Raw genomic sequence first — 72,089 nt, forward strand, 5'->3', positions numbered from 1 at the left:
TGGTGGTTTTGGAAAACTATAAAGATACTAAAACTTCGTATGCGATTGTGCCCCTGAACCTGATATAGTGGTTCACCTCCCGACCATGGTTTAGGGAGTTTTCAGTTACTTTGCCTGAAGGTGCTGTTGTAGACACAACTATTGTTATTGGTATGCCAAGAAAGTGGCATGAGTGAATGTTAATTTTGCTGGTGTCCCAACATTAAATGTTGATTTCTAATGTTCCTGTTGAAGATGTACCGAGCACTCAGATCTAGAGAGAAGAGAGAGAGAGAGAGAAATAGAGAAAGAGAGAGAGAGAGAGAGAGAGAGAGAGAGAGAGAGAGAGATGGCTGCACAAAGAAAAAGAGAGCTCCACCTTCAATTAGGGCTAATCTCTATATTAAATAGAGATAGTCCAAAGAGCAAAATTACACCCAGGTCCCTCATTAAAGAATAAGTTTCAAATAACCTCTAGTTTAGAAAAACTTATTTACTAAAAACCTCTTAGTCTCAACACTCCCCCTCAAGCTGGAGCATAGATATCAATCATGCTCAGCTTGTCACAACACTTTGAGAAATTTGGTCTTGCCAGGGCTTTGGTAAAAACATCAGCTACTTGATCTTCGGAAGATACATGATCGGTGCAGATATACCCAGCCTGAACCAAGTCGCGAACATAGTGACAGTCAACTTCAATATGTTCATGAAACACTGGGTTGTTGGCAATATATGTAGCCGCCCTATTGTCACACATCATCAACATAGGTAGGGATACTTTCTCCTGAAGCTCGGTCAAGATTGATTTTACCCACATAATCTCAGCTGCAGTCTGGGCCATTGCTCGGTATTCAGATTCAGCACTTGACCTGGCTACAACGGTTTGTTTCTTACTCCTGCAGGTGATAAGATTTCCTCCCACAAACACACAAAATTCAGATGTTGACTTCCTATCTTCAACAGATCCTGCATAATCTGCGTCAGTGTAAGCAACAACGTCCAAAGATGGATTTCGTTTAAACAACAGACCTTTACCAGGAGATGCCTTTAAGTACCGGAGAACCATCATAGCTGCATCCCAGTGAACTTTTGTAGGTTTGTCCATGAATTGACTGATTTTACTCACAGCTAATGAAATGTCAGGTCTAGTAACAGTCACATATAGCAACTTACCCACCAAGGATCTAAAGCTGGCACTGTCCACATACTCAGACTTCTCATCGAACATGTGAGTTTTGGGATCCATTGGAATATTAGCTGGCTTGGCTCCTAGCATTCCAGTCTCTTTTAATAAGTCCAACACATACTTTCTTTGAGACAACACTAATCCCTCTTTGTTTCTTGCAACTTCGATACCCAGAAAATATCGAAGGTGACCATGATCTTTAGTAACAAAGTGTTTCTGAAGATGATCTTTTGTGGCAAAAATATCTTGGGCATTGCTCCCTGTTAATATGATGTCATCGACATATACCACCATAACAACAATTCCAACACTGGTTTTCTTGATAAACAAGGAGTGATCTGAAGCTGACCTGACAAAGCCAAAACTCGACATTACCTCAAATAATTTGTGAAACCATGCCCTTGGACTCTGCTTCAGGCCATAAATAGCCTTCTTCAACTTGCACACCTTCTTACACTCCCCCTGAACCTCGAAGCCTGGGGGTTGTTGCATGTAGACAGTTTCATGCAAATCCCCATACAAAAAGGCATTTTTGACATCCAACTGAAACAAGGGCCATCCATGGTGCACAACAACAGAAAGAACAAGCCGAATAGTGCCAAGACGAGCAACTGGGGAGAAAGTTTCAAAAAAGTCAACACCATAAGTCTGAGTATATCCTTTTGCAACCAACCGGGCTTTGTACCGTTCAATTGACCCATCCGAGTTATATTTAATGGTATATACCCATTTGCAGCCAACAATATCTGCATCAGTTGGAGGATCAACCAAATCCCAAGTGCCCCTAGAACATAGGGCATCCATCTCATCCTGCATAGCCTGCATCCATTTGGGGTCGAATAGAGTCTGACTGTGATGAAGCGGAACAGAGGAGACAGACAAAGCCGAAATAAAATTCTTCATAGAATTCCCAAGATTAACTTCAGAAACAAACTGAGAAATGGGATGAAGGGTGCACTGTCTTTCCCTTTTCGCAGAGCAATAGGAAGATCCTCATCAATAGCAGAAATTTCAGGATGCTCAGAGTTACTTGCCTTAGGAGAAGGAGATAATGGGGGCATGGAGGTAGGTGGTAACCTGTGAGTATACACTATAGGAGGGTTTCTGTATCGAGACTCCCCAGAGGATGGAGCCACAGGCTTTGGAGTGAACAACTCTAAAGGAAAAGGGGGAATTGGCAGAGGAAAAACATCACCCTGACTCTCTTGTAACCTTGGAGTCGTACTCGAAAAATAAGGAATAGACTCAAAGAAGGTAACGTCCGCACTGACATACTCTTTATGAGATATAGGATCATAGCAACGATATCCTTTTTGGTTCTTAGGATACCCAAGGAAAACACATTTAATAGACTGCGCACCAAGTTTATCTCGATCAGGACCCAGCTTATGCACAAAACACACACATCCAAAAACTTTAGGGGGAATAGGAAAGAGAGGAGACTCTGGACGGAGAATTTGAATTGGGATCTGGTCTTCTACAGAACTTGACGGCATGCGATTTATAAGAAACCTGGCTGTCAAAACCGCATCACCCCAGTATGTAGCAGGCATATTGGATTGAATCATAAGGCACCGAGCAACATTAAGGATTTGTCTATGTTTCCTCTCAGCCACCCCATTTTGCTGGGAGGTATGAGGACATGTAAATTGAGGTTGAATCCCATTAACAGAGTAGAATTGAAGTAAGTCTTTGGATTTGAACTCAAGAGCATTATCAGTGCGAACAATTTTAACACATATGTCAAATTGAGTTTTTATCTCTGCAATTAAAGATTTAAGAATGACAGGACCTTGAGACCGATCTTTTAACAAGAACACCCATGATAGTTTCGAGAAGTCATCAACAATAACTAGATAATAACGACACTGAGACCTATTCGGAATCCTACTCGGACCCCACACATCTACATGAAGAAGATCAAACAATCCTTGACCTGATGGACTCTGACTAGAGGAAAAAGAGCTTCGACAATGTTTTCCTAATTGACATGTTTCACACTGAAAAGAAACTGAGGAAGGTATATGAGGAATGACACGACGAAGTTTTGTCACTGGAAGGTGACCCAAACGATGATGCCACAATAGAGGACTTGAGGATGATGTAACAACAGAATAGGCCGAAACTTCTGGTTGGTGTAAGTAATACAGACCACCTTCCTCATAGCCACCACCAATCCTTCTCCCCGTCAACAAGTCCTGAAAGGTGCATCCCATAGGATAAAAAATCACTCTACAATTCAACTCTTTTGTCATTCGACTGACGGATAATAAATTCTGTGGAAATGAAGGAGCATGAAGAACATGCGACAATTGAAGAGTAGGGGTAATAGACATGTTTCCCTGCCCTGCAATTGGGGAAGAACTACCATCAGCAAGACGTACCCCTTTTTGACCTGTCACAGGCTTTAAACTCAAAAAATTGCTCGAGTTTCCGCACAAGTGACCAGAGGCTCCAGAATCAATGACCCACCTACCACCTTGAGCCGATTGGCCATTACCTGCCGAGCACACAACCTCCACAATAGAAGACTTCGAATTGGATGATCGTAAAGAAAGGAGCTCGTCATATTCAGCCCTGCTAAGAGTTACACAATCATTGGATGAATCTACATCTGATTTAACCATTTGAGCCATAATATAAACGAATGGGCTTGATTCACAAAATGCAGGAACAACCACGACCGTGCATACCCACAATCAACTGCAAGCCCGACTATATCAAATTTTGACTTCACCAATGAAATCTGAGAAACACAACCTTCAACTGTTCAGATCCAAACTTAAAATATAATTTTAAAGAAACTTGACCAAAACCTTTCACCTCAACCAAGGATGGCACCAGGTTGCAAATCAAGATCACACATCCAAGACAACCTAGTGTGTGTTACCATCACACATCAGCCTCTACGACAACCAGTAGCAATACCCAACACAGAATCCCACTTCAAAAGACAAGGTTCCCACAAACAAAATATTTTTCAACACAGCAGGGAATCACGCCTGCTGATTCCAAAAAAAAATTATTAACATGCTGTTTAAAAGAAAACAGCTGAGTCAAAAGGATCACGACACAGCACCCGACAGCTTGCTGAGTCAAAAGAATCACGACAGCTGCTCACTAAATAGAATCTGAGCACAACCTGTGATAACATAATTTTTTTTTTAACTCCCGACCATCTCCCAGCCATATACATCATGACAGCAAAAAGCAATCAGTTTCACGACTTTTAAATAGAACACACAGAGTGCAGAATCACCAACAACAACCAAACTTTTGAAGGATCACGGCAGGACAATCATTTTCAGAATCACCAACAGCAACCAAACTTTTGAAGGATCACGGCAGGAACTACCAACTCGGCAGTAGGTAGTCACAAAAAAAAAACAGCACCAAAGGGCTACAAAACCCACAACTAGCATCCACGACCAGATCTGTCATCAGATCTTAAAATTTTTTAATCACTGACCTGATTGAAAAATATTCATTGAATCGAAGTTTTTTTTTTTCACGATCACGACAGCCTCCACAATCGACTGTGCTTTGATCACACTCGATCACGCTCCCACGATCGGCTATGGCTCTGATACCATGTTGAAGATGTACCAAGCACTCAGATCTAGAGAGAAGAGAGAGAGAGAGAGAGAGAGAGAGAGAGAGAGAGAGAGAGAGAGAGAGAGAGAGAGAGACGACTGCACAAAGAAAAAGAGAACTCCACCTTCAATCAGGGCTAATCTCTATATTAAATAGAGATAGTCCAAAGAGCAAAATTACACCCAGGTCCCTCATTAAAGAATAAGTTTCAAATAACCTCTAGTTTAGAAAAACTTATTTACTAAAAACCTCTTAGTCTCAACAGTTCCGATGGATGATATTGATTCTTGATATCGGTAGAGAAACAAGTGTGGAATCCAGTAATAAAATACGAATTATGTGTTAAGCTACAATTGGGAATCTATCTTGGACTCCAGAAATTTGTTATGCCCGTTTGAGTATCCACAGGTTTTAATGAAAAGTGAAACCAAACTTGTGTGCATTTAATAGGAACATGCATACAAAAGAAAATTATGGTAATAACTTAATAAATTATTTATGTATGTGTATTGAAATCATGCATATTTACTGTTCTGCATTAGTTCATGCATCTTTACGTGTTTTGTTTCACGTGAGATATAGTTGTTGCATTATAATTGTTGTTAAATGCATGAATAGTTAATTGAATTGTGAAATTGCTGTAACTTATTTTCTTCACAAACTTGCATGAGTTTTATTTATATTATTTCTTACCTATTTGGATTTTTAGAGGAATTCGTATAAGAATTACTATTTATGTTTTTTCACAGGACTTGAAGCCTAGTTAGGATGACGTCTGCCATATAGAGCTTACGCGACTGCGTGACTACTTCTGACATTATTTTGGGGTAGTGTGACTATGATTTTGGACATTAATTTATTTCTGTTCTTAAACTTTAATTATTAATTAATAAAGTTAGTTATTTGATTGTTAGTTCAATGTAAGATCCCTTGTAGTTTGAAATTTGTTAAGTCTGTAAGGCACTAGATCCTTGAGTTTTAGTTTTTGCAATTGTTTAAAAAAATCACTTTTCAACAAAGATGAGTTGAGGTCGTTAAAGTAGGGGTCGGCCTAGGCCTGTAAAACAAGCCGAGCCACATGTTTGGCTTGTAAAGTCCTAGTTCAAACTCAAAAAATAGAGTTGCAATATGAATATGAATAGGTACTCGCTTTTCTTGGATAGCAAAAAAATATATTTTGTTTATATTTTACATGTTATCCTAATTTTTTTTAGCTCTAAAAAATATCCTTTTTTTTATTTTTTAAATTAACACTCTGTTGGTTTAATAGACACTAATTATGAGCTCAACCTCAGCTTGGCAGGCCACAAGAATGAGTCAAGCTTGAACACTTAGTCCCCTCAACCTTGTTTATCAGCCCTAGTCATAGGACCTTCAACCCCAAAATTTCTAAAATTTAAAAAACAAGCTGGCACCACCTTAATCTCCAAAGGCTCTCTGCACCAATTCAAAAAAAGAAACCGCCGGTTCGACTGAAAATCTCTCCATAACCGCCGGTTATATTCAATCCCCACCGCATATCTCACTTGAGCACTTGACGGGACGTCGGGACCTGCGTGGGCCCCACTCTCTCGATTCTCCAAGTGATGTGTAAGGTGAGGATTGAACATAACCAACGGTTATATTTAAACATGACCTGATCTCCCTCCTCCCAACTCTCCCCATCTTTCCTCTTTCAGAGAGAGAGAGAGAGAGAGAGAGAGAGGCAACCATGGAAGAAACAGAAGATCGGCTGAGCCGTCTACCAGATTTCCTTCTTCATCACATCATCTCTCTCCTCCCACCACTCGACGCTTACAGAACCAGAGCTCTCTCTTCCTCGTGGAAGACTCACTGGGCTTCTGTTCCCGACCTCTCTTTCTTCTTCGACCCCAAGGATGACGGGAAGAGGCAACGAGTTCTAAGAAGCCTCGTCACCCAATTCCTGACCCACCATGTTGGCAATCTCAACAGCCTCTCCATCTCCAACCTCTACCCTCCCGAATCCGATCCCGAAATCGATCGGTGGTTGTCTTCCCCTTCTGTTCTTCAAGGTCTAAAACGCCTCAATCTGAGCTTCAACGATGAAATCGCGCGGTGCGGATGGTACCTCTACAATCTCCCAAGATCCATCTTTTTCACATTCTCCAATCTTGAAGAGATGAGCCTCGGCTATTGCAGATTCCCTTCCTTCCCGGCCTGGACGGCGTCGGCAGCGCCGGGTTTTCCGTCTTTGAAATCTCTGCGATTGATTTTTGTTCGCATTGTTGGTGATTTGGAAGTGAAGAAATTGATCTCGGCGTGCCCTTTGCTGGAGAAGATGGAAGTGTCTGCGTGCAATGGATTCAGGAGGATTGAAATTGCTGCACCCAATCTGAAACACCTTTCTGTTAAAAGGATGGTGATTGAGTCTCTGGTTCTGCGTTCTACACCACCGAGGCTTTTACGGTTTGAGGCCTGTGAAAATCGTTTCCTTGATGGCTGCAAGATCGAACCTATATTTCTCGGGCTTTCTGCACTGCAAACATTGTCCATTGATGGGAGCTTTCTTGAGGTGTGCAGTAGTTTCTTTTTCCCCCTCTGCTTCAATTTTATCTGTTTTAAACGTATGCTATGATGGTCTCTGTGTTCCTGTTATGTTTCCTAGATACTGTTTGTTGAGTTAATGATTTGCATACTTTTGAATTAAAGTTCTAGTAGAATTAATAGTATACAACAAAATGACCATAATTGAAAGAATATAATGGATCTGTAATGGATGGCATACTACAGAAGTATAGGCTAACCATACAAGATGACAATTACACCGAAAAATGCTGTAACTCAATTTTAGTTTATATATCAGATTATAGGGGGCTTCTAAATTGGTCTCTGAGTTTCTGATACGTTTCCTAGTAATCTTTTTGTGAGTTAATGATCTACGTATTTTTGAATTAAAGCTTGAGTAGAATTATTAGTATATAACAAAATAGCCATAATTGAAAGAATATAATGAATCTGTAATGGATGACATACTACAGAAGTATAGGCTAACCATACAATATAACAGTTACACTGAAAATTGCTGTAATTCAAATTTAGTTTATATATCAGTTTATAGGGGACTTGTAAATTTATTACTTTGTATGATTCATTCCTATAATTTATTACCCTCATTGCAGAGGCTTCCTAAACATGGTACTAACAATCTTATGATGGACTGTTAAAGATTTTGGATATTGATGTGTTTTCTTGAACAGTTGTTGGGAAGAGGAGACCAAGTAGGGCATTGCCAACTTGTGAGTTTAAGAAGTGTAGAGTTGTCATGGGAGGTAAATGAAGGTTCCACAGAGCTATCAGGCTTGGTTCGGTCGGTCGTCGCTTCTCCGGCTCTTGAAATGCTGAAAATTCAGTTGAAGGTAAAGACCAGTTTTTCTTCTCGATTCTTCTCCTTGCACTTTCAATCATGAATCAAACGCCTATTCATGCTCTACTGTTTCTTATATATACAAACCATCGTCTACCTGCTTGTTTCATGCATTTTCCATACCAAATTGCTCGAGCTGGCATCTCTTTTCCTTTCTTTCCCATCAGGAGTAAAACAAACATCAAATTGTTATAGTAGGAAAGTGCCATGCCGGCACAAATAGATCTCAGTTTTTCTCACTGCCTACCACTTTTCATGTGCAAATCCTTTCATACCTCGCCCTCTATGAAAGCATTCTTATAGGAAGACTGAGTTGGCATGTTTTTTCAGAAATCTGTGCCCATTCCCATGAAAAGCTTTTCCTGGGAATGAAACACACAAGGCTGCCTCTGCAAGGATTTGAGAACCAAGGATCTCTGTCCTGGGACCTGACGAGATCAAGTCAGCAAAAAATTGGCTTGTTTCCCTTCAAATATGTATCTTAGATCCTCAAAAAACTTCTTTTGATTTGTAATGTGTCGTTTGAATGCGTCGGATATAGATGTGACTGTGTGAGCCCCATGTCATATCGGCAGCTCCCTACATGTGGGGATTTGTTGATGACTCGATCTGTATCTTAGATCTTTTTTTTTTTGGATCTTTCTTTTCTTTTCTTTTGTTTTTTTTATGACGAGGAACCTGCCTAAGAACCAGGGTCACTTAATTGGCCCCCTTCCTAAATAATAAACTCCAAGTGAATACCCTAGCTCACAAAGGACATCCACCAGGCAAGCTTTCGGTTGATCCCAGGAGGAATCGATACTGGGGAATACACTATCTTTCCAACAACTGTCCCAACCACTTGGACAACCCAGGGTGAGCTCTAGTTTTTGGGGTCTATTTGAAGAAAATACATGGATCTTTGGCCTGACAAAGGGAGGGGGTTGAGGCTAGAGATCCTCGGTTCTCAAATCCAATATGAAACTGCTAGGCGGGTAGTCTAGGTTCAAATCCCATTAGTGTCATCCCTTGTGCCGAAGCGTGGCGACTCCCTGGGGGCGAGGGGTAAGCCCTCAAAGTTTTATACTGCTAGGTACGGTAGGCAGAGCCACTGCAACTAGGTCTCTGATACTGGGGTGGTTTCTCCAAGTAAAAATAAAAAAAAACAAAACGGAAGTGTCCAAAAGCAGTCTGTGCCGAAGTGTGGTGACTCCCTGTGGGAGAGGAGTAAGCCCTCAGAGTTTTACGCTGCTAGGACAACAACTGTAAGTACGGCTGGTAGAGCCAGTGCGATTAGGTCTCTGATCCTAGGGTGGTTTCTTCAAGTAAAAATCAAAGAAAACAAAACGGAAGCGTCCAAAAGCAGCCTAAGAGTTCATTTTTCTAAGGATGGGTGTCAATTTTGCAATATCTAATACCACAATAAAAATGTTGGAACAGGGCGACGGCGTCTCGGGCTGTAACTTCCCAAACATTGACTGGTGGATGCATGTTGCTCTTTGTCAAGTCGCGCGGCCTTGGCAGGTGATCGTGAAGGGCTTTGGTGATGGAGAGTGGAAGACAAAGTTGACAGAGCTCTTCCTGAATACAAGACCGTTCATTTAGATCAATCGCAATGGTAGCCATGCTGTTCTTCCTGTCTAAAATATGTGGAATAAGTTTATCCTATTTTATCTAAAGCCTTAGTTTGAGGTCTTAGCGACCAATGATGCGCCATGCACAAGGAATTTTGAAGTTTTGGATTTGTTTATCAGGTCTTATCTGGATATTTATGTTATGATGTATATCTCTTAATCAAATGATTTCATAAATATATCCAATAAGTCTTGCATTGTCCATAGTAGAAGAAACTGCTCTCCCATGCCTTGTTACTGTATAATGCAAAAGTGGCAATGCTTTTTTTTTTATTGTTTTGAAAGGCAAGCTGGGGTTAGGCGGACCCCTACCAGAACACCAGCCACCCCATGTGGAAGAGGGATTTGATCCTGTGCCTTCAGCTTGTTGAGATAAGCATATTTTAGGCAACCAGTTTTTCCATCTTATCGTATATCTCTGTAGTGGTTATCGAGATTTTACAAGATTCTCACAATCTATTTTATGCTTATCCGTTGAGGCTATCTTTGTGTTCATATATCATGTGTACTAACGATGAAAGGATAATAAAAAAAATGCATTACCTGTGTTGCCTCGTGGATGTAGGCTTCCATGACCGAACTATGTTAATCATCATCTTCTTCCTTTCTTTCTTTCATTTACTTTTATCGTCTCTTCCTGCTATTGTTTTCTCAACATGGTATCAGAGCAATAAGCTCCTCTGCGTTATTTTTTTTTTCTTGGAATTTTTTTGTTCTGTCACCATGGCAGTTCAAGTAGTGGTGATATTCCTTCACAAGTGCGTCTCGTATCCTTGTTCAGGAACAGATAAGTCCAAATCAAAAAATTACTTTTGTTCTTCTAAATGGCCAAAATTATCTCTCTTGGTCCAAATCAGCTCAGTTATACCTGAGTGTCAAAGCTAAATCTGGATACATCACCGGGAAGCTTCCTCAACCGGATCCCTCCGACTCCAAATATGACGAGTGGCAGTCAGGCAATGTCTTGGCTATTAAACTCAATGGAGCCCAAGATCGCTGAGGGCTTCTTTTCTTGAACATTGCTAAAGAAATCTGGAGGACTGCGAGGGAGCTATACAGACAACAATATAATGCTGCTCATATGTATCAATTGTCTCAAGATATTTGCAGTCTCAAGAAACAGAATCAGTCCGTGAGTGAATATTTTGGCCGAATGCGTGGCATGTGGGATGAGCTTGATTCCTACAAGCCTGCCGTGACAAATCCTATTACTCTTCAAAAACTTAGAGAACAGGAAAATATTTTTCAATTCTTGTCTGGACTGGGTGCCGATTTTGAAAGTCTTCGAAGCCAAATATGGATGACCCAAGAACTCCCTTCTCTTAACTCAGTCCCCACGGTACTACGAGAGAAAGCCAGGCGAAGAGTTATGAATCCGGCTGAAAGTGATACTACCAAAATTTACATTGAAACTCCAGATCGAGTGGCTCTTCAAGCCGGTGCTAAACCTGCTCACAGTAATGCAGGAGACTATGCCGTTGGGAAGACTAAAGGAAAGAGGCCTCACTGTTCCTATTGCAGAAAGGATGGTCACGTTCGGGAGCGATGCTGGATCCTCCCTGGCAAACCAAGCACCAACAAATCTGAAAAATCCAAGCCCAGGGATTCAGCTAATACTGCTATTCACAATGAACTTGTTGGGACTCCCGTCACGATTAAAAACCTGGCCGAAGTCTTCAATTCCTTCAGTAAGGCCAGAATTGTTGTCTCACCTAATGCCCAAAATGTGTACAGTCAAACTCCTGCCGGCTCAGGTAAACTGCCTTACCTCTTCTGATTCAGTTTGGATTGTGGACAGCGGTGCGTCTGATCATATGACCCGTTCCTCAACTCTCATAAATAATCTGAGTAATACTCATAGCAGAGGACCTGTTTCCATAGCTGACTGTAATTTGCTAGGGGTTCGTGGTATTGGCGAGTTTCATTTCTTTAACAATAAGCATGCCTCCAAGACGCTGTATATTTCTAAACTTGCCTCTAACCTTTTATCATTGGGACAACTTAAACAATGACTGTAATATTATTTTTTCCCCAACTAATGTTATTTTTCAGGATCGAAAGACGGGGAAGACGACTGGTGAAGGACAAAAATCAAGAGGTCTCTACAAAATAAGTTTCAGTGGCAATGCTTCTATAGCTCACAGAAAGGAGCACAGTCAATCTTGGCATTACAAATTAGGCCATCCCTAGAACTATGCTCTTAGAATTCTTTTTCCAAATCTTATGTTTGATTGCAATAATTGTGATATATGCAGATTTGCTAAATTAGCTCGTATTCCTGAGTGTGTCAACCCATGTGTTTGAAGTGATTGACTCTGATGTGTGGGGTCCAACCCTGGGTTGATGCTTATTCTGGTTTCAAATATTATATTTTATTTATTGATGATTTTTCAAAATATTGTTGGTTGTAAATTCTTAAATCTAAAGATGAGGTGCCAAATACGTTCATAGAATTCTACGAGATGGTTGAAACTTAGTATGGAACCAAGTTCAAAAATCAGATTTTTGAGAACTTTGAAAAGTTGACTGGCCTAGATCATCAATTTACATGTTACATGTGTAGGCACACCACAACAAATTGGTGTTGCCGAAAGAAAAAATAGGCATCTCTTAGAAATGACCCAAGCTCTGTATTTTCAGATGAATGTACCAAAGAAATTGTGGAGTGATGTTGTTATTACGACTTGTTACCTTATTAACAGACTTCCCAGCAAAGGTCTTAATAATAAGTCACCTCTGGAAATATTAAAAGGAAGGGAAGTGAATCTTTCCCATTTAAGGACCTTTGGATGTACTGTGTTTGTCTCCACTGGGTTCACAAGAAAGGATAAACATAGTCCTCGTGCTATCAAATGCTTGTTTCTTGGGTATTTCAATTAGAAGAAGGGCTATGAATGTTATGACATTCACAATAATCATCTTTATATCTCTTGGGACATCAACTTTGATGAAAATGTATCTTATTTTCTTGTTGCTACTGAAACCTTTGATGATGATTTTCAGGGGAGCATCAGACTGTTCTTCTCAATGTGGACTTGCCAAGAGATATTATTCTCACCGATCTGAGTCCAAGTTCTAACTCTGAGAGAACCGAAGAAAATTCTTCTGAAATTTCCACTGTCCAAGATGAAGTGAATGAAACTCCTACTCAAGATGTCATACAAGTTAGAGCCTCTGAAAGAACTTCTCGTCCTCCGAGTCATCTTAAGGCTTTTGTTACTTATCTCTCAACAGAATATCCCATAGAGCACTATATTGGTTATAATCATATGTCCAAAGGCTATCAAGCCTGCCTTAATGCTATTACAAAACACAAAGAGCCCAGTACTTGTTAAGAAGCCAAAGATCTTTCTACATGGGTTCAAGCAATGAATGAGGAACTCAGTGCTCTACACAAAAATAAAACCGGGGACATTTGTCAACTTCCTAAAGGCAAAAAGGCTGTTGGATGTCATTGGATTTATAAAGTCAAGTATAGAAGTGATGGAACTGTTGAACGCTTTAAGGCTCGGCTAGTGGCTAAGGGGTTCACTCAAACCCATGGTATAGATTACTAAGAAAGGTTCACACCTGTTTCCAAGATGAACACTTTAAGGATCGTTCTCTCTCTTGTAAGTAATTTCAATTGGGAGCTATTTTAACTAGATGTAAAGAATGCCTTTCTTCAAGGAGATCTTGAAGAAGAAGTTTACATGCATCTACCTCCAGGTCATCCCCAAGAAGGTAACCCAAATCTGGTTTGCAGACTTAAAAAGTCTATATATGGTCTAAAGCAGTCTCCTCGAGCATGGTATTTGAAACTTAGTCAAGCTCTTGAGAAAAAAGCTTTCAAACAATGCACTTCAAACAATTCATTGTTTGTCCTACATTCTTTTGAAAAACTCACCATCATTCTGATTTATGTAGATGACATTATTATCATAGGAGATGATGCTAATGAGATATCCAGAATCAAAACTCATTTGCACAAAGTGTTTGACATCAAAGACCTTGAACACCTTCGTTATTTCTTGGGAATAGAAGTAGCTCATTCAAAAAGAAGAATATTCATGAATCAAAGAAAATATGTAACGACCCCAACTCCTACTTTTGAAAAATGCGGAATTTTTTTTTTCTAAGAGTTGCGGAAAACTTCCCAGAGACCTGGGGTCCCTACAGTTCCAATTTCAGTTGGATAACCACACACCACAAACGAAGTTGCAATTATCATCCATATCAACCAACTAAAACTCTTTTATTGATGAGTAATAAAATTTCAAAGACAAAGTTTCCTTCAACTGAAAGTAAAGTAACAATTGCAGAATTTAAAAGAACTGAAAGACAAAAGAAAGAGCCACAATATCCTCTACTGAAGCTGACAAGTCCAAGTATAACTCATCCATCCCCAGATGCATGTCCAACTTCACTGTTCACCATTTCCTGTGAAAAACCAACAAAGTAGGGTGTCAGAACCGAGATTCTGAGCACAACTACTTCTAAAGAAATCAGATGAGAGAAAGAACATGGATAAGATTTCATGCAGTGATTTGAGTGAACGCAAATATAAAATTTTCAACATCTAAATTTTCATAACTACCAATGATTTCATTTACTCACCAATCAATAACAGTAAACAGTGTCATATATCAACAACTAAATAACCAACCTTTCAGCATGATTTCACGAAGTAAAGCGTATGCAACCACCAAATGATGTCATGATATCAAGAATGATTCAAACATGCATGATCTAATGCATAACAGAAAAATGCATGATTATGTGCAATGCATGATTTCTTCTGTTATCTTTCATTTAAGTTCCATCTTTCCATATGCATGCCCTATTAGATGCACACATCTTTAAGTTCATCTTTTTAATTACCGTGACCCGCGGATACACCAAACGGGTACAAACCCCGAGGTCAAGTAGGTTCCCAGGGTAGCTTAATACACAATTTGTATTTTATTACTGGGTTCCAACTTAGCCCTCGACCGATATCAGGAAACAACACCATCTATCGGAACATTAGACCTCCACATTTAATGTCGGGGACACAAGGGACACCCCACGCCCACAAGTGCCACTTCCTTGGTACCATAAACTCACAGCTGTGACTAACACACCACTCCCGGGTAAAGTGACGGATTCTCCCTAAAACCGTGGCCAGGAGAAGAACCTCAATATCGGGTTCAGGGGCAACAACGCACACGGAGTTTTTTTGTATCCTCACAGTCTCCCCAAGACCGGATATCCAAGATTCTCATACTCCAGATGAGATATCCCAGAATGTAAATTACACTGTTCTTATTATATTTTTATTTAATTCATTCTTTAAGTTTGCAACACAATATGCAAAAGTAAAGTGAAAAAAATCCGCATCCTCCCTTGCGGGGACCCATTCGGGACTCCAGCCCGTAACCACCACTAGAGCAGTGTAGTAATGTGCCAAGTGATGCATTTAGAAACATAAATAAAAGAAAACCAACCCACGGCACTCCAGGCCGATGATGGTCCAATTTGGCCATCGGTGCATCACATAATAAAACCATAACAGTGTTTCCTTTATAACACTAAGCCAAAATGCCAAACAACATACATATTCATGCAAATATAAACCCAAACATATGCATGTCATAATTCATTCATATGCATTTTCAATATGTGTGTGTTACCTACATCACCTATGGGTCTTAACCAATCCATGGTTTCTTTAAGTGTGTGAGTGTACATGAACCATTTCACACATAAATCAAGTGTACATGTTCAAGAAGACTTATTAATAATTGAATCATGCTCACGCTCATGCGTACCATAATCATAACAGTTAGTGAAAGCATAACCTCCACGGCAAGTGTTTTCTCTCAATCCAATACACAAGCTTTTAAATAACACATGGATTCTAGCCAAAAATATAATGTTCATCTAGGGACATACAAGCAAGATACATTCCATATGTATAATTTCAGTTTCATGTATCCATCCTCCCTAAACAGTGTAACATGAGCACTGTTATACACAACTGACCCATTAATGATTACTAACAAGTATAACTAGTAGTCATGCTTCATTTTATTCATTTTATGTTAATATATTGCCTAACAGTAAATACTAATGAACCCATTCTCTAATGATAACAGTTGTGCCCAGTTTACCGAATATGAATGGGGAACTGTACAAAAGAATGGAGGTCGGCTATGTGTACTTAATAATGCTGTCCTCCTATTTGGCACATCACAATGTGACATTTCAAGACAAAATTTTAAATAGATTTCGGAGGCTTGATAACCCCAAATGAAAACAGCAAGAACAAAACAAATCATCCTTCTCATGAACAGGTTACAGATTCCTTTCAGGTATAACTATGCCATGAAGACATTAATTTAGTAATAATCAAGCACAGGTAAGAAGAATAAAGGAAGCAAGAGTGGGGAAGGACCATATGATTTCCAGCTCAACTCAAGTGAAAACTCCATTATGACAGGTTACGGACTAACTATCAGTCTAGTGAAATTTCAGTACAAGAATACAAGGCAAAATACGCAGGCCAATATATGCAGTTTTAAAACTGAACACACGTTGAGCTGTGTAATGGCATTTCAACATTCAGTTTTTGATTCTCATTCTAATACCCAATTTCAGTTATATCATGCAGCCTTTCATAAGTCTGGGTGTTATGATTTCAAAATTTTGCGTATTCAGCAGCAAGTATAGCAGTACATTATCATACTTATCAAAATATGAAGGAATGATATTCAGCAACCAATCACATCAATGTACACGGCTTAATATGAACATTTTAATCCAATAGCATAAAAAGATTTTGTCTACAAAAAAACTTCATGATGCACCTAATGCCCATCGTATAACCTACCCAAGTCAGGTTATACATGACTCTCCCTATGCACATACAATGATAACAAAAACCCCAAATAAGGTTTTATTTTAATTTAATAATGGCAACCGAATCCCCCAAATCTGATTGATTAGGGTCTCTGACAACCTTCATAACCTCCTCCCCATTCAACATCAACACTGAAACCCAACCGTTTATGTGCCCAGAACAGTTCTTTTTGCTATTTCACAAACACCAACTTGAAAAAAATCGCCCAAATTAGAAATCTCTGTTCAGGCTATTTATTTTTCTTAAGCAATTCACCTCTTTACGTAATACAATCATACTAAACACCACAAGAAAATCCAAAATGAAGAAAACAAGTAAAACAAACAGATCCAAAGACTATATAGCTCCAAAAACAATACCAACATCCAAAAACATCATCCACCGAAACACCCGTTAAAAATCTCTAAGATTTTCATTAAAGGGGATCAAGTGCACACACAGGAAACCCTCTTTTTTTTTTTTTCTTCTTTTTTTTTTCATACGAGTCACAGGCCAGCACCCAGCCGACTGGGTCGGATGGGCCTGCTATGGCCCGGTCCAAAAGAAGTAGAGCACCCAGCCGACTGGGTCGGCTGGGCTTGTCGCCTCCAACCCATGCACTAGTGGCCTGCAACATGAAACAACATTTTTTTTTTCAAGCCTATACGATTACTGTTTTCATAAACATATACGATTTCTGTTTTCCGATTTCAATATTTAGGGCATATTAAGAAAACCCCCAAATCAATTTGATTTGGGTATTTAGGGTTTATCAAGAAAACCCCCAAATCAACGTATGGAATCGAACCCCTGTTCGATTCCTCACCCAGGTTCGAAGAAGAACCGTACCTGATTCCGATGGGTTTCCCGGCGATCGAAGGCTGGGGACGCGAAGGTAGGGCCGCGACTGACACTCCTTGTTGCTGTCGCGACAGGGGGGTACTCGCTGCAGTCGCTGATGGCTGCTTGTTGCCGCAGCTCGTCGGCGAACTCCTCCTCTCCGATACACACTGACAGAGAGAGAGAGACGGGGGAAAGGAGATGGGGGAGGAGAGAGTGCCCGAGTGAAGAGGGAAACCCCCCCCTTCTCCACTCCTTTTATCGGCCCTCTTCCATGCCGAGATGGGAGGAGTTGGTTACGCATTGCGTAACCCCCTCCTGCCCCCCTTTCCTTTTCTGCAACGAACCTATCGGGCAACCCTTATCGGGTTGCCCCTTTCTTTAAAAGGGCTGTTACACAGGGGCGCGGCTCGGGTCCGGACCCGAGACCCGTAACCCGGCCCCAATCGATATGGATCCACAAGTGGATCCAAATGGATCCACTGTGGATCCTCGAATTAAATTAGATTTTTTTTTTAAATTTTATTTATTCATTATTATCATTAAATCAAGGTTTCAAATGAATAAATCCTAATTACCCCCCCTTTATGGGTCCTGGATCCGTAATGTGGATCTAGGCCCAACTTGAAAAATTTGAGATATTTTCAAATAAGAAATCTCGGGTTTTACAAAATATGCTCTTGATCTGCTCAAAGAGACTAGAAAGCTAGGGGCCAAACCCTCTGACACGCCCATAAAAGCTTATCTTAAATTCGTTCTCAGTCAAGATCTTATATCTTCAAAGGATATTGAGCAATATCAGAGATTAGTTGGTCATCTTATATATCTTACAGTTACCAGACCCAACATCTCTTATACAGTCAATATCATAAGTCAACATATGCACTCTCCCAGACCGTGTCATGTAAAAGTTGTTGAGCGCATTCTAAGGTACATAAAAAAATCCAAGACAAGGTCTATTATATAAAAGAAATGGGCATAGCACCATTGAAGGATACTCAGATGCTAACTAGGCCGGAAGTGAAGATAGAAAATCCATCACAGGATACCATATATTTGTCGAAGGCAACTTAATATCATGGAAGAGCAAGAAACAAAACACAGTTTCAAGATCCAGTGTAGAAGCAGAATGTAGAGCCATGACAGCCACTGCATGTGAATTAATTTGGACTAAAGCTATTTTAAATGAGCTGAATATAACCTCAAGCCATCCCATGAAGATGCATTGTGATAATAAGTCTACTATACACATTACTTCAAATCCAGTCTTCCACGAGAGAACCAAACATATCAAGATCGACTGTCATTATATTAGAGAAAAAGTTCAAAAGGGAGACATCGTCTTACCTTTCACTAAAAGCATCCATCAACTTGCAGACGCTCTTATTAAAGGACTGACTCATTCACGATTGGAAACCATACTCATCAAGTGGGGTTGTCACACCCCACTTGGGGGGGGAGTGTTGAGATAAGCATATTTTAGGCAACCGTTTTTTCCATCTTATCGTATATCTCTGTCGTGGTTATCGAGATTTTACAAGATTCTCACAATCTGTTTTATGCTTATCCGTTGAGGCTATCTTTGTGTTCATATATCACGTGTACTAACGTTGAAGGGATAATATAAAAAACGCATTACTTGTGTTGCCTCGTGGATGTAGGCTTCCATGGCCGAACCACGTTAATCATCGTCTTCTTCCTTTCTTTCTTTCATTTACTTTTATCGTCTCTTCCTACTATTGTTTTCTCAGCACAGCTTGACACAAGACCCCGCTTACCACATGGGATACCACCTCGGCGGCAATGCTGATAAATGGATTGAAGGGAGCTTTTGTGAATTTAGGACTACCAACTTCATCGAGGGCCTGTTCTTCCAAAATGTAAAAGAAAAGGTTAGTTTCTCTTAAGCTTTTTTATTTTCACAATCACTATATCCGGTAGGAAAAATATTCCTGGAAAAAAAGAAAAGGGTAGGGTTGGAAAGCGAGACAAGCCACCCATGACTGGGCTCTGGGCTCGCGTTCAACTCGTAAAGAGCTCATTTGAACTTATAAAATGGGCTTCGCTGGCTGAAACTTGTCTGGGGTTATATAAGCTTGTTAAATAGTAATAAACATATTTTACATTATTAGAGTGCAAAATTCTATTGCTTCTAGTTTTTAAACGTGTGTGTGTTGGTTGATTATTGACTCTCTAGGTCTAGAGTTCAAATTCCATTGCTTCCAACTTTGAAACAATGTGTTTTTTTGTAAACGAGTTAGCTCAAGCTTGGCTGATTTAACTCAAAGCTCCTCGTGAGTTCTAGCTAGGTTTGGCTGGCCACAAGCATGAGCCAAGCTTGAATTGGTGACCTGCAGGATGTTAGACGGGTTTCTGGACCTGATCCACCTGGTTGCTAACAACTAGCTCCTAGCTAGCAAAAGACCAGAACTTAAACAATTATAAGCCATGCATCATTAATATAGATGAATTTGTTTACGACGGCAGAAGCAGATCAGGTCATGCTGAACATGAGCGTTTTTGCTCATGCTGACATCGTGGCCATCCGATTTGCATTTTAAAAAGCTCAAAAGTCAACAAAACTACGTGGCATTCATCAAAAATGCAAACAGACAGCCACAATGTCGGCATGAGCAAAAACCCTCATGTTCAGCATGACCTGATCTGCTTCCTACGATGGCATCATTGGTGCTTGGTGAAGCCATTCAATATAAACATGCATATGCATAGACTTATGCAACCCTTTAAGCGGAATTTGACCTAAGGTTCTATTTCTATCCATGTTATATACCTAAACGTGTCATGTTATAGTGACACGTATCATTAAAAAAAGATATTTCAGTCATCATTTTAAACAACTAAAAGATTGCAATATTTTCAAAATATCAAGATATTACCATTTTGAATAAAAATATTGTGGTTTCATCACAATATTCAGGTTTCGAATTGGTATTTCTCATGCATAAATTGATGTATTTTAATTTTATTTGTTTTCATTTCTTGTAACATATTTTTTAATTAATTTATTTTTTACAACATTTTTCTGATAAAAACATGAAAAATAAAAATCCTTTTCAATTTATCGCAAGAAATTTGCTACCATTATTTTCTTGTTTTAAACTTTTACCAATATTGTCTCCTTGCATTATATTCTTAGTGGAAAAAATACACAGGAATTAGTGTGTCCCATATGCTTTTAGTCATACATGAGACATAAAATGAAGTCCGTCCACACATTTTTTTATGCAGACTTGAGAAAGTTCACATAAAATACATGCAAACTTGAGTCATATATTTTATGTATACTTCCTCATCCTCTCATATATTATTTGTTGTTTACATGCTTAGGCTTTTAGAGGATGTTTCTCTTCAATCGTTCATGAGATAAATTATTTGGTGAGCATGTTTTTATTCTAGTTTTGAAACTTAGAGACAAAAACCTTAAATAAGTTTTCGGTTTTGACTCAAAATATGAAAGTTATAAGCAGTTTTCCAATGAATGAATGTAATGTCGAATAAAAAGTGTAAAAATATGTGAAAAAGACGGTTATGCAAAAACAATCCACCACAACAAAGCCGTGGATTAGCGACGACCACATTTCATCGCTATTCCGTCGCTAACAGGTTTAGCGACGACTAGGCGACGGTATGCTTACATCGCGAATTTTTTGACGCTAACTGGCGACGAAATAAATTCGTCGCCAGGTCCGTCGCTAATTGCGACAGAATAACGAGCGATATATTCCATCGCCAATCCGTCGGTACTAAACGACGACCACGGCTTGGCGACGGATTCACGTCCGTCGCTAGATTTATATGCATAGCGACAGATAGTTCCGTCGCAAACACGAAAAAAAATTTAAAAAAATTATTTGAAAATTAAATACCGAGAACGGTACAATTTATATTTCCTGTAAATAAAAAACAAACCACACAAAAAATTTCATATAAAAAGAATCTACAACAATTAATTGTTTCACCTTAAAATTAACAAGTTCAATTAACTACAATTCAATAATTACATTTAAGAAACAAAAAAAAATAGAACTTCAATACAGTTCTCTAATCATCGCCAAGATTTTGTGCGTCTTCTTCTTCATTGCCTTTATCTGTCCCTTCAGCTCCGCTACGCTGATTATCGCTAGCAGCCTACACAAGAAAAGAACAGTCAGTATTGATAAACAAAATATAATGAAATAAATTACACACTATATGTGATTCTATCATGTGCTCATATGTGTTCTAAGGCAATAAAAAAACTTTATATGTGATTCTATCATGCTCATATGTGCTCTAAGGCAGGCAAAAAACTATATATGTGATTCGATCATGCTCATTTTTGTGCTTAGGCAGTCAAAAAATTGAATATGTGATTATAACATGCTCACATGTGTTCTAAGGCCGACAAAAAAACTCTATATGTGATTTTATCATGCTCATATGTGTTCTAAGGCAGGCAAAGCAAAAAACTTTATATGTGAATATATCATGAATGATATATGTTCTAAGGCAGTAAAAAAATTCTATATGTAATTTTGGCATGCTCATATGTGTTCTCAGGCAGTCAAAAAACTGAATATGTGATTATAACATGCTCATATGTGTTCTCAGGCAGTCAAAAAACTGAATATGTGATTATAGCATGCTCATATGTGTTCTAAGGCAGTCAAAAAAACTTTATATATGATTCTATCATGCTCATATGTGCTCTAAGGCAGGCAAAAAACTTTATATGTGATTATAACATGCTCATATGTGCTCTAAGGCAGCAAAAAAAACTTTATATGTGATTCTATCTTGCTCATATGTGCTCTAAGGCAGGCAAAAAACTTTATATGTGATTATAACATGCTCATATGTGCTCTAAGGCAGACAAAAAACTGTATATGTGATTCTATCATGCTCATATGTGCTCTAAGACAGGCAAAAAGTTATATATGTGATTCGATTATACTCATATGTGTTCTAAGGCAGACAAACAAAAAACTGAATATGTGATTATACCTGAGAGGGACCTGCAATCGAAGATCCCCTGTTCAACACAAGATTGTTGATCTCATCTCGGAGAAAAGGGGCGATGGTGTCATGGAAGTAGTCATTCATTGTGTTCTTAATGATCTGGCGTACATCATCACCGGAAAGAATATGCTGCTGCTTAGAGCTTATGTCGACGAAAGAAGTCGGTGAGCCGTAACTGAAAGAAGCAATAACTGGTGAAGTGTTCAGATTACTCCCAAACCCGAACACACGACCCTTTTTGGGTTCACCTGTTGCAGTCACCCATGCTGCAGGATCAAATGATGGATGTTGAGTAGTGTCATTGCCATATCGCTCTACCATCTGTTGCTCATATGCCTCTTACAAAATAATGTTTAAAGTATGCATTAGTAATTAATGATAACACTATGATAACTTGCATATTGCAATGATTATTAATAGAATAAATACATACTGTTGTTGTTCTCGCCTTCTCTGATACGAAGACTCCCGTGGTCTTTCGTTTATGTGTTTCAACAAACACATCCTTATATGGTATAGTGCCTCCTTTTTCTGCTTCCTGCGAAGTTAAAGGATAAAAGATTTAGTGCACAAGTTTGCAACAATACTTATAAAATTAATATGATATATTGATGAGTTATCATTTTCATCAGGTGGCTCCCAAATGTCTTAGATCCACCTGTGTGTAGATGGGCTTCGGGCATTTTTGCTCGATTTTGTGCAACCTTCGCAGAGCGATTTCGAAATGCATCTCCCGCCCGCTTATCGCACATTTCATCCCAATAATCTCTCCTGATAGTAATAGGGCCATGACCCTTCCACTGTAGTGGATCATCTATTACACCAGATGCTTTTTTTGCTACAATCTTCATAGTGTGCAGCATGTCTGCAAATCGATTGACAGCCACCTTCTGCCACACCTTTCTTGTATCATTTTCTTCCACCGTAGTTGCGAAGCGATTCAAAGCATACAAATATTTTCAGAAAGTTAGTAGACATTACTTAAATAAATTAAATATAAAACACATTAACTATGATTAACAACTATATACCATGCATGAGGACCACAATCTGTCTAACACCTCATTTGGGTACTCTTTCCATTGAGCCACCGGTCTTGGTAGATGTTGAAGAAGTGAATTCCTAATCTCCCGTACTACTTCTTGTGGCTCAAACCTCGTGCTGCACATGAATTGGTATACAGTAAATATCAATATAAAATATTTATAAGATATGCAATAATTAAAAATGAAACGGTCGATTATCGATATACACTATTCAAATGAGTCTTCTTGTGGTAGACTGAGAAGACCCTGCTTCCTGTGTTGGCTCATGACTTGTTTGATCAACTAGTGTAAGTGGGTCGTGTACAGGTGGAACATCATCTGTAAAAAAATACGTTAGACTTTCTCAGAATACGCATTTGAACTAATCAAGCATCCAATTAGTTAAATAATATACCTATCACAAGAGCCCGTGAAGATGAAGGTTGGGCTTGACTACTACTGGATGAGCGACCACAATAACCTTCACGAACCATATTCTAACAAATAAAATATGTTATACAATATATTCAAGTCATTCACATCAAGTATTATAATACATTTAAGTCATTCGCATCAAGTATTACAATAATTCAAATCATTCGCATCAAGTATTACAACAAAGCAACCCTAAATATCAACAACTAAGTGAGTGCGTAAACAATAAAGTATTACATCTAATAAATTAAATAACATATGATACGCTTGCATCACTTACTTACCACGGGTATTTACCCGATTTGCATTGTTTTTGTCAATTACTTACCACAGGTGGCTGAGCACGAGCTGGTTCTGTTGAAAAATCTGCAAAAAAAAAACACAGTTTTAAAATGAAGTCACAAAAAAAAGAGGTTGTTCCGGCAAGGGGTCGACTCCCCTGCTGTTCCAGCAGGGGGTCGACCCCCTTACGAAACATAGGGGGTTAACCCCTGTACGGAACATAGGGGGTTAACTGACCCCCTGTTCGGGCAGGGGGTAGACCCCCAGCCTTTCCGCCAGTGAGTCGACCCCCTGCCGAAACAGCAGGGGGTCGCCCCCTGCCTCGTCAGGCAGAGGGTCGACCCCCTGCCTGTTCCTACAGGGGGTTAAACCCATGCCGGAAAGGCAGGGGGACGACCCCCTGTCGGGGTCGACCCCCTGCCGGAAAACGCGCGGGGGGGGGGGGGGGTGCCTTCCTTTACCTGTCTCCGGGGGTTGGGACCGACGAACGACGGGAGTGGGACCGACGAACGGCAGGAGCAGCGAACATCGGGAGCAGCGAAAGAAGAAAAGGAAAAACTGTCTGGGATTAGGGTTATTCGAAAATTAGCGACGACTTAGCGACGGATGAATTCCATCGCTAAGCCAACGTAAATCAAATTTACGAAACGAGCGATGGACTATATTCCGTCGCCAAGTCTGTCGCTAAGTAGCGACAAACTAGATTCGATCGCCAACGTCGTCGACAAATGGTGCGCCCGTAACGACAAACCATTACGTCGCAAAATCCGTCGCTAAGTAGCGACGGACTGGGCGACAGACTATATTCCGTCGCTATGTTCGTAAACTTCATTAATTATAGCGACGGATGTTTGTCGCTCGGTAATCCGTCGCTAACGAGCGATGAAAAAATTTCGTCGCTAACGTCCGTCGCTAGCAACGTATTTTCTTGTAGTGATCACATATTTGATAGAAAGTTTGCATATATAGAAGGAGTTTGCATGTGCAAAAGGTAAAAAGGTATTTTTAAATTCAAATGATTGTTAAAAAATGTATCAAATTACCCGCAATCATTTTTCATAAGATTATTATCGGTCACAAATATTGGCTATTTTCTATTTCAAAAATATGATTAATTTTAAACATGTCATGCATTATTATGATATTATCCAGTTATTAACGCAATATTTACATTTTTATATGTGTATATTTTAATGTTTTCATATACATTTATATATTTTTAAAGATTAAATATACCAATATTTTCTTAAAAAAAATATATATATATTTTTAATTTGTTAAGAAATTTAAGCTTTAAACGAACCTAAAATTTGTGGTGAAACATCTAAAATAAATGCTTGGATTAACTGGCAAGGGGTAAGCTCACATAGTTTTACGCTGCCAGGACAGCGACCGTACGGCAGGCATAGCCAGCGCGTCTAGGTCTATGATCCTTGGGCAGTTTCTCGGTGCAAATATAAAAAAAAAAAGTGCCTGGATTAAGCCACTCAGCGTTCGCATCACATCTCGTGGCTCCTTATGGTCAGATTCTATAGTGTTCCTTGGTACAAGAGGCTACAGGGGTGACACGATGCAATGGGCCCCACCACCCACCATGTGGGCAAATTGCTCCGAGAAGTATAGGGGTGACAGGACGCAATGGGCCCCACCACCCACCATGTGGACAAATTGCATCAAGAAGGGATCCGGACCATTGAAGCCAAGATGTTGGCAGGCATAAAACCTCAATTTTCTATGAAATTACAAAAACCCAACCTAATTGGTTGGTGCTTGTTTGGGTTGGTCCCATGGTCTCCTAAGCTCACTAGAGCTAGCCTCACTTGCAGAGTAAGCCCTGGATCCAGACCCGGACCCGGTTTTGTCTATGTCCACGTTGGTGCAACAAAGTAAGCCGAAACACATGTTGAAAAACTAAAAAAAGACAGCAATTAAGACCACCAAGTAGGTCTGTCAACTGGGTCAAGTATCCAAACCATCAGGGTGTATCCAAACCCGCCCAAATAACTAATTGCTGGATTCAGGTTTTGTCGGGTCAAGAAAATGAAATCTCAAAACCAGATCCATATAATTTAAGGAAATTATTTTCACCAAAAATACATACAAAACACAGGCAGAGACGAGTCGAGTTGGATATCCAACAAAAGTTTTAACTCACTCAACTTGCATATTACTCGGGTTGGTTTGGTTTGACCTGAATAATATTCGGGTCAGGCATTTTTTATACACATACCTGAGTATTCGGGTTTGGGTCTGGTTGGGTACCCCGATGCAAACCCGACCCATTGACAGTCCTAGCACCAAGTGCACTTTGAATAAAAGCAGAACAATTTGTAGCCTCAAAAAATGAGTGAATGTCATTGGTTGATAAGGAGATAAGAAACCAACAGTAGCATGCCACATGGCAGATAGGGTAAGGAACCAATTCATCCACCATCCCCACTGTCCACACTCTCTTATTACTTCTCTAGGCTTAACACATTCTTTCTCCATAGACAGTGTTGTTTGTTGTAGTGCTTCTGCTAGGTAAACATATTTGGTCTTGGTTCCGTGCTCCCGCATAGCAGAGACAACTATGGCATCAGCTACACTGTCTAGCACCATGCTCACCCGCACATCCTTCGTACGCCGGCCGCTGGAAACGACTCTCCGGTCGTCTCTCCCTAGTGTGAACCACACTCTTTTTGGCCTAAAGGCTGGGCGTGGCCGGGTCTTAGCCATGGCCAGCTACAAGGTCACATTGGTCACACCAAGTGGTACACAAGAGTTTGAGTGCCCGGATGATGTCTACATTCTTGACCATGCTGAGGAGCAAGGCATAGACCTGCCTTACTCGTGCCGTGCTGGTTCGTGCTCGTCCTGCGCTGGCATAGTTAAGGGCGGCAGCGTCGATCAATCGGATGGCAGCTTCCTGGATGATGACCAGATCGATGAGGGTTTCGTGCTCACCTGCGTCGCCTACCCGACATCCGACGTGACTATTGAAACCCACAAGGAGGAGGCCCTCGCAGGCTAAGCCCAGTCATAAGCATATATAGATGATTGTTAGCTATTGTTTTTTGTCTCTGAATTTGGTTTAAACTATCTTTGTTGTGAGGGAAACTTGGATCTAATGTTGCTCTATCACTTCCTGATATTTGGAACGTCGTAGTTTAATTGCTCTCTCTCTCTCTCTCTCTCCAAATTATCTCTTAATTTGGTTCAATTGCAGACTTTTTGGTGCAAACACTTTAGAACTCAAATGAGCACACAACTTCAAAATTCCATTTTCACACCCCCGCTTTCACAAGTCAGACCACCTTTTATACCAATCTCAAAGCGGTCCTATCTCTTTTTGGTAATTGACAAACACAGAGCCACTGTTACTTCTACAAAGTTAACATGGATAGTCCTCCACATCTCATTTACATATTTCCCACAGAAACAGAAACAGCATATAAAAAGTATATCCTCCCCACCATCAATGCCAACAATTGGTCTTAACCTTGACATAACCAAGTATGAAGATCTTCTGCAGTCCAGCTCTGCAATTTCACCTTCAATTGAGTTGATCTTTTATATCACAGGGACTGCACCTGAAGAAATCAGAGGTTCACAGTAAAAAACATGAGTAAAATAGATGATGTGGGCATGCAAACCATGAGTAAATTCATGTGGGCAGGTAAACCATGCAAACCATGAGCAAACTGCATCGCCAAGTGGTCCCATATCCTAAAACGCCAATGCCAATCCCTTTCCCTATGCCTAGACTCTAGATGGTACATCGAAATCCAAGATGGAAGCAAGCATGGGGTATTGTTTAATGCATCATAAGATGTTTCCTTTGCCTTTCCACAGTCGACAATAACAACTACATCATTGATGGTAATACTGGTCTCAGCCATATTAGTGGCAAGAACTATTTTTCTCACACCATCTTCTGGTTTGTCAAAAATTAACCTCTGCACGAGGAGGAAAAGAAATGCCAAAACTAATGTTGTTGGAGGCATTTAAATAAAAAAATGGCAAATGCAGGTAATAATTAAGCTGTGTTCTCAAAAATCAAATTTTCTGACATTAAATTCATAAATTGGTAAATGACATGTTGATACAGAGAGCAATCACGAGTAATAAAATATTAGCAATAAACACTAACAATCCATAATTAATGAATATATATCATGCCTTTTAAAATGACTGAACTTGAATCGCATTCTATTTTCTTCTTTTTTCTTTGAGACACTCAAAAGACAAAAATTCTGAAAAGATTGATGCATAAGAATAGGATTTCTGAAGAAAAGGTGGAAGATCTAGAGCTGATTATTGTAAAATCCAACCACGGCAACTTCTTTGCAAAGAGAAATGGACAGATTCAGACCATCTGGATTGGCCCTAGTGGAGCTGATTATACAGTTTCTTCAGTAAATACACATGTTGCATAGTGTCAATGTAAAGTGTAAAAGGCAATTTAAGAGCTTAAAAATCGATGACAAAAAATGTGACAAAATTTCATGAGTCATAAATGAGTGTTTTGCATTGGAACAACTATGATCCAAAGTGTGTTTCCTGATAAGCTATCCATCCTAAACTCGTCCACTGCTCTGATTGACCAGATAAAGCTCAGACCTACGACTTTCTGCTAGATAGTAAGTTACCAAAGCAGAAGTAAATGCTCCCTAGGTGAGTCATATATGGTTTAACTTTTTTAATATGACTAATGTATGATGCATGTCAGTGTTAAAGAAAGCATCCCGATAGTCCTTTTTGAGATCATACATTATACAAGCATGTATTTCCTGTGTATATATGTATGTAGGTGTACATTAGTCAAAAATGTTATTACGTTACATTTTTCCTATCTTTCACTGTCACTTTCATATAATTGTCGTTTCCAAAGTTGTAAACAAACATATTGTAACCCACAAAAAAAGATACGTATCGTATCATAAAAAATCATACTTTTAATAGAAAACCTTCAAAAATTCCAAAAAATTCAGGAAAATTTTAAAAAACTCATAACACAAGAAACAATGATAAATAAAACCACAATATCACGTATCAAGCAATTATTAGCTGCATTAAATTGTATTGATCTGTACATATATTGTAGATGTATATAATATGTGTGTGTTTATACGTATACATACTAATGTATGCATATATATATATATATTCATATTTATTATTGTACCAATATTCTTTTTCTTTTGGAACTAGTCAATCTAAAGTTGACTAGTCAATAGAGCTGTTGGAGCTGGCCGTCGTTGGACTAGCTCCAACGTCTCTACTAACTTCCCATATTGTATATAAATAGAGGTGAATCCCCTCTCTCAACGTAATGCTTCTTGCATATTTTAAATACTAATAAAATATTATTTTTATATTTTGTGAGCTTCTTTTGTGTGCCCTGTTTTGGGTTTTACAAGTGAGCCCTTTTGTGGCTCTTTTATGTGTCCACTTTGGTAATTTGGTGGACTTTGTTGGAGGCCCACATTTTCTTTTATGGCTTCGTGGGATCATGGTTGCACACTTGAAGATTCAAATCTAAGTGTTTGTGAGATCCGATGTTGGTGCTAGATTGATGTTGCATTCAAAATGTTTTGGAGGAGTGATCGTGCTTGTTTCTTTGTCATTTTTTTCTATATTTTTTCTCGTTCAATCTCTTTATCTCTCTCTCTCACCCTTGTAAAATAGATGACAAAGAAAGTGCCACCATTATGCCCATAAAACTTAATGATTCTAACTATGTAACATGGTCTTCAAGTATAAAATACCATATTTTTGAAAAAGGGTTGTGGGGACTAGTAGATGAATCCAATTTGGAGCCTAAATTAGTTTTTACTATGGTAGAGAAGAGAGTTCCTCCTAAGGAAGGTGAGAAAACTAAAACCCTTGCTACTTATGAGAAAAAATAAAAGGAATGGGGGATGGGACATGCCAAGATCATGTTGTGGCTAATTAATAGTGTTAATATCAATAAATGATCAAGTCATGCAAAATTTAAGCATGCAAATAAAACTTGAGAATATCTCAAAAAAAAAAATATTTTTTAAGGATGTTGCACATGTGTACAACTAGTCACAAGATAAAATTTGAACTATGACAAGGGAATAAAAGGATTAGAGAATTCTATAGTGAATCATCCAAACTTTGGGAAGAGTTGACTCTTTCCGAGCCAAGATGGCATTGCCCCATGGATATTAAACTTTGTCAAAAGAAAATGAATGTGAAACATTTCTATCAATCTGTGAATGGTGTAAGAGCATAATTTGAGTCTACAAAATCAGCCCTCCTTTATAGAGGAAAGGTTTCTTCTATTAAGGATACAGTTAAAGATTTAAGAATGAAAGAAAATAGGCTTAAAAGGTGGACTACAAAGAGAGAAGATGACTCGATATTAGCTGTATCTAGACCAAAAAACTATGTTCATACCTACAAACCTCCTCATCTTGAAAAACATAATAATGAGTATTATGAAAGCCAACACAATGAGTATGAGAAAAAAATTTATTTGTCATTATTGTCATTATAACGCTTGTGAATTTTGTCACATAAATAAACTTGATTTTTCATGGCCGAAATGTTATAGGAGGGTATTTTTATTTTGAATTTAATTTTATTGGATCTCAGATATTTTATTTGGATTTTCGTTATCTGATCCCTGATATCTTAATTGGATTTTTATCTTGGATCTCAGATATTTTATTCAGATTTTTTATCTCTGATCCCTAATATTTTATTTGGATATCTGATATTGGATCTCAAATATTTTATTCGGATCTTTGATATCGAATCCTTGATATTTTATTTGGATATCTGATATTAGATTCCAGATATTTTATTTGGATCTTTGATATTGGATCCCCGACATCTTAATTGAAACGTTAAACATAGCACATTATAGGAACCCTACCTCTGTTAGACATGGTAAATCGAGCACGCCTTCTTTGACAACATCACCTTAGATGGTTTCCTTAGGGTCACGTAGAGGCGAATGAGGAGATATTTTATTCAGATCTTTGATCTGTCAAATGATTGATGCAACCTATGGGGGTACTTTCATGTTGAAGAGTGAGGATGAGTCATGGGCCCTATTTGAAACCCTGAACGAGAATTCAATGTACCACGCTTCAGCCTCAGGATTCGAGAGGGTTGCACCCTACACAAGATGGAGCGAAGAAGGCTGGCATTTATGAGACAGGGACACACCTTGAGTTGTAAAATAAGGTTGACATGCTGACCCATAAATTAAATCAGTTATTATCAAATCCCTCACCAGTCGTGCAGGTATGTGTGTTGTGTGCTAGCTAGTACACCATGTGTTTGACTGCCCCGCGGTACCACAATACCCTAAGTTTTTACAGGAGCAAGCTCAGATGACGCTAGGTTTTACTAAACTCATGCTCAACCCATATTTCAGTACTTATAACATGAGTTGACGAAACCATCCCAATTTGTCATGGAAGAATCTACAACATCCCTCAGTACCTTCCTAGAACCCACCCAGGCAAGGCGGTTATGCTTCTAGTTTTCAGAGGTCTAGTTTCCCTTTAGCCCAACATTCATTTAGTTAGCCTTCATCCCAGAAACTTACATCCAGTGAGTCCTTCGAGGATGAGATGTTGCAGGCCTTCTCAGATATCAAGGCGAATCTGAGCTCTCACACACAATCTATTGCCAAATTAGAAATGCAGATGGGACAACTCACTAAGGTACTTAGCAGGCGAAGCGAGGGGACACTGCCTAGTCAGTCGTTAGTTAACTCTAGAGGTAAAGAGCTGATGCATGGTTTGCACATAACAAATGCCCATTAAGAGCATGCTCAAGCGGTTACCACCCTTAGGAGCGGGGAGCAATATAAAGCGAGGGATGCTACAAAAGAAAGTGAGAGACCTAGTGAAAAGCAGTCAGACCCTACTGTCATACCTCAAAAAAGTGTGGGGGCTCCCTCATCTGAGTCTTCCAAGTCCTATACACCCAAAGCCTCATTTTCTGAGGCGCTAGAGAAGCCAAAGTCTTTCAGCAAGCTAGGGTGAAGATGCAGGAGATGCTTGAGATTTTTGAGCACGTTCAGATTAACCTCCCTCTGCTTGACGCCATCCAACAGGTCTCTGTATACACAAAGTTTCTGAAAGAGCTTTGTACGCAGAAATGAAAGTTGTGGTCCAATGTGTCAAAGAAGATTTATCTGACCGAGCAGGTGTATGCAGTGCTCCAGTAACAAACTCCACCAAAGCTCAAGGACCCAGGGGCTCCTATTATCTCTTGTGTCATAGAAGATATTACAGTCAAGCGTGCTTTGTTCGACCTCGGGGCAAGTGTGAACATCTTGCTGAGTTTATTTTATGACGCCATTGGATTAAAGGAGATGAAGCCAATGTCGATTACCCTATAGCTGGCAGATCGCTTCATCAAGGTCCCATGAGGGATTCTTGAGGATGTGTTGGTCAAGGTGGAGGATTTTTATTTCCCTGTAGACTTTATCATTTTGGATATAGAGGGAGTGAATGATGTGAGGCAAACACCCATTATTCTTGGTCGCCCCTTTCTGGCTATTGCCAACAAGTGCATCAATTGCAACACTGGTGCGATGGATGTTTCGTTTGGCAACAGGAAGATGAGGTTGAACATTTTCAACGCTGCGATGGGCCCTGTAGGAGCAGATGCTTCTTTCCAGGTCAATTTCATTCAGGACCTGGTGGAAGCAGATCCATTATAGACGTTGAGTGATCCACCTCATGATGAGGATGATGATTCACTCATGGGAGAGGACCATGGTCTGCTTGATAGATTGACTGGAAAAGTGTAGTGGACCTGGCAGTTCGAACCACTCCTTGATTTGGCAGAGAAGCTTGCTTGACCTTCCATTGAGAGTCTGCCCGAACTTAAGTTGAAACCCTTACCAGCTTCGCTTAAGTATGCCTTTTTAGGCAAGGATCAGACTCTCCCTGTCATTATTTTCGCAGACCTGACTGACACTCAGAAGTGTCAGCTTCCTCAGGTTCTGCATAAGCATAAAGAGGCAATTGGATGGTCGGTGGCAGATTTGAAGGGGATAAACCCCTTCTTTTGCATGCATCAGATCATCATGGTTGAGGGTGCCAAGCCCTCAAGAGAGATGCAAAGAATGTTGACTGCCCATATAAAGGAAGTGGTGAAGAAGGAGGTAGTCAAGTGGCTGGACGCAGAGATCATTTATCCCAACTCCAATAGTCAGTAGGTGAGCCCCACCCAGGTTGCCTTCAAGAAGTCTAGGCTTACCGTTGCATTAAATAAGAAGGGAGAGAGCATTTCCATGAGGACTACCACGGGGTGGTAAGTGTGCATTAATTATAGGAAGTTGAACAATGCAACACAGAAGAATCATTTCTCATTGCCATTCATCGACTAGATTTTGGAGACTCACAGACCGACATTATTTCTACTTCCTAGATGGTTATTCAGGATACAACCACGTAGTCGTTCACCCCGAGGAACAAGAGAAGACTACCTTCACCTATCCCTATGACACCTTCGCATTCAGGAGAATATCGTTTGGGCTCTATGGTGACCAACAACTTTTCAGAGGTGTATGATGGCCATTTTCTCTTATATGGTCGATGATATCCTAGAGATATTTATGGATGATTTTTTGGTGTGTGACTCTTTATTGACTCTTCATTTGATGAATGTCTCCAAAATTTATCGTAAGTGCTTAAACATTGTATGTAGACAAATCTCATGCTTAGCTGGGAGAAGAATCATTTTATGGTACACCAAGGGATTGTTCTTGGACATATTATGTCCAAGAAAGGGATTGAGGTCGATAAGGTCAAAGTAGAGTCGAATACCAAATTATCTCCACCTACCTTTGTGCGACAGACAAGCTCATTCTTAGGGCATGCATGTTTCTATCGGTGGTTCATCAAGGATTTTAGCAAGATTTCTAGACTGTTAGGCAACATTCTCTTTAAAGATCAACCATTTTATTTTGATAATGCCTGTCTGAAGGTATTTTTGTCTCTGAAGGAGGCCCTGACCACTGCACCTATTCTTCGATCTCTCGATTGGTCAGTAGCTTTCGAAATCATGTGTGACGTTTCAAATTATGAGGTAGGAGCCATTCTAGGCCAGAAGATAGAACAAAAGTCTCATATCATTTATTACGCTAGCCAGACACTCTTCGATGCTCAGATGAATGATACGACCATTAAGAAGGAATTACTAGCTGTAGTATTTGCCCTCGAGAAGTTTCATTCATATTTATTGGGATCCAAAGTTATCGTTTACTCTTATTATGCCGCTTTGCGGTATCTGATGAGTAAAAATGATACCAAACTGTATCTCATCTAGTGGATCCTTCTGCTACAAGAATTTGATCTCGAGATTCAAGATTCGAGTGGATGTGAGAATCTTATAGCAGATCATCTGTTCAGACTGACTGTGGAGATATCTACTGATCAAGGACAGATTGATGATTCATTCCTGGATGAACAACTTCTTTACGGCAAGCACCTGCCCTAGTTTGGACATATTATCAACTTCTTAGTGACCAGAGAGTTCCCTGTACATTGGAACATGAATGAGAGAGATCGCTTCATGTCACAGGTGAAACATTATTTTTGAGAGGATCTAGAATTGTTTCGATTATGTCCTGACCAGATGATTTGAAGGTGAATCCCTGAGAAGGAGTTCACGTCTATTCTGGAGTTTTGCCATTCCTTGGCCTATGAAGGCCACTTTTCTAGCCGAAAGACCGCTGCAAAGGTCCTCCAGCCTGGATTTTGGTGGTCGACACTACATAGAGACACTCATAAGTTTTGTAGGAGGTGCTTATGTTGTCAGCATACATGGAACATTTTCAAGCATGATATGATGCCCCTTCTACACATTCTTGACGTAGAAATTTTTAATGTTGGGGCATCAACTTTATGGGTCGCTTCTCGCCATCGTTTGACTTTATTTACATTTTAGTAGCGATTGATTATGTGTCCAAATGAGTCAAGGCCGTGGCCACACGAACCAATGATCATAAAGAGCTGCTTCGATTTATTAAGCACAACATCTTTAGTAGGTTCGGTGTCTCGAGAGAGATGATTAGTGATGGGGGTAAGCATTTCAAGAATGTGCATATTGCCTCCTTACTCAGGAATTACTTTGTACAATAGTGGATTGCTACACCATACCATCCACAGACGAGTGACCACGTTAAGGTCTCCAATAGGGAGATCAAGCAGATTCTTAAAAAGATAGTCTGAGCAGACCAAAAGGACTGGTCCTAGTGCCTTGATGATGTATTATGGTCTTATAGGACTGCTTTCAAGACTCTGATTGACATGTCCTCTTGCCACTTGGTTTTTGGGAAACCATGTCATCTCCCTATTGAGTTGGAGCATAGGGCATACTGGGCGATTAAGAAGTTCAATTTTGATATAGCCCAAGCTGGCGCAGAGTGCAAACTGTAGATAAGTGAGCTTGAGGAATTACGAAATGATGCTTACGAGAGTGCCAAGATCTATAAGGCTTGGACTAAGCATTTTCATGATTAACATATTTTGAGGAAACAGTTCGAGCTTGGTCAGAAGGTCTTGACTTTTCAATTCCCGACTCAATCTTTTTTCAGGGAATATAAAGTCCAGATGGGATGGCCCATTCATAGTATAGGAGGTGTTCTAACATGGCGTAGTAGTTATTTTTGATCCTCATACGAAAATGGCCTTCAAGGTCAATGGGCAACGACTGAAGCCCTCTATTTTTTATGTCGTGGTGAGTCAGAACATCGAGGTCATTGACCTCGTTGATGAGTGAGGCAATGCACAATTTTTCTATCTTGTATTTTTAGTATTAGATTTTTGGTTCTTTTGTAGTTTTATTAGGACATGTTTGTTTATTTCATTATTCATGAGCATGAATGTTAGATCATGTATGCATTGCATTTTGTGCATTTTTATGAGTTATAAGCATTGAGACAGGTGGAATATCTGCAGAGCCAGTACATGACCGCATCAGGTAAGATTTCACAATGTGGATCAGGTAACTTCTACTACTTTTCTCCTATTTCTTTTGTTTCTCATGTGCATTCATATAGTTTCATGCAAGCATAGGGGAGTGTCACTAAGGCCAGTGTCATTCAAGCATGGGTGATGGTGTAGTTTGCACACCCAAAGTTTTTCTATTTTTGTACTTGCACATTGATGAAAACTCATAACAATTGGGCTTTTAAGGCTTGAGTTTGACCTTATATAAATGCTTTACATAATCTAATATTTTTAGAGAATTTTTAAGCCCCACAATTTTTTTTTATAACACTAATATAAAAAAATATGGTTATTTATGTAGATTTCAAAGAAATGGTGATAGATGCATGTTAGAGTTTATCTTGAATCACAAGTATGAATATGCATAGTTTTATTTTTGAAAACTAAGCAAATGAACAAACATTGAAAAAAAAAGCTCAAAAAGTGAAAAAGCGCATACATTTAGTTGTTTGATCTCTTTTTATTCTCTAGTAGCTGGGCTCATACACAAGTTGAAGTGTTTGAGTTCCATGCCAAAAAGGATAACGAAGGAAGTCACTACTTTGTCTAAGTTGATATCTGTGGCCTATTTTGTTCGAGCAAGTAAAGCCTGAGGGGTATTTATACCTGGCGCCCTAAAGCCATATGGTTTGGGAACCACCAGCCCGAAAGCCCATTACATGGACTTTATAGAGCGCCTAATAGGTATTGACATTGCACGTGACAAGAAGCAAGGTATACATAGACTATGAGAATGGAAGGTCTAGTAACTCGAGCAATTAAGTCCGAGAGATACTTTGTATCTGATGCCCTAAGATCGTCTTGCCTGGGAGTCACTGACCCAAAGCTCGTTACACGGGGCACAAAAACTAAAAATTCGAAATAGTGCTAAAAAAAATATAGAAAATTGAAAATCTCGAAAAAAGAAAGAAAATTAAGAGCAAGAAAGAAAAAGTTACTGCTTAGGAATAAATATTAAGAAAACCTGTGCAGAAAACATATGAGTGAGGATCAGTAAATAATGACATGTATATATTTGATTTTTTGAGAATAAAGTATAAATGATTATGATATTTAGAAAAGTAAAAGAAAAGGTTTTATTCTGTAGTGGCCTATAAAAGACTCTAATTATGTTTTGATAATATACTGTCATGAAATATTTGTGAAAACAAACTCCTTAACTACCTAATGCTTTTTGAATTTGAATCTTATGCATACATGACAGATATTTGTGGGTAGCATCATTGCAAACCCTCACGAAACCTTACTCATCCATTGGGGTAACCTAGGGGTTTAAAGAGCTTGTTGCATATGCTAAATGCAACCGTGATTCCTACGAAAGTGAGTTAGGTTTTTGCTTTGTTTGTCTTCTGCTTTTTGTTCAGGGTTAGTTTGCTCGAGAACTAGCAAACAATAAGCATGTGGGAATTTAATCATGCATATATTTTGCATTTTATTCATACTATTTTATGCATGATCCAGTAAAAAATTGTATTAAAAACTCACTCTTATCAGTGTTTTTGAGAAACTATATTGAAATTAAAAATATAAGAAAATCACATATTTCAAAGCCCTTTTCTATAATTTTCAGTGTTTTGCTTCGTTTAGAATTTTCTAATTTTTAGTTTAATTAGATTAGGAGTTAATTAACTAATTATAATTAGTTTAGAAGAGCTTCTTTTGAAAAATATATTTTTCATAAAAAAAAATGTGTTTTGACCTAATGCTTAGTATAATAATATTTTTTCAGCAAGAACCCAAGTTTTTGCCTGATATGAGTTTTGAAAAATGATTTTTAAAATGATATTTTTTATGTAAAAACAAGTGAAAGCCATATACCAAAATTAATCAAAACTTGCTCGCACTAGTTGTGGAGTCTGGGTCGAACTCAGGGAACGAGAAATACTTTGTATTCAAGCACACAATTTAACTATTTTTTATTGCAAAAAAAAAAATCAATTGATTGAGTAAATAAGGAGAGAGTGTGCAGTCCTCTGCAGAGGACTTTAAACAATAAAATAAATGGCCCTATTACAAACTCAATTAAATGAATAAAATAAAAACCTAATCTAAAAAAATAAAAGAAAAGGTCTTCAGTGCTTCGAGTGCTTGGGTCCCCTTGATAGCTAATGCATGTTTTCTTGAACTTTTGCTTTTCCAAAAGGGCTCTTGAGAGGCTCTCTGAAGGGATTAAAGGGACTTCAGAGGGCTCTTTGAGGGTATAAAATGAGTTCACCACACGTTCGATCGCTTCCCTGCAAAAATAAAAACACAGAACACGAAAATGAGAAAGAAAATTATGAGAAAATCAAAGGTTAGTATGAAGAAAAATTACAAAAACATGAAGATGACTATTACTAACAAACTAACTAACATGAACAGACATAAAACAAAAAAAACACTAAATGACAAAATAGTAAAACAAACTAACTAACAAGAAGGGAACTAACTCATAACAACTAAGAATTATTTTAACTAGAAAAAGAACATAAGAAACTAGACTAACCGAAAATCAAGAATTAACTAAACTATCTATTAACAAATAATTAATTAACAAGAATACGAAACAAGCTAACAAATTAACTAAATTAAAATAAGAAGAAAATAACTACAAAAATATTGATTAACAAATAACCTATACTAACTCAGCTGGACGGTAGAGACAAAATGAAACAAGAATAATAGCTAACCTAACCTAGCAAATAAATGACATATTATACTAACCTAAGCTACACCATAGCCTAGGTTAACTTAACTAAAGCACGCAACATCAAAACTTAATTTCTAAAATCAATGCACAATGTGAATACCTAGTATATAAAATAAATTAATTACTAAGATAAGTTGTTAACAACCAGCGTCAATCACGTTGGTTGCGTGATTGACGATGGCTAAAAAAAGAAAGAAAAAGACTTAACTCAAGCTATTCTAATCAAGCAACAACATTAAAACAATATACCTAATAATCAACTAATGCAATCATGACTAATGAACTAACGCAACGATGAATTAATGTAATCAATGAAACAAATAACTATTGCAGCCAATGAAACAAATAACAACTAATTAAGTAAATCATGGCTAAATCTGCATAACTAAATAATATATCCTATAACTACCATGTATCCAGAAATTATATATTATACTACGACTAATGCAATAAATAACTAAGCAAAACAAGCAACGCTGGGTTGAATCAACGTTGATCTCTTTTTTTTTTAACAGCATCAAACATGCCAGTTGCATATTTGACGTGATGTGCTTAAGCTATGAACAAAAAAATATATTAACTAAACCTAAACTTACAACAACGAATATGCAAAGATTAAACTACAATATACTATACTATGATACTCTATTCATATATTATATGCAATCTTTAAATAAAAACTAATCTAAATGATGAACTACAGTGAAACGAAGGAGAAGAAGATGGTTTTTACCTTGCTGCACCCAAACAGACTTCTGCTCTCTCTCCGACAGAGGGGATGTAAGGAATCGACAATGATGGGGTTTTGAAGTAGGAGTGAAAAGCATAAGAAGGAAGAAAGGAAGAAGGTATGCAACCGGTTGATCGAAAAAGGGGAGGAAAGGAAGAAGGGGAGGCAGAGAAGAGAGAGAGAGCAGAAGGGGGGCATGAAATCCAACAAGGAAAAATGTGTTCTCTTGTTGAAAAAGAACTATTTATAATCCAAATTAGGCTAAAATACAAATTTTTAAAAAGAGTCCAATAATTTTTAAGAATTTCCAAAAGAGACTTCCTCTAGAAAATATGTTTTGCTAAAATAAAAATTCCTAAACTAATTAAAATTAATTAATTATAGCCTATTCTAACTAAACTATAATTAAGAAAATTCTAAAACTAATAAAAACACTAAAAGCACAGGGCAATTTTGAAATGTGCAATTTTTTGATATTTTCTATTTTAACACGATTTCTCAAAACTAACGATAAAAATAGGGTTTTAATGCATTTTTTTTGGATCATGCATAAATATGGATGAATAAAATATAAAATATATGCGCAATCAAATTCTCCCATGCTTATCGTTTGCTAGTCCTCGAGCAAACTGAGGCAAAAAATAATAAACTAACCAAAACAAAAACCTAACTCACTTCAGTAGGAATCACAGTTTCATTTAGTGTATGCAATAAGCCCATTAAACTCCTATGTTAGCCCAATGGACGAGTAAGGTCTCGTGAGGGTTTGCAGTGATGTTACCCACAAACATCTTTGCCATGTATGCATACAAATTTTTTAAGTCACAAAGCATTAAGCAATTAAGGAGTTTGTTTTCGCAAATATTTCATGTTATTACACTTTCAAAACATGATTAGTCTTTTACATGCCACCACAGAATAAAACCTTTTCCTTTACTTTTCTAAATATCATAATCATTTATGTTTTATTCTCAAAAAATCAAATATATACATGTCATTATTTACTTATCCTCCTTATATGTTTTCTGCATATATTTTCTCACTATTTGCTTCTAAGCAGTGAACTTTTCTCTTTTACGCTCTTTTCTTTTTCTCTTTCTTGATTTTTAATTTTTCATGCTTTTTCTTTCTTTTGTTAAACACTATATCAATTTTTCAGTTTTCGTGACCCATGTGACGAGCTTTAGGTGAATGACTCTCAGGCCAGACAACCTTAGGGCACCAAATGCAAAGTATCCCTTAGACTAAATTGCTTGAGTCACTAGACCTTTAATTCTCATAGTTTATGTATAGGTTGCTTCTTGTCATGTGTAATGTCAACATCTATTAGGTTCTCTATAAAGTCCATGTAACAAGATTTCAGGTTAGTGGCTCCCAAACCAGATGACTTTAGGGCACCAGGTGTAAACACTCCTCAGGCTCTTCTTGCTCGAACAAAATAGGCTAAAGATATCAACTTAGATAAAAAAAAGTGACTTCCTTTGTTATTCTTTTCGACATGGGAATCAAACACTTCAACTTGTGTCCGAGACCAACTACTAGAAAATACGAAGATACCAAACAACTAAAGGTATGCTCTTTTCACTTTTTGAGCTTTTATTTCAATGTTGTTCATTTGTTTAGTTTTTTAAAAATGAAACTGTCCATATTCATACTTATGATTCAAAATAAACCCTAACATGCATCTATAATCATTTCTTTGAAATCCACATAAACAACCATGTTTTTCTAAATCAGTGTCAGAAAAAAAAATCGTGGGGCTTAAAAATTCTCTAAAAATATTAGATTATGTAAAACATTCATATAAGTTCAAACTTATTCCTTAAAAGCCCAGTTTTTATGAGTTTTCATTAATGTGCAAGTACAAAGATAGAAAAATTGTAGGTGTGCAAACTACACCCTCCCCCATTTTTTAATGATATTGTCATCAGTGGCACTCCCCCATGCTTGCATGAGTCTGAGTGAATGCATATGAGAACAAAAATAACTGGGAGAAAAGTGGTAGAAGTCACCTAATCTACACTGTGAAACCTTACCTGAATGGTTATGTATAGATTCCACCTGTCTACCTGTTATGCAACTCATAAAAATATACCAAAAATGCAATGCATACATAATCTGGCATCTAACTCATGAAAGAAGGAAATTTTCTAAAAACAGAAAAACTACTAAGACTACTAATAGTACATCACAAATATGGGTTGCTTCCTATAAAGTGCTAAGTTTTACGTCCTCAACCAGACAAATCTTTGGTGACCCTTCATCATTCATGAGATCAATAGACGTAAAGTCACACTCAATCGAGAGGTCTAAGGAAAATGGTATCATTCAACTCTACCCCTACGTACCCTAAGATGACTCTCTAGACTAGCAGGAAGAACGAGATTAGTCTCCACATAGAGGCTATTCTCAAAAGATGGAGAGTCATAAATTGAACAATACATATCCAACGGCAGATCAAATTGCTTTCCTGTGACGTTTGTCACGTGGAAGCATTCATCATTTCCTGTCACTCTTGTGGCAACATCAAAGATATGTAATCGTACATGCTTATTGCTGAAAGAAACCTCCATCTCCTCAGTATAACAATCGATACGAGCATGGGCCATGGCCAAGAACGGTCTGCCCAGAATAATGGGGATCTAGTGGGCGACATCAGTGCCCTCCATGTCCAGAACAAAAAAATCGACAGGAAAGTAGAAGCCCTCGACCTTGACTAATACATCTTCCAAGAGTTCTCGCAGACGCTTGGTAGACCTATCAGCCAACTGCAAAACAATCATCGTGGGCTTCAAATCTCTAATCCCAAAAGTGTCATATACGGAATCCGGCAATATATTCACACTTGCCCCAAGATCAAGTAATGCACTCTCGATAGTCATGTTCCCTATAACACGCAAGATAATTAGTGTCCCAGGATCTTTGAAGCCATAATGTTAGAAAAGTCCTCACGCAACTTCTTCTGAAAAGATGGGCTCGATATGGGCACCTGAGGAGAAGGCAAGCTAAGTTGGGGAGGGGCCTGTGGAAATGTGGGACGCGGGTAACCTTATGGGAGGTTATCCTGTCCGTGTTGTGTCTAGGGAGGCATGTGGGGTGGCTCTTGTAGATTTCTCAACGCAAAGTTGGGATATTTTCGCCATCCTGGGTTATAGGTGGGTGCATACGGACCATGCACCAGTCTAGCAAAACCTTGGGCAATATTTACTTGCTCCTAGATGAATTTCGGATAGAGTGATGCTATCAGACACTTAGAAACAAAGTGTGCAGAGCTAGCGCATAGCTCACACACTTTTCTTACTGGATTTAGCGAAGCTAGGTTAGCCAATAATTGATTTATTTTCCTGGTCAACTGGTCCACTTTGATTTGCAAATCATGTCCAGACCCAACTTCGAAAATCCCTCCCTTCTTAGGACCACTAAGAATAGGTGTGGTCCTATCAAGTTGCGAGGACATGGCATGGTGCATAGCATTTTTGCTCAACGTTTCGAATAGGACCCATGCCTCATCCTCGTTTTTGAGCATGAACGTGCCCCCACACGAAGAATCAACCATTTGCCTGTCCTTCTTGGTCAGGCCATCGTAAAAGTATTGCATCAGTTGCCAACGAGGCACCTGGTGATGGGGGCATTTGCAGAGAAGATCTTTCATCCTCTCTCAAGTCTCGTGAAACTGTTCTCTCTCAATATGAGAAAAACTGGTGATGACTTTTCGATATTAGTTTGTCTTACCAATTGAGAAGTATTTCTTGAGGAACTCCATTTGCATGTGTTCCCAAGTGGTAATCTGAACTGTATCTAAGGCCTTCAGCCAATGCTTAGCTTTGCCCTTGAGAGATAACATGAACAATGTTAACCTAAACATGTCATTCTCAAAATTATTGATCCGCACATTAGAGTAGATCTCAAAAAACTCATCGAGATGATGATAGGGGTCTTCGTTGCTCAGGCCATAAAAAGATAGAAGCATCTGGATTATGTTGACCTTAATATCAAACTGAAGCGCTCTTACAGCAAGTTTCACGATGCAGGAGGCTGGAGTATATTCAATGGGAATGAAATATTCTCTCAGGAGATAGGTCAACTGCTGATGTTGAGCTATGGGGCCAGATCGACAGACTTTCCTAATAAGGGACTCTCGGTCCTCGACTATCTCTGCAAGCTTGGGGTCAAGCGAGCGTTGCCCTTACATGCACCTAAAGGTAGACCTGTGCATCAACCATCCTAAGACACTAGTTTTCTAACTATCTAACGTGCAATGAGGCCAAACCACAACAAACTACAAAGCAGGTAAAAGAAAAATAATACTAAAAAGCAGTAAACAAGCACCACACAATTGCACTCAAAAGATATCCTTTAGAAAATAAACTAAGAGCATGGTACCAATCGTGCACAGTCACCTCTAAGGGTATCCTAATAGGTGGGTCGTGCAAGAAAGGTAAGCTGGTATCTAAGGTGTGCAAACACGTGGTTCTAAACCTAAATGTTAAAAAGAAACTAAGCAATCCTAAATAATGAGCAAGAAAAGAAAACTAAACAGTCTTAAGTAAAGAACAAAAATGAAACTAGCAACCTAACAAAACATGAACAAACAATGGCAATAAAGTGAATACTTGTATTACTCACCGTTCTCCGGCAATGGTGCCAAAAATTTGGTGTGAGTTTTGAAAAACAATATTTTTTTATGTAGAACCAAGTGAAAGTCAGACACCAAAATTAATAAAAACTAGCTCGCACTAGTGGTGGAGTCCGAGTCGAACTTAGGGAACATAAAATACTTTGTATTCAAGCACACAATTTAACTACTCTTTATTGCCAAAAAGAAAAATCAATTGATTGAGTAAATAAATAGAGAGTGTGCAACCCTCTGCGGAGGACTTTAAATAATAAAATAAGTGGCCTTATTATAAACTCAATTAAATAAAAAAAATAAAAACTTAATTTAAAAAAAAAAGGTCTTCAGTGCTTCGAGTCCTTGGGTCCCCTTGATAGCTGATGCATGTTTCCTTGAACTTTTGCTTTTCCCAAAGGGCTCTTGAGAGGCTCTCTGAAGGGCTTAAAGGGCCTTTTAAAGGAACCTTTTAGGGACCTCAGAAGGCTCTTTGAGGGTATAAAAATAGGCTCACCACACGTCTGATCGCTTCCCTGCAAAAATCAAAACACAAAATACGAAAACGATAAAGAAAACTATGAGAAAATCAAAGGTTAGTATGAAGAAAAATTACAAAAACATGAATATAACTATTACTAACAAACTAACTAAACATGTAACTAACACGAACTAACATGAACAAACTAAACACTAAATGACAAAATAGTAAAACAAACTAACTAACAAGAAGGGAACTAACTCATAACAACTAAGAATTATTTTAACTAGAAAAAGGACACAAGAAACTAGACTAACCGAAAAGCAAGAATTAACTAAACTATCTATTAACAAATAATTAATTAACAAGAATGTGAAACAAGCTAACAAATTAACTAAATTAAAATAAGAAGAAACTAACTACAAGAATATCGATTAACAAATAACCTATACTAACTCAGCTGGACAATATAGACAGAATGAAACAAGAATAATAGCTAACCTAACCTAATGTCTAACCTAGCAAATAAATGACATATTATACTAACCTAGCTACACCACAGCCAACGTTAACTTAACTAAAACACACAACGTCAAAACTTAATTTCTAAAATCAATGCACAACGTGTGAATACCTAGTATATAAAATAAATTAATGTTACTACCTACAGCTAATTTATGCTAGCCTAAAATAATGAGACCTTAAACAAATTACTAAGATAAGTTGTTAACAACCAACGTCAATCATGCTGGCTGCCTGATTGACGATGGCTGAAAAAAGAAAGAAAAAAGACTTAACTCAAGATATTCTAATCAAGCAACAACACTAAAACAATATACCTAATAATCAACTAATGCAATCATGACTAATGAACTAACACAACGATGAATTAATGTAATCAATGAAACAAATAACTACAGCAACCAATGAAACAAATAACTAATTAAGTAAATCATGGCTAAATCTGCATAAGTAAATAATATATCCTATAACTACCATGTATCCAGAAATTATATATTATACTACGACTAATGCAATAAATAACTAAGCAAAACAAGCAACGCTGGGTTGAATCAACGTTGATTTTTTTTTTAACAGCGTCAAACACGCCAGTTGTGTATTTGACGTGAAGTGCTTAAGCTATGAGCAAAAAAATATATTAACTAAACCTAAACTCATGACAATGAATATGCAGAGATTAAACTACACTATACTACGATACTCTATTCATATATTATTTACAATCTTTAAATAAAAACTAATCTAAATAATAAACTAGTGAAACAATGGAGAAGAAGATGGTTTTTACCTTGCTGCACCGAAACAGACTTCAGCTCTCTCTCTGACAGAGGGGATGCGAGGAATCGACGATGATGGGGTTTATAAGGAGTGAAAAGCATAAAAAGCAAGAAAGGAAGCAGGTAGGCAACCGGTCGATCGAAAAAATGGAGGAAAGGAAGAAGGAGAGAGAGAGAGAGAGAGAGAGAGAGAGAGAGAGAGAGAGAGAGAAGCAAGGGGGCATGAAATTCAATATGGGAAAACGTGTTCTCTTGCTGAAAAATAACTATTTATAATCCAAATTAGGTTAAAACATAAATTTTCAAAAAGAATCTGATAATTTTCAAGAATTTCTAAAAGAGGCCTCCTCTAGAAAACATGTTTTGCTAAAATAAAAATTCTTAAACTAATTAAAATTAATTAATTACAGCCTAATCTAACTAAACTATAATTAAGAAAATTCTAAAACTAATAAAAACACTAAAAATATAGGACAAGCTTTGAAATATGTGATTTTTTGATATTTTTCATTTGAACATGATTTCTCAAAACTAACGATAAAAATGGGCTTTTAATGCAATTTTTCTTTGAATCATGCATAAATATGGATGGATAAAATACAAAATATATGCATGATCATTGCCTTCAGAGAAAACGCAAGCCTCTGTCTCCCTTCTCTTCTCTTTTTCCCTTGGTTCACTTTTAGTCAGTTCCTCCATCGGTTCTTCCTTTCTTTCTTGTTTCATCTTGCTTCTAATCTCTGCTATCACCGGCTTTTCTTTATTCCCAGCGTCAGAGGTACGTGCAGCTTGAAGGTAAGACCACTTTCTTCTTCTCAAACCCTCCGTCGAAAATAGATCAAAATGTACATTTCTTCTCTCTCATCTCTCTGTAGTTTCATAGTTTTAGTTTTTACATAGCATACATCATATCATTGTATGTAGTTTCATTTATTCATGGCATATTCATCATATCTAGTTTAGATTAATTTTTTTTCATCATCTAAAAATATAATATATATATATAATAGTTTAGCTGATTTTCTTGATTTACGCATAGAATAATAATATTTTATTCAAATCGGTAAATTTAGCATAGCATTTTCTGATATTTTCGTGAGTTTTGATTCAGTTTATGGTAGATCTAGGTTAGATTTAGTCCAAACAATTTTTTTAATATTCGATATTAACTAGATCAATTAATTAGTTTGTTTATTAGCCGATTAGGGTTTTTGATAGAAATTGTAGTTCTTTTTAATTTTGAGTCCTTAAATCTAATGTCTCCATTCTTATTTACTAACATGCTAGTTTTTATCGAGTGAATCACATCTGGATAGTTTTCATCATAATTAATTTAGTTTTAATTAATTGTAATTTTTGTTATTTAGTAACTAATTAAAAAATGATAAAGTAAAATATATAGAAAACTTAAATTTCTTTTATTTATTTCATCCAAATAACTTAGCTTTAATTCCTGTTAGTTATTAGTTAGATCTGTGTTAATTCAATTCCAACATTTTCATTTTTGTTAATTTAGATTAAACATTAGCGATTTTTTATTTTTTATCAATTATCGTTTAGCATGAATAATATTTTTTTTTACCAAGTCGTGCTATAGCATAATCATAGTTATTTCAGTTAGTCATATTTAATGTTAGTCATGTCAATTATAGTTTAGTTAGCTTTTAGTTTTTATCTTGAACATTGCATAGATAGATTAGCTAGTTCAAATATTAGCCTATTTCTTTTAATCATTTATTTGCATTGATAATTGATTAGTTAGATGCTTTAGTTTAGTTTTTATAATTTCCAGCACTTATTAATTAGCTTAGATCTGTGTTAATTCACATTAGTTTTAATTAACTTAATTTCATATTGTAAATCTTGTTAGATTAGAATATAAACTAATATAGTCGGTTCTTACTTTGTAACTTTTATGCTTTGAATATGTTAGCTAGCATAAATTAGATAGTTAGTCTATTCTTTATTTTATTTCCAGATTTCGTTAGATTAGTTTAGCTTAACCTTCTATATAGTACAACATGTTTTGTTAAGTAGGTTAGTTAATTTGTTATTAGTTTTTGCCTTTTAGTAGTTTGTTACAAATTAGTTTTTTGATTGTTACTTAGTTTGTTTTGCTATTCTGTCATTCAGTACTTTGTTACATGATAGTTCATAGTTGTTACATATAGTTAGTTTCTTCTTAATAGTTAGATTCTTGTTTTTGTGATTTTTTTTAAACTAACCTTGAATTTTTGTCTAGTTTTTTGCTGTTTTGTGTTTGTGTTTTGCAGGGAAGCATTTGGACATGCAGTGAGCTCTCAAAAGATCCCCTAAAGAGCCCTCTGAAGTCCCTAATAGGTGTCTTCAAAAGGCCCTTCAAGCCCTCAGAATACCATAGTATAAACAAAATGTAAGGAGAGGATGAGTAGCTCAAGCATTGAAGACCCTTTTCTTTTCTTTTTAGCTTAGGATTTATTTTATTCGATTCAATTTATTTTAGGTTTGTAATAAGGTCACTTTATTTTTATTTGTTTAAGCCCTATGCAGAGGGTCACACTCTCATTTACTTAATTAATTATTTTTATTTTCAAGGCAATAAAGAGTAGCTTAGTAGTCTATGGAATACAAAGTATTTCTCCCATTCCCTGAGATTGACCCGAACTCCACCACTCGTGCAAGCCGATTTTTATTATTTGGTGTCTGGCTTTCACACTATTTTTATTGAAAATATTGTTTTAAAAATCTATTTCATAAAACTCATACCACGCATCCTCCTCAGTTTTTTCAGATTCACAATGTCTTTCGTGTCTTAATGTTGAGAAAGTATGTGTCTAACCCTTCACACGCAATCCACTATGACGTGGTAGAGGTACAACCTGACTTGATGATAGAGGAGAGGTCGGTGGAGATTGTAGATCAGCAGGAGCGGATACTACGTAGTAGGATAATCCCATTCCAGAAGGTGTGTTGGCAGCATCATAGACTGGACGAGTGCACTTGGGAGCTTGAGGCCGATATATGTGACCACTACCCATATTTATTTGATATATTCTAATTTCGTGAATGAAATTCTTTCAAGGGGATAGGGATATAATATCGTGTGTTTTCATAGTTTTAAATTCTAAATTTATGAAAATTTGGCTAAATGTTTTATAAAGTTGATAAATATTATGGAAAATTTCTTTAATTATAGGTTATGTCAGTTAGGTCTAGGCATGGCCCAAGGCCCATTGACATGACCAAATTGAGGCGAATGATATTTATAAAATATTTTATTTTTAACCTTTAAATTTAAGCAAAAATTAGATTAAATTCAGGCAAAATTCTGAGGAAAAAATCAGGTAAGTATACCGTTAGATGAATCTCATAATTCTGAGAACATTGATATTTTATTTTTTCTAAAATTGGGTTATGGTTGGCCCAAAAATTGCATTTTTAAAAAATGATTTGCCTCTATTTTTACCACTTTCTTGATTGGATCGGATCGGATTTGATCCGTTTGATATGAGTTAATATGAATTTGGGCCTAGTTTAAGACCCATATTAACTAGGATCTGGTCTAGGTTGGGATCCATATGGATTTTAGATATAAATTTGGATCTTGGACCTGGATCTAGATTCAAATTCTAAGAGTAACCAATTTAAGCTTTAAAATCAATTTAAAGGTTAAATTAAGAGAGAAATCTTGGGTGACACCCTCTAGAATATTCTAAACATTAATGATTTAATAATTAAATATTAAATAATTAATAAAATATTAAATAATTAAAATTTAAAATTTATATTTATTGGATAAGGTGAAGTTCTACATGAAGTAGAACTCTACCTAGATAGGTGTTCTAGATAGATCTCTAATTATATATATATATATATATATATATATATATATATATATATATATATATATATATATATATATATATATATATATATATAAGACTAAACTCGTTCTTAGCAGGCTAGAGAGCCATTATAGGGTCTAGAGGGATAGAGTTAGAGGAAATGTTGTGGGTAGGGTTATAGATGAAACTATTTTTCTCAAACCTCCCGATTGAGCATGACTATGTGTCCATCGATCGCATGGATGATGAAGGGCAACCAGAAATCCGTCTGGCTGAGGATGTAAAACTTAGTGCTTTATAAGAGGCAATCCATACTTTTGTTGTAATTTTAGTAATCTAGTAGTTTTTATATTTTTTTTGTTTCATGAGCATGAATGTTAGATCATGCATGCATTGTATTTTGTGCATTTTTATGAGTTTTAAATATTGAGACAATTGGCATCTCTACAGAGCCAGTACAGGGCAATATTAGGTAAGATTCCATAATGCGGATCAGATAACTTATACTACTTTTCTCCTATTTCTTTTGTTTCTCATGTGCATTCATATAGTTTAATGCAAACATGGGGGAGTGCCACTAATGACAGTGTCATTCAAGCATGGGGGAGGGTGTAGTTTGCACACCAAAATCTTTTTATGTTTATGTAGCTGCACATTGATGAAAACTCATACAAATTGGGTTTTTAAGGAATGAGTTTGACCTTATATGAATACCTTACATAATCTAATATTTTTATAGAATTTTTAAGCCTCACGAAAAAAAAAATGACACTAATCTAGAAAAAATGGGGTCATTGATGTGGATTTCAAAGAAATGATGATAGATGCATGTTAGAGTTTTATTTTGAATCACAAGTATGAATATGCATGACTTATTTTTGAAAACTAAGCAAATGAACAACATTGAAAAAAGAGCTCAACAGTGAAAAAGAGCATACGTTTAGTTGTTTGATGTCTTCGTATTTTTTAATAGCTGGGCTCAAACACAAGTTAAAGTATTTGATTTTCATGTCGAAAAGGGTAACAAAAAAAATTACTTCTTTATTTAAGTTAATATCTGTAGCCTATTTTGTTCGAGCAAGTAGTGCCTGAGGGGTGTTTACACCTGGTGCCCTAAAGCCATCTGGTTTGGGAGCCACCAATCTGAAAGTCTGTTACATGAATTTTATAGAGAACTTAATAGATGTTGGCATTGCACATGACAATAAGCAAGCTATACGTAAAATTATGAGAATTGAAGGTCTAGTGACTCAAACAATTGAGTCCAAGAGATACTTTGTATCTGGTACCCTAAGGTCGTCTGGCCTGGGAGTCACTAACCCAAAGCTCATCACATGAGTCACGAAAACTGAAAATTTGATATAGTGCTCAAAAAAAAAATAATAAAAAAATTGAAAAAGAAAAGTCAAGAGCATAAAAATTAAGTTCACTACTTACGAATAAGTATTGAGAAAACCTGTGCAAAAAATATATAAGTGAGGATAAATAAATAGTGAGATGTGTGTATTTGATTTTTTGAGAATAAATCCTAAATGATTATGGTTTTTCTTAGAAAAGTAAAAGAAGCAGTTTTACTCTATGGTGGCATGTAAAAGGCTTTAATTATGTTTTGAATGTGTAATGACCTGAAATATTTATGAAAACAAACTTCTTAGTTACCTAATGTTTCTTGAATTAAAATCTTTTGTATACATGACAAAGATGTTTGTGGGTAGCATCATTGCAAACCCTCACGAGACCTTACTCATCAACTTGGGTAACCCAGGGGTTTAAAAGGCTTGTTGCATATGCTAAATGCAATCATGATTCCTATAAAAGTGAGTTAGTTTTTTGCTTTATCAGTTTTCTTTTGTTTTTCGTTATTCAAGGTCAGTTTGCTCGAGGACTAGCAAATGATAAGCATGAGAAAATTTGATCGTGCATAATTTATGCATTTTATTCATATTGTTTTATGCATGGTCCAGTGAAAATTTATATTAAAAACTCATTCTTATCAACATTTTTGAGAAACTGCTTTTAAATTGAAAATAAAAGGAAAATCACATATTTAAACTCTTTCTTGCATTTTTTCAGTGTTTTGATTAGTTTATAACTTTTTAATTTGTAGTTTAATTAGATTAGGAGTTTTAATAATTATTTTATTTGGTTCAAAAGTGTCCTCTCTTTGAAAATATATTTTTCTAGAGGAGGTCTTTTAAAATTTTTGAAAATTAATTGGACCTCTTATGAAAAATCCTGTGACCTAATTTTTTATTATAAATGCTATTTTTTCAGCCATGCAAGGTTTCTTCTCTTTTGGAAAATACAACCCTCGTCTCCATCATCTCTTCTCTTTTCCCTCCTTGTTCCCAATCAGTTCTCCCTCAATCTCTTTATTTCTTTTTTATTTTCGTCTCGCTTCTAACTTTTCTCTGGCATCGGTTCTTCTTACCCCCTCTCGATGGAGGCAAGTGCAGCTCAAAGGTAAGACCAATTTCTTCTTCTCAACCCCTCCATCAAAAAGAGATTGAAAGGTACATTTCTTCTCTCCCGTCTCTCTGTAGTATTGTAGTTTTAGTTCCTGTATACATGAATCATATCATTGCATATTTAGTGCATATAGATTAGATTATTTTTATTTTTAATATCTAAAAATATAAATATATATATATATATAATAGTTTAGTGTAGTCATTTTTTTTCGATTTGTGTGCTGAGTTAGCTAGTAGTATTTTTTTATATAGTTAATTCATAATTTTAAATTCATGTTAGCTATTGTTTTTTTTATCATAATCAATTAGTTACTTTCATTAGACATAAATTAGTTTAATTAAAATTTAAATTATATTTAGTCATGTTAGCCGATTTATGATTTTATCATTTTTTTATGTGTTCAGTAAAGTAATAGTTATGTTCTTCATAAAATAATCGTACTGTCATACACTTTGTTTTTATTCAATTCATTAGTTAGTAATAGTTTAATTCACGTGGTTTGTTTATCTTTAATGAGTAGCCACAATAGTTTTAGTTTTATTAAATACATAATAGCCGATAATTATTTTTTTATTTTATTCATTTATGAGCAATAATAATCAATTAGTTAGATATTTTCAGTCAGTTCGTTATTATTCCCAACATTCATTAGCAGTTAGGTTTAACTTTTATTTATTGAGTTACTTTAGCCTTTGATTTCAATATTGCATGTAATTCGGGTAGGTTAGTCAATTAGCTGATTCTTTGTTTTGTTTATTAATTAGAATAGCTAGCATAAGTTAGTTTTTAGTATTTTTATTATTTTCAGATTTGCTAAAGTTAGATCTACAGTCTCTACGGTAGCTTAATTCGTTTCTTATTAGGTGGTTACTTAATTATTTTAGTCAATTATTGAATTAGTAGTTAGTCGATTAGAGTGTTTCTTGTTTGGTAAATTAAATTTCTTAAGATTAGTTAGTTGTTGCATGCTATCTTCTTTATTGTTTCATAATTAATTAGTTGATTAATTTGTTTAGTTTGTTTTTTATTTAGTTAAATTGATTCTTAGTATTAAGTAGTTAATTTGATTGTTAGTTTCATAATTGATTAGTTTCTTGATTGTCAGTTAGTTAGTTTTGTTATTTTGTCTTTAGTGAAGTAGTTGTTATATGTAATTAGTTGTTATAGGTTATTATATTCTTGTTTTCGTGATTTTTGCCTAAACTAACATTAGATTTTTGTTTAGTTTCTTTGTATTTTGTTTTTTTTTTCAGGAAAGCAGTTAAACCTCAAAAGTACCCCCAAAGAGTCCTCTGAAATAAAAGATGCCAACTCAGAATTTTTAATGAAAATTACATAATAAAATTGAGCCTCTAAGCAAATATTTTTATGAGAAACTTTTTTTTCATGAAGAGAAACTCTCGTCGAAGAAGACCTTCGTGATAAACTATATATATATATATATATATATATATATATATATATATATAAGTCCACATCACCAATAGCATCAGGATAAGCAAGGAAGCAATGGTTGATGCTTCTTCTTCAAAGCACACAATCCCTGACATTTAATGCCATCAAGAAAGGCCATGTGCACGTGATGTGTTCCTCACTTCCATGTAGTCAGGTATAAGGCATGACCAGCATGAATCATGATTCTTCTTTAAATAGCTTAAGAAAAGAAACACACCTAACTTATCAATTATTTATAAAAATGTTTGGACATGCTTGGTACTAAAATCATCTAGTTAACCTTTGTCCAATCAAAACTAAAATGCCTTCATTGTAGACCTGTTTGAAGGAAGACCATAAGAAGGCATAAGATGAGTTATTTATTAAAAATAAAATAAAACATTATTTTATACCTTACTTATTTGAGATGCATTAACATAAAGTAGGCAGCAGAATATATTAACCAAAAGTTAGGTGTTTTTTTTTTTGTGAAAAGCTGATAAATTAGTTAGCTTTTTGCAAATTATTAATCTTTAATTGTTTTAAAAGAAGTGGTTGCTTGTGCATCCTTCTTACTTAACCAGCTAATTAACAATCTTGCACAGGCGTGCCCACTGGTGGGCTCACTTGGCTATCATGTGCACATCAAGGTAGGTTCTGATTTACTGAGAACGCATTGCTTTTTTGAACTCTAATGTGTCGCTTGCCGTAGGTCGAAGCCAACTGGAACCTATCATGGTCGGCAGGGGGGAGAATGCTTGTGGAGTTCTACACCACATACACCAAAATAGGCCCATGATCAAACCTTTTTTTTTTTTATATTTACACGGAGAAACCACTCTAAGATCATAGACCTAGCCGCGCTGGCTTTTCCTGCCATACTTGCCGCCGAGTGTTCGGCCCAATAATTGAGTGCCACGTAGTAGTGCTACCTAGAACGCATTGGCTTGCGCAGAAGAGACGCTCATGAGAATCGAACCTTGACTGCCTGTCAAGCAGCCTAAGGCCCCACCCCACTACGCCAAGGGGCAGGAGTCTAGATCACTTACCAGCGTATTTAGCATCTCTAACCCCACGTTATCTTAGCCCCAAATGACAATTGTTTGAACACAATGGTGAGAGTGATCCTCCTTTGCTATGCTCAAGAATCATGATGTCATCAGTGGGCTCCCCTTGTTGCTCTAGATCTTCACGATGGACGGTAAGGATGCCAGACCATGGATCAGTGGTGATTTGGCAGATCACATGATATATATGTTTCCTATCTTTATTCCAAACTCTATGAGACGAGAATGGCTGTTAAGGGTGAGGTTCATGTCGGGTATCCGAACCGAATGGAACCAATAAATCTGGGTATGGGCATAAAATAACAACCTGAACTTAACCCGAGTAATATGTGGGTCGGGTTTGAGCTATAATTTTTGTCAGGTATCCTACATGACTCAGCTGATCCAGGTGTTTTCTTATGCATTTTCATGTAAAACAACATTCTAAATACCCATAAATCAAATGGGTAGAGTAGGGATGGCAGTGGACCCGAGAAAAACGGGGCCCTGCCCCGCCTTGCCCCGTTTGGACCGGGGATGGAGGCGAAGATGAAGGTTAAAATCAAAACCTGCATGGGGATGAAGGCAGAGATGGACTTATGCTTTCCCCCGCCCCGTCCCCGATCCCCGTTAGTAAAAATAACTAAAATACCTTTAGGAATGGCAGTAGACCAGGGAGAAACGGAGACCCGCTTTGCCTCGAAGACTTTTCAATGTCAGATTGTACTCACAACTTTGCAACATAGCTTGACCCTTTCATAACACGATTTTTCAGCATCAATGAGAGCACATTGTTCATGGGTAGGGCTGGGAAACAAGACAAGATGCTCGTGGTTCATAAATAATGCATTCTAATTCGTGAAATGTGTTTGGCAAGCTGAATACAAACAGCGGGTGTTTACCAACGGGACCTTCGCTTGTCTAGTAGGAGCAGCTAGTTCATATCACCTTATGTTGGGACGTGTTGCAAGTTTGAATCTCGATGGTCTTGTTGTATAACTGGTAGGGGTCTGCCTAACCCCAGCTTGCCTTTCAAAAAGAAATAAAAACAGTTGGTGTTTGGCTTGGTTTAACTTATATAAGCTCATTAGCTGGTCATAGATATATTTTACAAAAAATGATTATAGTGTGATTTTGGAAATGCCTCACAATTTTTCAAAATCCTTTTTATGCCCAAAATTTTGATTTTTGAATTTTTCAAATTATTTTTAGCTTTTGCACAAGCAAACCTCTTTATGTTCACTCAATAGATATATACATACATCATACGAAGCTCTCAATATCTCAATAATAATGAGATTCACATAAATATTTTGCAGACTTGATGAAATTCACATAAAAGAATCTACGAAGCTGACTAAGTTGAATCCCAATAAAGGAGATTCGCATATCAAATGTGTGCATCTTCTGAGGTTCACAAACCCTAATTCGCTCCATACATATGAAGAAGTCCTGACATTTGTGTAGATGTCATGCGAACTTCCTTTAACTAAAAACTCGCTTAAAGTCAAGATGTGTACATAAATGTCTATATGACATTCACAAATATGTGTTGTGAATATCCTTACCTTCGTATATTTACTATATGATTGTAGGTTTGTGTACACATTTGTAAATGTCACGACCTTTGAGTAAATACCATGCAAACCTCCTTTAACTAAAAACATATACTTGAACCTCCTTACTTTCATTTTTTTTATTTGTATATAAAGTCATTGATTGTTCTTTTTCTTGTTTTTTTTTTCTCGTTAGAATCCTAACATTTTTTTCTTTAAAACCCAAACACTTTTATTCTCTCCTTGTAGTGATTCCCGTGCAATTCTTCTTACAACATTTTGGCGAGGTTGAGTGGTTTTTTGGTCAATTTTTTCATCTTTCAGTTCCTAAAAACTTTGGATGAAAAAAGAAGTTTTATATATTTTCTTACACTCTTAAGTTTTTTTTATTTATATATATTTGTTGGCCTTGAAGTATTTATATTTAGTTGTTGTCATTATTGATTTATGTTTGTTTATTTGTATTTTATGTAATATTTGACATCCGATTATATATTTATGGTTGTCTAATTTTAGGTATATATATATATATATATATATATATATATATATATATACCTAATGTGTCGCTTGCCGTAGGTCGAAGCCAACTGGAACCTATCATGGTCGGCAGGGGGGAGAATGCTTGTGGAGTTCTACACCACATACACCAAAATAGGCCCATGATCAAACCTTTTTTTTTTTTTATATTTACACGGAGAAACCACTCTAAGATCATAGACCTAGCCGCGCTGGCTTTTCCTGCCATACTTGCCGCTGAGTGTTCGGCCCAATAATTGAGTGCCACGTAGTAGTGCTACCTAGAACGCATTGGCTTGCGCAGAAGAGACGCTCATGAGAATCGAACCTTGACTGCCTGTCAAGCAGCCTAAGGCCCCACCCCACTACGCCAAGGGGCAGGAGTCTAGATCACTTACCAGCGTATTTAGCATCTCTAACCCCACGTTATCTTAGCCCCAAATGACAATTGTTTGAACACAATGGTGAGAGTGATCCTCCTTTGCTATGCTCAAGAATCATGATGTCATCAGTGGGCTCCCCTTGTTGCTCTAGATCTTCACGATGGACGGTAAGGATGCCAGACCATGGATCAGTGGTGATTTGGCAGATCACATGATATATATGTTTCCTATCTTTATTCCAAACTCTATGAGACGAGAATGGCTGTTAAGGGTGAGGTTCATGTCGGGTATCCGAACCGAATGGAACCAATAAATCTGGGTATGGGCATAAAATAACAACCTGAACTTAACCCGAGTAATATGTGGGTCGGGTTTGAGCTATAATTTTTGTCAGGTATCCTACATGACTCAGCTGATCCAGGTGTTTTCTTATGCATTTTCATGTAAAACAACATTCTAAATACCCATAAATCAAATGGGTAGAGTAGGGATGGCAGTGGACCCGAGAAAAACGAGGCCCTGCCCCGCCTTGCCCCGTTTGGACCGGGGATGGAGGCGAAGATGAAGGTTAAAATCAAAACCTGCATGGGGATGAAGGCAGGGATGGACTTATGCTTTCCCCCGCCCCGTCCCCGATCCCCGTTAGTAAAAATAACTAAAATACCTTTAGGAATGGCAGTAGACCAGGGAGAAACGGAGACCTGCTTTGCCTCGAAGACTTTTCAATGTCAGATTGTACTCACAACTTTGCAACATAGCTTGACCCTTTCATAACACGATTTTTCAGCATCAATGAGAGCACATTGTTCATGGGTAGGGCTGGGAAACAAGACAAGATGCTCGTAGTTCATAAATAATGCATTCTAATTCGTGAAATGTGTTTGGCAAGCTGAATACAAACAGCGGGTGTTTACCAACGGGACCTTCGCTTGTCTAGTAGGAGCAGCTAGTTCATATCACCTTATGTTGGGACGTGTTGCAAGTTTGAATCTCGATGGTCTTGTTGTATAACTGGTAGGGGTCTGCCTAACCCCAGTTTGCCTTTCAAAAAGAAATAAAAACAGTTGGTGTTTGGCTTGGTTTAACTTATATAAGCTCATTAGCTGGTCATAGATATATTTTACAAAAAATGATTATAGTGTGATTTTGGAAATGCCTCACAATTTTTCAAAATTTTTTTTATGCCCAAAATTTTGATTTTTGAATTTTTCAAATTATTTTTACCTTTTGCACAAGCAAACCTCTTTATGTTCACTCAATAGATATATACATACATCATACGAAGCTCTCAATATCTTAATAATAATGTGATTCACATAAATATTTTGCAGACTTGATGAAATTCACATAAAAGAATCTACGAAGCTGACTAAGTTGAATCCCAATAAAGGAGATTCGCATATCAAATGTGTGCATCTTCTGAGGTTCACAAACCCTAATTCGCTCCATACATATGCAGAAGTCCTGACATTTGTGTAGATGTCATGCGAACTTCCTTTAACTAAAAACTCGCTTAAAGTCAAGATGTGTACATAAATGTCTATATGACATTCACAAATATGTGTTGTGAATATCCTTACCTTCGTATATTTACTATATGATTGTAGGTTTGTGTACACATTTGTAAATGTCACGACCTTTGAGTAAATACCATGCAAACCTCCTTTAACTAAAAACATATACTTGAACCTCCTTACTTTCATTTTTTTTATTTGTATATAAAGTCATTGATTGTTCTTTTTCTTGTTTTTTTTTTCTCGTTAGAATCCTAACATTTTTTTCTTTAAAACCCAAACACTTTTATTCTCTCCTTGTAGTGATTCCCGTGCAATTCTTCTTACAACATTTTGGCGAGGTTGAGTGGTTTTTTGGTCAATTTTTTCATCTTTCAGTTCCTAAAAACTTTGGATGAAAAAAGAAGTTTTATATATTTTCTTACACTCTTAAGTTTTTTTTATTTATATATATTTGTTGGCCTTGAAGTATTTGTATTTAGTTGTTGTCATTATTGATTTATGTTTGTTTATTTGTATTTTATGTAATATTTGACATCCGATTATATATTTATGGTTGTCTAATTTTAGGTATATATATATATATATATATATATATATATATATATATACACACACACATCAAAGGTGATGCATAAAACAGGGTAACCTAAGGTGAAGAGACGAATAACAACATCAATGAATGTTGTGTAATACAAGTGTAGTATATGTAGTGAGCTTGGTCACAATAGGCGAAAGCATGCATAATAGTATATTTGAATACTTCTTGTTACTAAATGTGTGTATGTTTGTGTATGTTTATGTGTATATTTGTTAAGAATTATTGAATGAATTGCTTGTATGTATTTATTGAGAGTTTTTTAATGAACTGCTCTAATGTCTTTATTGAGATATGTTGAATTTACTATACTTATGTCTTCTATGTATATCTTAGGTTTTGGATGATATGAATAAATCACATAAAGAGAAACACGACAACAGAAAAAAAGGCTACAATCAAACCACCAGTTATAGAAGAACAACCAATTGATGTAAGATGTATAAGAAAATAAGTTGTGTTTATACATTTATTTGTAGTACATTTATGTATTTATATTTAATTGCAATTGGTCATGAAAATATATGGATGGCAACCATCTAAATAAGCAGCCAAAACAATAAGAACACGAGTGTGATTTTAGTATGAAGATATTGTTGAGTCATGATGTAAGTGTTAGCATGTTTGTTAGGTTTATATAAAGATTGATTTAAATCTAACATGAATGTATCACAAATGTTGATTATATAACATCTAGAAATATTTATTACCATAATTGAACGCATTTATATACGAGATGAGACAAGAGAAAAAGAATTATCAAAGACCACTTACCTTAACACGTGGTTCTCAGTGAGTCTCGATAGTGAGTCATATTTTTCTTCTGACTCACATAAACTAATTGCTTAATGTTATTGTTCACAACAAATGGCAATGTATCTTAGAGAACCATAACTTTGATTTTCTTTTACAAAATATGACAATGTATCTCTCATAGTGTATTGGTTCTTTGTTATATTACATATTTATATTTATATTTATATTTACACTACATATGAGGTGTGCTTATGTGACAATATATCTCATCTTAAAATAGGTATTGGTGCCTTTATGATAGTCAAGACGAACATTTGCAAAGGTATCAACAAACTTTATAGTTTTAGTTAGAGGAGGTTTGCATGGTATTCATGTGAAGGTTGCTACTTTCATAAATGTGTGACGTGAACCTGTAATCGGTCAGTAAACATGTGAATGTAAGATCATTCATAATTTATATTTACAAATATCATACAGATATTTATGAACGTACGTCTTGGGTTTTAGTTAAAAGAAGTTCACATAAGGTTTTCTTGAATGTCAGGACTACCACAAATGTATGAAGCGAACCTGCTGAGCTATAACTTTTAAATTAATATAAGATTCATATAGGGCTTGCAAACATAAAAAATGCACACATTTGATATGAAAATCTCCCTTATTGGAATTCAACTTAACCATGTTCCCAGATTCTTTTATTCAGATTTTATTAGGTTAGTGAAATTTTTATGTGAATCTCCTTGTTATTAAGATGTTGCGATCTTTGTATGGTGTATGTATTTATCGCACAAACATCAGTGGTTCACTTGTGTAAAAGGTAAAAATATATTAAAAAAGTTGAGAATCAAAAATTTGGGTATAAAGAGGATTTTGGCAAATTATGAGGCATTTTTAAAATTGTGCCATTTTATAAGGACAATATGATCATTTTCCGTCTATTTTATATCTTTGGAGTACATATGGTTGAAATGTTTGGCTTTTAAGCAATAAGTTCAAAGTTAAAATCCGATTGCGTAGAGCATTGCAACAATGTATTTGTTTATAAAATGAAAGGGTTTGAGCTTGGCTCAGTAGGTTTAGAGGCCAATTATTATTATTTTTTTGTGTAAATGAGCGAGCTCGAACTCAACTCATTTAACTCAAGCTTGCTATAAACTCAATCTACTCGCCACCAAAATGAGCTGAGCTTGAACACATTCTATTCAGTTAGTTTAGCTCGTTTACCAGCACTAGAATCACGGGTACCTCTTCATAGGGATGGGCATTGGGCCAGGTACCAGATGAGCTTTCGAGTACCCGGCCTTACATGGAGGCTCGGTTGGACCTGGGATCTTTGAGAGCTAGATTCAAAATAGCCTCACAAGTGCATGTCCAAATAAATGAATTTATAGGTCAACGATAATATTTGAAAGGTCATACTAAAGATTAAACCCAAATAGGAATTCAGGCATGTGTGATTAGGACAGAACTTTGTTGAACCAACACAACCCAAATCTACAAAGCCCAGACCAAGTCCATGTCCAGATCCAGCTGGATCACATATGGTGGGTCTGATCCATTACACACTAACTTTTTTTTTTTGGTCTATGACAAGGAAATCCCCCAATCACTGATATTTGCATATTGGCAGGCCTCTGGTTGATAAAAACCTTGAGGTCCCCTCCTGCCCACTGAAGTATACTCAGCTTCCATTTTGTGCTAAGGACACACCCCTTGTGGGTTTCGAACTTGCCACGACTCATCAGTTTGGCGACAATCATAAGTCTCCCCTAACAGATGAGCAGGGCAGTAATATCGATAGGAGCAATGTTGTTAAAATTAGTTCACTAAGTCAATCGGTTTCTAAAAAAAATGATAAAATCGGTCTGAATCCAATCCAATCAAATTGTCTTTTAATCGGTCCATTTCAAAGTTGTTTTTATTTTTATTTTTATAAATATTTTTTTAAAAATATGCAAGCGAATCAATTCACTGCAAAATCAGCCAAAAGTGAAGATTGGCTAATTTTTTTAAGGGGGGCTAATCAGCCTCCCATGTTGTTCCGAAAAAAGATCGATTCGATCTAAATCAATCAATTCACATCTATTTTAACAACACTCGGTGATTTGGCATCCTCAACATCCACAATGTACACAATGACTATGAGGTCTTCATGGGATGAAGCAATGGACGGTGAAGATGTCAAATCACTTTCTTAAAGTGATTTGAGAGATCACCTGCTCTCCATCAAGGGTACCTCGGATGCCGTTCACCCCCACCACTTTCTTAAACAAATGTGGGGCTCACCTACGTTGGATGTCATTCATTGCATAAATGTAGCTAGGGATGTCAACAGGTAGGTTGTAACCCACTATCCAACCCGAATCCAAATTCAATTAGTTGGATTTGGTTGCCAAATCTGGATCCGATTAAAAATCAGATTAAGATTCAATATTAATTTTTTATTGAAATCCGAAATCCGATTAAGTGTAAATATCGGATTTTGGACTAGTTGGATTTGGGTTTGGTTCTATCTTTTTCAATCAGACTCCCATTAGGTTGGATTCAGTAATGCCTAGATCCGACCCGTTGACATTCTAATTGTACGGCATATTCCCAAGGGCCGACTTGACCCTTCGCTGATCTATCAAATAAACTTTTTATAAGAAAAACTAAATAGTAATTAGAAGACATAACGTTAGATTCCAATAACAAGGCCGACGCTTTCACTTTGCCACGTATACGATAATCATATTTTTACTGATTTCAAAGTGGGCCCCACCCGTTTGCTAAAACTGGTGTTGTGTGACTTGACGTAGTGGATTACAAACACGTCACCGTTGAACTACACGCTAAAATAGTTGTGGACTTGTCCCCCTTTAAATTGAGGCCAAAATTGATTGCAGAAAGATCTCTCTCTCTCTCTAGAGCGTGAACGTAGTAGAGAATGGCAACGCTCGTGTTACACAATGTAGTCCTCAAGGGCTCCCCTCTCCTCAATTGTAGCAACCACCAACTTCGATTGCCTTCACCAACTAGGCGAAATCTCTTCCCAGCATCTGTGAGTAGACAGCCGCACTCTTGATTCTCAGCTAAACGTATGCCTTCCATACTGTTTCAGATGCCAAACTTTAAATGGGCACTTGTCTTTTTTACATTTTGCTTAGTTGGTGACATCCTAAACTCCATATTTTCTACATGTGTTGGTAGTTCTGTGAGTTAATTACTTAATTTTCTGCTGTGAGTTCAGTTCCAACTTCCTGTTTGAGAGAACTGAATCCCCAAAGAGAAATCTCCAGATTTTCTGTCCAAGGAAACTAAGTTAGCTTAACTGTATAGTGTTTGCTTGAGCTACTCCATATAATATGTTGATTCAGACTGTCTATTCTTTTACTTTGGAAAGATGCTTACCGTTTGCTTGATTGGGAGGTTATTAACTTTCTTTTTAAAAGATTCAAATGCCAATTTAAGTACCTTGTTTGATGATCAATGCCTTATTCACATGGTGCTTTTAATGTTCTTCATTGGAATGAATTATCTGTTATCATTAGTCGGTGGGAATCACTGAATCCCTATGCCTAGTTGATTATCACTTTGTAATGCCAGTGTGCGATAGTATGAGATTCGATGTCCAGAAACCAAACTGATTATACTAAGGTTGAGGAACAGATTTGGAGATGAAGCTAATCGACGCGTTCAAGCTTCTGTCTGACTTGGCCTCGCTCCCATTTGCATCAAGTTGTGTGAGTTTTCCAATTTGGTTTTTGAAGCCAATTGGATGAAGATGTCCTTATAGTGTTAATTCTTAGTTTTGCATTTTGAATTCTGGATCGAATTTCGCTGCACAAGTGCACAGAGCGCAGGAACATTAGCGCTTGTGAGATTGGCTGTACCACAACCCGTGAACATTTTCACACTGTACTACCAAATTTTACAAGCACATTTCACATGTTTGTGCCTGATTGCGTAGCAAGATATAGCGAGTATGAACATGTCAAAAGTTGAGGGGGTTATCATTTTTCTCTTGACAGGCATTCTGTAAATCATTTTCAGTATCCTATGGTAACAAATGATCATACGTATATGAAATTACAAACATGAAGACCCAAATTCTCCCATTTTCTTCTGAACTCATGACACATATTGGATGAACATACAAAACTATGCTGCTTTTCGGCAGTGTCTCATGTTCCTTGAGTGCCATATATCTGAATTCACCATCAGCAACAATAGCATTGAGGATTGGGAGGTGAAAAGTCCCTTTGCTCATTTAGATATTGGATACTTAATACAACTGCTACCACCAAAGACCAGGACCCTTTTCTTTTTCTATAGAAATGATCCCTTGTCATGGAAAACAATGATCAATTTGATGATGAGCTTTTTATAACAACGCTAGAAACACTAGATACTAACAAGTAGTTATTCAAGTTGCACCCCTTTGAAGGTTTTTAATGCATTTATCTTTTAGCTTAGATTGGCCTGTTTGCTTCTTGGCATTTGCTGATTATGTTCCTGTTGGCACAAAACTTTTGATAACCGATTATGCTTCCCTTTGGGCATCTAAATTCCTGGGTCATTTCTTCAATATTACTTTTTCATTTTGCCAACTTATTTAGTTCTTGATCATGTTCTTGCAGGCCAAGTATTTTTATTAATTCATTTGTTTTCATCTCTGATTATCTAAATGTGTTTTGAGTAATCTATTTCCTTGTCTTCCGCTTTATTTTTCTCTTGAAGGATCTTTGCATTTTTTCTATTAAAGAATCCTTGTCTTTATATTGTACCACTAAATTACAAAATCTATTAAACTGTATTATGTTTATGAAGCTGTTCTATTTTATACCTATTATCCAAAACTTTAAGTATTCCAACCACCATTATCTTCCCATTCTGATGTGGTAGATTATTAAGCTCGTTGCTTGCAGGAACACCTTTCTAAGACCATAGGAAAATTTTCCAAGTACACTGAAATCCTTCTTATTTTTATTTTATTAGATTAAAACTGTCATTTTGACTGCTGCCTTCAAATTATTTTGATGATTATGATGCACAATTTTTATCTTTTCTTGTATCTGTCCATCCTGCATGTGGGCAATAACATTCAGTTTTTTTGCAGAGGAAACGTGGAAGGCATCAAAATGCATGCCTATCATTCAGAACAAATGCAACTAGTAACATATCAGATAGCCAAATAGAGGTTGATGATGGCATAGATGAAGCTTGTGAACTAGTTAAAGGAGTTGAGCTTTCTTTAGGAGAAGATGAGGACACATTTCGTGCTTATTTGTTGGAGGCAGTTAAAAACAACAATGGAAGAGGTATCCTACTTCTTAGTGATATCCTTGGTTTTCAGGATTCATCTACAAGAGACTTTGCATATCGTGTTTCCTGCAGCGGATACAAGTATGTCTCTTGCACTTGCAAATCCGCCATGCTCTTTCTTTGAGTAGTTAACTCCAATTTATCCAATACTTATGTTTAAAAACATCCTTTTACTATGGATGGCCATACTGTACTGTTTATTCTTATTCCTTGTCAATCTTTGGTTCAAACAGTTTGCTTCTTCCTGATTTACAGACAAAAGATCACGTTCATAAATGATGTTGAAACAGTTATACCTACTTAAACTTGAATATTCTTAACTTCACTCTTTTATGCTGTTTATTTCTGATTCAGGTCTTCCTAATGAGGACATCATTGTGATAAAGTTATTACAAGAGATGAGAGTTCCTAAGAAGCACCTTTAAAATACAGAATTAAGGTAGTTTAGTGTGTCAAGCAGCACTCAGTAATGCATCTGAACAATTTCTCATGTTGTGCATGTTGTGATACTGTACATATCAGTACTATACAACTTCATGCACTAGCAACTTAATTGAGCTCTAATCTTTTTCAATATCTATATAATAATGATTCCCTTATGTAACAATGAATATGTTTCAAAGTGCCAAAGTTTCATACAGTACATGTGTTTCATACTGTAGCTACATCACAGTCTCTGGTCAGTGGTGCATTGCCTAGGGAACCCTTTTGTAGTCTTATCATTCAAATGAATCGAATGTCTAAAATCCAGTGTCTGTGCGACTAGGAGTTGTTACTAAAGTCTAAGAGTGCAACTGCAATAAAATTTGCAGTCTCTTTATTTTTTATTCCTTTTGCTTGCACCGTATCAAAGATTGCACTTATGATGACTCATCTCCCTTTCATATGCAACACATTATGCTCTGTAGCCTTCTGTGTGGAATTCTTGATCTCATCCTCTACATGACATGGTCATGTCTCTGCATTCTATGCTATCTTAATTCTATACTGCAAGAATGAATATTGGCAATTGAAATCATGTAAAATACCTCAGGTCTCACATTTTGCTGTCTTAACTGTTGCAGTGTCCTGGTACCAGACCTCTTTCGTGGTGACCCATGGAACAAAGAAAGACCCAATGCAGAGTTTGAAGAATGGGTGCAGAAGCAACCACTAGATAGGCTTGCCAAAGACGTCGACACTTGCACACAATGGATGATTGATGAGTTCACAGCTGCTGGACAGCAATCTGAGAAGCTTGGCATCATCGGCTTCTGCTTTGGTGGTGGATGGCTGGTCAAGACATTGGCCAATGACAAACAAGGGAACTTTGCTGCAGGTGTATGCTTCTATGGAACTAGAATGACACCATCTCTAGCTGCTGATGTGAAGGTTCCTGTACTCTACATTGCAGGTGACAAGGATCCATTTTGCCCGACATCAGTACTGATAGATATAGAGAGGAACCTCCCTGGATCTCGAGCAGTTATATACCCTGGGCGAGGTCACGGGTTTGCCCACCAGCCTGAATCTCCTGAGGAAGATGAAGATGCAGAAAATGCCTTCATTCTGATGAGAAACTGGTTTCATGATGTATTGTCGAGGAAGAATGATTGATTTCTGAATTTCAGTTTGCTTCCATTCTATCATATATTGTAAAAACCTGCAGGTTAGCTTTTCTTCTTTTCTTCTTTTCTTTGATAAAATGAGCTGGATTAAGAATGAAATGTCACCATGTCATCCCAAAAATTAGATGGGCATCAAAAGGTTCGCTGAAAACCAATAGAATATACAAATAAAACAAGTATTACACTGGAAAATACCAGCCATCTTTTCAAGACTACAAAAGCAGAGGTGAACAAAATGACTGTACATGGACAAATTACCAACATACAAGCATATATAATCATACTAACAATAATCTGATGCTCCTGTTAATAGCTCAGCTGTGGCCTTTGAGAAAGGTGCACAAGATGCCAGGTGAGTCCCATGATAGACATCATATTAAAGAGGGACAAGTAGCTGCTTAGATTCTTTAGCTCCTGTTCATCTTCACCAGCTATGACTTGGCATCTTCTTGCTCTTACTCCACCCTGCATGTAGTGGTGGTGGTGATCACAGTGGCCTAGTCCCATCTGCAGCAGTATTTGTGATGGTGGTGGTTAGGGATGTCAATGGATCAGATTGTATCCTCTAATCATTTTTCGATTTGATAAGCCGAAACCACATCCAATTATATTCGAATGTGGATATGGTTTTAATTTTTTGCTACCTAATCCAACATATATCTGGATTTGATGGATGTCTGAATATGTTTACATGTAAAAAACAGGATTTTGTATGAGCATTTCACTTTACAAATCCGAATCCGTTTGGCCAACATCCAATTAGTTGCATATGATATGAGCCACATTCGAACCGTTTATGTCCCTAGTGGTGGCTGCAGTGGAAACAGTGGGTTTAACGTGATCCATGTTGGACATATTGTGCTTTCTTCCATCTTTCCATCTTCAGTCTGTCATACTCCGCGTACAAAAAACCAGAAGACAATCAAAAGTTCATTTGAATGGGCTGAGTCATGCTCTATACGATGTCTTAATGTGTTCACATTTTTGGATCTGCCGGCAAACGGCCTGCATCAATTGACATTAGAGAGCTCAAGTTGGTAGCCCAAGACTTTACTACACGATCTGAATTTTATCAACTCCACTTTCTCATGAGAGAGTACTCAGCCATTACCTGCAAATGCCTTTTTTTTTCATTTTTTTGTTGTTTTTCATGAAACTAACCTTACAGATGTGATCTACATGTTTCACTTGATGAAAATTGACTCTTGAATCATCCGATTATGCACACACAGGATTTTATAAGGCTTCAAAAATCTATGGCCTACAATGTGTGATACTTTCCTCTATCATAAAATTGTGTTTTTTCATCGAAAAAACATGATCCAAAAGCTGGTTCCCACTGTTTTGAACATGATGAATCCTTATCCATGAAGTCGAATTGGATCAACACAACTTGTGCATGGGAGATCAGGAGGCATTTGTATGTAAAGGCAACACTACTAATACATTACCTATATATATATATAAACATTTTTGCTAAATAAAATATGCTAAATGAAACATGCTAAATTGGTTTTTCGGTAATGTGTTGGGCATGATCAATTTACTAGGAATCCACACCTGGATCATGTGTTTTCTATGAAAAAATGATATTTGGAGCTTAAAATTTTACAAAGATTTTAGACTGTTGAATTTTTTGACCTTATAAAAACCCACCCATATGTCAGAATCTAATGCTTCAAGAACTGATCCCTATAAAATCAAGTAAATCACATCAGTATGGTCAAAATTTAAAAATAAAACAAAAAACCCATGAAAAACCCATTTAATATGTTTTATTTAACACAAATGTATTACAGTATATATATACATATACGTGTAATGCTAAGGTACTTCGAATGCACATACTCTCATCTAATTGAAATCATAGTTGTAAGTTGCATGTTATAAGTTGCATCTTCTCAATCAGTCCTTATGGATGTACTTTGCACAGTTTATTTGATAAGAATCATGTTTTTTGGATATAAAAATAGGCTTTTTAAGTGATTATTTTTTGGTACATTGTGAGCCATTGATTTTTGAAGATCCTAAAAACCCTACCTGTATGCCATAATCACATGGTCCAAAACTTTTTTCCCACTAAATAATGATTGTAGATCATATCCATGGGTCTGATCAATGAAAAAAGCTGAAATTTTTTGAAATTTTGAAGTTTTTATTAGGTGGGAATAGGTGCTCCGGGAGTACCCCATCATCTCTCTCTCTCTCTCTCTCTCTCTCTCTCTCTCTCTCTCTATATATATATATATATATATATATATATATATATATATATATATATATATATATATATATATATTTGGAAAAGAGAATTGTACGGAAGATTGTCTTTGCCAAAAGACCGACTCTTTCAGCTGAATCATTCAACGGTTTCCAATTTTATCAGTAGATGGAGTATGTACCACTACCACCATAACTTTCACATCATCACTCAGATAGATCTCAAGTAAACCTGAAGATTTCAATAAAATCGACCATAAAATCACTAAAATGAGTTATGACCCGACTAGTCCACATTGAATGAAACAAACCAATGTCTACTCATTTTGGTTGTACAACAGAATCACTCACACTGAAAAACCAACAAACACAATTCCAAAGAGAAAAAACATCATAAAGCAAGACACCAAGCAAGCAACATCTCTATGTTAACTAGAGAAGCAGAAGTGAACAAAATGACTGTACAGGACAGCGGCAGAGTACACAACATACAAATCATACATCTATGATACAAGTACCAGCCTAATGCTCCTGCTGACATCTCAAAGCCTTTGTCAAAGATTTTCACATGTACATTTTACTATGTACAATAGCCCAGAAAATCTATCGATGAAGTCGATAATAGAGGGATCATGACGGTAATCAAGGAAATAGTCTCGATAATCAAGAGATTAAGCCGATAATACAGGGATCACAACAGTAATCAAGGGAATAATCTTGATAATCAAGAGATCACAATGATTATCAAGGAAATGTCATGCATAGTGCCAATAATCAAGGGATCACAATAGTAATTAAGAGAATAATATCGATGCTCAAGGGATCACAACTATTATCAAGAAAATGTTGTACATACGGTGACGATAATCAAGGGATCACAATGACAATCAAGACTCGGTTATTATAACATTTGGTTATTGTAAAATGTATTTTTTACGTTAAGTTTGTGTGTAATCTCTCTCTCTCTCTCTCTCTCTCTCTCTCTCTCTCTCTCTATATATATATATATATATATATATATATATATATATATATATATATATATATGTGTGTGTGTGTGTGTGTGTGTCGTCCTCTTCTAATTAAAATAATTTAAGAGAGAAAACAAGGATACGTTTCTCATATTCTCGATTCCATTTCTCTTTCATGGTATCAGAGCATTCAGGTGACAACTCGACATGATGGATAGCGAGAATAAAAGTGCATCAAGCCAGAACCCCAAAAAAATGGAGAGCCCGCTTTTCCTCCATCACTCAGACAACCTTAGCATGGCACTAGTATCTCTGCCATTAATCGGTGACAACTATATCAGATGGTGTCGTGCTATCACTATGACACTCTCTATGAAAAACAAGTTTAGATTCTGTCATGGCACCTCAACTCACTACATCTAGATCTATCCTCAAGCATCATCTATGCAAAAACTGTTGTTGAAGTATGGGCTGAACTCTGCGATCGATTCTCTCAATCGAATGTTTCACGCATATATCAGATTCAACAAGATATCATAAATCTCAAACAGATGCAAACCTCTATGACAACTTATTACACTAAAATGAAGGGCCTATGGGACGAGCTGTCCACGTACATGACCAGTCCGTCGTGCATATGCGGAACAATGAAGGCTATCCATGAGCAACAAAACTTGAAAAGACTTATACAATTCTTAATGGGATTCAATGAGAGCTGCAGTGCCATAAGGAACTAATTGCTCCTGATGACATCATTGCCAAATATATCTAAAGCCTTTGCACTGCTTGTGCAGGAAGAAAGGCAAAGTGATCTTAAGGTGACGACTAACCAAGAACTAGTGGTGGCAATCACAAATGGATCCAATGCTCAGACCAACGTGAACCCAAATAGAAATCGACAGAATCGTGTTTGTCCAAAGTGTGACCACTACAAAAAACTCTATCATGTTAAGGCCAAATGTTTTTACCTCAATGGGTTTCCAAATCAATCTGGTACTCCCTCCAATGCTCATCAATAGAGTCAGGGTAGCGCCAACTTTGTGTCTTCTGTAGGCAACAAATCTGTTTATGTTCAAAGCCCCCAACGACTTACCCAGGAACAACTTAACCAAATAGTAGCTGCGATTAAATTAGGTAATCTCAAACCAACACCTACGGTCAACCTAACCGGTAATCTTGATGCTTCTTTTGTTTGCTTCATATCGTCCAAAAACTGGATCATAGATACAGGCGCAATAATCATATTACTAATTCTTTATCAAATCTAATTCTTCCAAGGCCCACTGTTTTTCCTCCTAGATTACCAAATGGATCATCTACACATGTGACCCACATGGGTAGTGTCCAATTGGCAGCAAGATTTCTTCTCTCAAATGTTCTCTTTGTTCCAGAATTCTGGTTCGATCTTATTTCTGTGAGTAAATTAATCCAAGATCTGAAATGTGATGTTTTATTTTATCATGATCATTATGTTTTTCAGGACCATCTCTCAAAGAAGAAGATTGGAATAGGTAAGCAACATGGTGGACTCTATTTTTTAGATTGGTGATAATTTTTCCATGAGTAGTTCGTTATTTGATTCTAATTTCTGGCACTTGAGACTTGGACATCTCTCAAATACTAGATTGCAAACTCTTATAAATGATAATAAATTACATGATTGTGTTCCTCACAATCATTGTGATAAGTGTTATATGGTCAAGCAAACTCGCCTTCGTTTTCATAGTAGGTTGATTTCTTCGTCAAAACCTTTTCAATTAATCCATTATGACATATGGGGAGGATATCAAATCATCTCGCTATCCAAAACCCAATACTTCTTGACTTCCAAAACCATATGGGTTCATCTCATACGGCATAAATCAGAA

The 72,089-nt window shown here is 36.9% G+C and overlaps 3 protein-coding genes across 3 annotated transcripts; all 3 read left to right on the forward strand.

Moving 5' to 3' along the window:
• Positions 1-7,009: 7,009 nt before the first annotated feature.
• Positions 7,010-9,935, forward strand: LOC149817145 (uncharacterized). Its single transcript, XM_089988085.1, has 3 exons — positions 7,010-7,292; positions 7,978-8,136; positions 9,564-9,935. The coding sequence occupies exons 1-3, from the start codon at positions 7,059-7,061 to the stop codon at positions 9,726-9,728; spliced, it is 558 nt and encodes a 185-aa protein (XP_089844211.1). The 5' UTR covers positions 7,010-7,058; the 3' UTR covers positions 9,729-9,935.
• Positions 9,936-26,689: 16,754 nt separating this feature from the next.
• LOC149817146 (ferredoxin-like) lies at positions 26,690-27,378 on the forward strand. Its single transcript, XM_089986626.1, has one exon. It carries the CDS (start codon positions 26,790-26,792, stop codon positions 27,228-27,230), a length of 441 nt encoding a protein of 146 aa, XP_089842752.1. The 5' UTR covers positions 26,690-26,789; the 3' UTR covers positions 27,231-27,378.
• Positions 27,379-63,015: 35,637 nt separating this feature from the next.
• On the forward strand, positions 63,016-67,140 carry LOC149817147 (uncharacterized). The gene is made up of 3 exons (XM_089987814.1): positions 63,016-63,159; positions 65,218-65,504; positions 66,488-67,140. Exons 1-3 carry the CDS (start codon positions 63,046-63,048, stop codon positions 67,017-67,019), a joined length of 933 nt encoding a protein of 310 aa, XP_089843940.1. The 5' UTR covers positions 63,016-63,045; the 3' UTR covers positions 67,020-67,140.
• Positions 67,141-72,089: the final 4,949 nt, after the last annotated feature.

Source organism: Nuphar pumila, chromosome 14, assembly GCF_984573655.1.
Source record: "Nuphar pumila chromosome 14, dmNupPumi1.hap1.1, whole genome shotgun sequence".
NCBI lineage: Eukaryota > Viridiplantae > Streptophyta > Magnoliopsida > Nymphaeales > Nymphaeaceae > Nuphar > Nuphar pumila.

Coding starts and splice junctions, on each gene's coding strand:
- LOC149817145 (XM_089988085.1), top strand. CDS start 7,059: ATGGAAGTGTCTGCGTGCAATGGATTCAGGAGGATTGAAATTGCTGCA. Junction 7,293..7,977: donor TTGATGGGAGCTTTCTTGAG/GTGTGCAGTAGT, acceptor TTTCTTGAACAG/TTGTTGGGAAGAGGAGACCA. Junction 8,137..9,563: donor TGCTGAAAATTCAGTTGAAG/GTAAAGACCAGT, acceptor ATGTTGGAACAG/GGCGACGGCGTCTCGGGCTG.
- LOC149817146 (XM_089986626.1), top strand. CDS start 26,790: ATGGCATCAGCTACACTGTCTAGCACCATGCTCACCCGCACATCCTTC.
- LOC149817147 (XM_089987814.1), top strand. CDS start 63,046: ATGGCAACGCTCGTGTTACACAATGTAGTCCTCAAGGGCTCCCCTCTC. Junction 63,160..65,217: donor GAAATCTCTTCCCAGCATCT/GTGAGTAGACAG, acceptor GTTTTTTTGCAG/AGGAAACGTGGAAGGCATCA. Junction 65,505..66,487: donor GTTTCCTGCAGCGGATACAA/GTATGTCTCTTG, acceptor TAACTGTTGCAG/TGTCCTGGTACCAGACCTCT.